The sequence below is a fragment of the Suncus etruscus genome, chromosome 8, assembly GCF_024139225.1.
Source record: "Suncus etruscus isolate mSunEtr1 chromosome 8, mSunEtr1.pri.cur, whole genome shotgun sequence".
NCBI lineage: Eukaryota > Metazoa > Chordata > Mammalia > Eulipotyphla > Soricidae > Suncus > Suncus etruscus.
The window spans coordinates 54,122,917-54,195,005 of NC_064855.1; the positions used below are offsets into that span (position 1 = coordinate 54,122,917).

The window sequence follows — 72,089 nt, forward strand, 5'->3', positions numbered from 1 at the left end:
AGAACTTCACATTTCCATAGCATCTGCAATAGTGCTTCTATTCACTGTTTACATTGAAAAAGAAATCATAATTCACTGATTAAGAAATGATAAATCATAGGTCACTTGAATAGAGGTGTCTAAATAGAGGTGAATAGCTTCTAACTAGGAATATAACAAATTTAAAACCAGAGTCAAACTATTTTCATATATAAACTTGAAAAGTAGTCATAGTGATATAACATATCCAAGCAAAGAAATACCTAAAATGTGAGATGGAGATTATCAAGCATGCAAATTAGTAGAAATCTATAATGAATAATGAGATGATCATATATATTATACCCATGTAAAATGGGAACAATTGTTAATTTAGAAGAAGATTGAGACTTATTATATTCCAAAAGTTAAAAAATTATTAAGTGGCAAGGAAAATACCATAAAAGTAACAAATTAAGTTTGGATGAAGAAGAAACAGCAAATATGAATTTTTATTTTTTATTTTATTTTTTATTTTTTAGGGGTCACACCTGGTGATGCTCAGGGGTTATTCCTGGCTCTGTGCTCAGAAATCACTCCTGGTTTGGGGGACCATATGGGAGGTTGGGGATCGAACTGGGGTCCATTCTGGGTCAGCTGGGTGTATGGCAAACATCCTACTGCTGCATTACCACTCTGGCCCAAAAGCTGCATAAAATTTATGTGAATAGTTTCAAAGAATGGAGGAAGATCTAATATCTGTACAAATAATAACAATTCAAATTTGGTAAAAGTTTAAACCATCATGAAATTTAACACCTCTAGGAACAAGAAGATGAAGAAACCACCCTAAAGCATATCACATATTTTATTTTTCTCTTTTATTTAAACATTTTAAAATGTAGGCACCCTGGTTTACAAATGTGTCTATAATGGAGTTTCAGAAATATAGTTTTCCAATGACAATACCATTATTAACATCAATCCCCCCCCTCCCCTGTCCCCAGTTATCTTCCTAATACCCAGTTTGCCTCCCTGAACAGGCACTTAACTTTAATTATTGTGGTTTGGCCTTCATTCTTTTAAAAATAAGTGATAAAGAGGAAGGGTAAATGACTTAATAAATGTTAAAGTACTAAAATAGTAAAATATTATGTTATGTACAATAAACTAAAAATGCACATCCAGCAAAACTGTTTTCAAGAAATAAAAGTAAAATAGTCATGTCTAGCCAGATAAATTAATTGCCAACTAATCCTATAAATGAATTCAATAGAAAAATAATATAGAAATATGAGTTTATTTTAAATAACAAAGAGCATAAAAATAGTTGCCAAATATAGAAATATATAACACTTTTAATGTTATCTCAATATTTTAAAATATAACAGACTTTTAAAAACACATATAGAAATAAAATTGAGGGCCCGGAGAGATAGCACAGCGGTGTTTGCCTTGCAAGCAGCCGATCCAGGACCAAAGGTGGTTGGTTCGAATCCCGGTGTCCCATATGGTCCCCCGTGCCTGCCAGGAGCTATTTCTGAGCAAACAGCCAGGAGTAACCCCTGAGCAACGCCGGGTGTGGCCCAAAAACAAAAACAAAACAAAACAGAAATAAAATTGAATGTGATTTGAATAAAATAAGTTGAATATATTCTAATGATGATGCTGATCTATTTAAAGAGGTCTTCCAAGAGATACTAAGGGGGGAACCCCCTTTCTCTCCTCTCTCCTACCTATTCTCAGGCCTGAAGTTCAATGTAGAAACTGAGAATATGACACTAAGTGCCTTATGGTGACAAAGATAACCTGTCACCAGTTCGGCCTTCAGGACTGCACCTATTGATCATTGAGAAATCAGTTGGTGTTGGAGATAAGACCAGGGATGACTATCAATTTTATGCAAGTCTTAATCCCCATATTATTTTTTCAAACTCTAAGAATTAGCAAAAATTTTACAACTTGAATATATGTCTAAGAGAATCATCCTAGAAATAATGAAGTAAATAGGATGAAGATTTAATATTAAAAATTAAAGCTGAGTGAAAGGTTAGTATTTGAGTCATGGCATTATGTGATCTCCTGGGCATCACTGGGTACAGCTTTGGAGATCTGGGTCCTGCCCTGGTGATAACCAGTTTCAAGACTTCAAGTAGCACCATGTCTCAAACCCTAAGATGGAATCATCTCCCTAGTTGGTCTATCTCTCTAGGAGTGGCCCCAGGATTCCCCGAAACTGTTCAGCGTGGGGGTGGGTGAGGATATTCTCCTATTAAAGAAAAATAAAATCATTTTAAATACCATATTTACAAGCTATTAAAAAGCGTACAGGATCAGCTCCTGGGGTCCTTGCTGGCTTGTCTTCATCGTTAATGTATGTGAAATTGTCTGGTTAAGTGTATCAGATATTATGTGAGAACTATAAATGAGTTCTGAGTAGCAATGAGATAACACTAGTATCTGCCAGAGACTCTGGCTAGAAGTTTATGTTTCTGCATCAAAACAGAAAATGTGTGTTTACAAGTTTACTCACAGTAGCTATTACCCTAGAGAACACCAGAATAATGTGTCATCCCAGTTTTTCCAGTTACTGTTACTGTGTTGTCAGTGACCAACTGGCTTGGGCAGTAAATAGAGGGCCACGATCATGAGGGTTTCATACCAATTATAACATGAGGCAGCCTTGTATAATTCACAGACTATTTATATTTACCAATGTATGTATGTGTAAAATAGTGTGAACTGTCTAGGCTCTCACTACTCTTAAAAGTGTTCTGTGCTCCAGTGTTACCATTTCACCCCCAAGGTTTACCAGGCCTGGACTCCAACCAAATTTCAAAAAAAAACTGAATGCTATGTCTACTACACACACACACACACACACACACACACACACACACACACACACACACACACACACACACACACACACAACTACTCCCTACAAGCTTTCATTCCATCAGCCCTTCTATCAGTCAGGTGTGGACTAGTTCCAGCCCTGTCCATTTTCTCCCTCCCTCCCTCCTTCCCTCCCTCCCTCCCTCTCTCCCTCCCTCCCTTCTTTGTTTCTCCCTCTGTTTTTATCACCATTGTGTTAAAAAAATGCTTGAGGAAAATTGTTAACTTTCCTGATAACCAACTAAGTGGCAACACCAGAAATTGAACACAAGGTTTTTAACTCCAAAGCTTGTTTGTTTGTTTTTTCCTCCCTCCTTCCCTCCTTCCCTCCTTCCCTCCTTCCCTCCTTCCCTCCTTCCCTCCTTCCCTCCTTCCCTCCTTCCCTCCCTCCCTCCCTCCCTCCCTCAGTTCCTCCCTTCCTCCCTTCCTCCCTTCCTCCCTTCCTCCCTTCCTCCCTTCCTCCCTTCCTCCCTTCCTTCCTTCCTTCCTTCCTTCCTTCCTTCCTTCCTTCCTTCCTTCCTTCCTTCCTTCCTTCCTTCCTTCCTTCCTTCCTTCTCTCCCCACCCACCCTCCATTCCCCCTTTCATCCTTATGACCTATGGTTCAAATCCAGGGCCAGTAAATGCAAGACAAGAGTCAATTCTTGTTCTATCTCTCTTGTTTTGCCTGCCTCGTAATCATTTTTTTTTAAAGACTGGAATTTTAAGACTTAAAATTTACATAAGGCAATATTATCCATTTTAGTAGACTCTGCTCCACCCAGCCCCTCCAGTGTCTGGGTTGTATCTTTAGATATTAAATTCCTATCAGTTGTAGATGCAACCTTTGTATACAAGTGCCATTACTTAATCTACTATCCTCTACACTGATTTGATTTCATATCTTTGTGTATAGTACCTGTTTAATTTACCTTCTTAATCTTCAAACCAAACAGTTCTCTTTATATAGGTAAGCAGTTAATGCTTAATGATTACTCATTTTCTAGGGATTTGTTAGGTAAAAAATGCAGAAACATTATGTTTATTTAATTTCCTTTAATGAATATTTGGTTTAAAAAAGAGGTATAAAGTTCTGTTCCCAAGTACAAACCACTTATTAATTTAAAGCTTGAGTTTTCTGAATTACCTAATTTAAAGTAATTCTCTTTATATCCTCAAACTAAATTTACTGAAATGTTTGAAATAAAAATATGTATCACAAGAAGCATATGAAAAACATCTCCAGAGTACAAAAGTAGTGTAGAAATAACAATTTACTGGTAAACCCACATTGTCTTAGAAATGTGCAAAACTATTTGAAGTAAAAAAATTGTGTATTTTCATAGTACACAACCATTTTTATATCATAGCTTTCCATAGAGAGGTAACAGCATGTCTTTTATGTATCCATTACAGAAATTCAAGGCTCAATCATTTTGACAGGATACTCTCTGATCACTCTGAGATATGAATCCCAACACAAAGATTTTCTTTGATGGATTGCAAAATTAGCCAGAACTTTTAAAGAGAAGATACAAAAAAAAGTTTTTTTCTATTTCCCCCCAGTTCCTTCCACACATATTAGCTTTACATTTTTTCTCATATTTCTTATTTAGAAGAAAAAAATTTTTGTGTAGTAAATATTCAATAATTGATTTTTTGTTTTGATGGTTCATTTTTAGAATTCAAAATGGCTCTCAAAATTTTCTTTAAGACCAACTTATTGACTTAAAGCTCTATATATTTGTTGTCTCTTTCATGGATTTTCACTGAGAACGACCTTCCCTTGATCGTCTTCTAGATCCTGATTAGAAAGAAGAGAAAACAGTTTACAGATTATAAGTACAATTAATAAAGCTATCGTTTAAGAATATAATTTATATATAACTATATCTATAAAATCTGATAATCTATATATTTAATTATCTAATCTATTTTAAATTATTTTAATATAATCTTACTTTACAATGAAAAAAATTAAGGTTATCTTTTAATAAAAGACTTATGAAAAGGTAATTTAATGTTTGATGATTTTACTTCTTTATAAAAGAGAAAAATCTATATGCATAGAAGAATAATTATTATTTAAAGTTATTTGTATAATTATTTAATATTAAATATTTCATATCGTTTTAAAATTAATGTATTTATAATGTACATATATACCTTTTAGATATGCAAGATACTCTCATTTAGAAAATATGAAAGTGAATAAAAGATCATTTAAAAAGACATAGTTGGTTTTTGAATTTATCAGAATGTAAGTTTATCTAAGAGGAAAATTAGAAAAGGCATGTAAGTATAGTTGGGAATAAATTGGAGTACATTAGTGATAAATACATAAAAATAAATTATCTAATTTTCTGCACTAAAATTTCAGAATGTACTTTTTTAACTTATTCATGTTTCAAATTACAATTTCATCTCAAACTATAATATTTTTATAAATTTCAGGTATAAAAGAAAGCTACAAAATTATAATGATAATTTTTCCATTTCACTATTACTGCACAAAGTATGTTTTATTTAAGATGTGAATGAGTGTGTGTATATGTCACTAAATCCATACATTTACCTTGAACTCTTTTGTTAGCTTGTATCTTCCTCACGGGTGTATCTAAAATTAAATAAGTACAGTTAGAAATACCTTCAAATTATAATTAAACTGGTAATATTTATGTAGCAATTATGAATGTTAAACAAGAATTACTTAAACATATGGATTTACTTTTGGAATGGTAAGACTTACATTGACAACAAAAACACATTTTTCCTTATATTATATTGAATGTTTACTGTTTGCTAAACATAAAATCTCTTTATTAACTCTGAATCCACAAATGTTTTATTCTTGCTTAGAGTAAATATTTTACATTAAAATTTAATATTTTGTAAAAAGCATTTTTATAAAAAAAATTAATATTATATAAAATTTAAAAGTGTTTTTCTAGAGAAATTGAGTCATTATCTCTTTTATTCCATTTTGTAATGTACCAAGCTTCTGACTCTGTAAAAGTTATGATTATGAATTTACAAATTTATGAATACAGTAAATTGGGAAACAAAATATAATTGAGTTAATAATTCATATTATAAGCAGTTAAGAAAACATATGAATCATATACCCCGATTCAATTTTAATTTTATAAACCTATTGAGAACTTACCTAGTAATGACAAAATTAAACTTAAAGTTACAGTTTAACATAAAATAAGATCATATAAATATTTACAGCATCTTTAAAATTTTAAGTTGGATTTATTCATTAATTTGACAATTATCAATTAATTACAGATAAATTATATAACTATAAATTTATTACTATCTTATAAAATATCAGGATACAAACTATTCACTCAGAAAAACTACTTTAGAAAAGAAATGAGGTATAGAAAATCAGACTTGGGACTTTCACTACTTCAATGAATAAATACTACATCAGATCATATACAGAGAAGTTATTATGTTGGAAGATAATAAAAATATGAATTTGATAATTTCACATAAATATTCCTCTCTACTAGGTATTGTTGAAAATATAAGATTTTAAGTACAAATTTTGCTTGGTATTTTCATTTTATGTTATGGCAGTTTTGGAAATTTTATGTAATGATAGCTTTGGTAATTAGAGTTGGGCAAATATATTCCTAATTGATGGTGGAATGTTCATTGACCATAATATTAATAGCCAAAATTACTAAGACTTATCTATGTGGAACAAGTTTGGTCGCATATTAATTGAATTAGATGTAGGTAACAGCACTATTTTTGCTTTTTAGATAAAAAAATTCAAGGCAAAAATAATCTGCCTAAGCTATTTCAAAGTGGGAGCCAAATTTACAAGCTAATCCCTGTTCTCAATAGAGACTATTATTTTTTTCAAAGTAGGTAGAATTCTAAAATTATTTATTTTTTCCTTTTTCCATAATATGACAGTTTACAGTCTTTTTCATTGAGTGTATATAAAGTTTTAGTAATGTAGTTCTATTTAAAATAGACATAAAAACTATGAAAGATAAATATGATATCTAAGATCAACATGAAAAACCTAGGTGTTTTGTGGCTACAGCTATATATACACCTATAATTTCTACTACATATATAATTATGTATGTTATTGCATAACAATATTACATTATATGTATAGTTTTTACTATATGTATAGTTATTGCATTTATATTTATTACTATTGAGGGCTTTTAGTACAAAATTTGAATGGCAAGAATCATTTTACAATGCTAATTAATTTTTTTACATATCAGGGTTTAAACTTCAAGCATGCAAGTAAGTTCACTATCACTGAGCTACATTCTTAGTAACAGTCATGATTTAAGAGATCAGAAAGTATATTGATTTCATTAGAGTGCATACACTTTGTGCCACAATTTGGTCAGTTACAATAGAAAACAACAATATTCCAAAGTTTTCTGAGACTATTTTTTGGATAAAAAAAGCCAATTATTTACATGTTCAAAGAAAGAAAAAGTTAATCTTTCCATAATGCAGCCTTTGTTCAAACTATGTTCTACTTGGATCTGACTTGGATCTTTGATTTAAAGATGACCCACTACTTTTACAGAACAGGAACACAAGAAAACCGCCACAATATATTGATTTCTTGAAACTATAAGTAATATCTAGAATAATAGTTAATTAACAATGGTAATTTAAAGACAAATTTGTGAAAAGACCCTGTGAAATGTTTTGATACAAACATAGTCTATGAATTTACATGAATGATATTTTATAAGGAATCAGATACTGGAAATTAAAGTGATTAAGTTCTGTGATGAGCAGAAACTGGAATGAAGCAGATTCAACTAAGATAAGAATATTATATTCTTAACTAATAGTAGTTGTATCATGTTTTCACTGCTAAAGTTAAATTGAAGTACATTGTTTTTATTATTTAAATGGGTTAATTAAAACAACATTATTTAAAATGATTTTAAAAAAAGAAAACATACTTACCTGACTTTTCAACCTAAATAAATTAAAATATAAATAGGAACAGCTACTACATAATTCATTTTCTAAAAGCACTGCCATTCTACGAAGCTGCTTACTATATAAGGACTGGAAAAAAAAGAATTCAGGTGTTTTATTTTTGTTTGTTTATTTCTGTTTTTGTCATAATCTCTTTAACCCATTCCTTAAATACTATGTTTTCCTGGCAGAGAGCTAAACATTTAGGGACATTTTAATAAATTCTATATTAAATCCTATAGGAAACTTGAGTTCTCTTGTTTTACAGTATATTATCTGCTATTGATGAGAAAATTTCCTTTTTTCAGGTATATATCTATTGAGAGAAAATTTAGCCACCAGTAGAATACAATTTTTTTATTTTTATTAACATTTATACTACAAAAGAAATGTTATGTATCTCAAAATAAAGAAAGTAGCAATTGGGGTAAAAAGATAATTCAAAAGAGTAGTATTCATAATTGTATTCATTAATTTCAATTAATTCATTAATTTCAATCCCTCACTACAAGGATTTATCCCAGAGCACTGAGCTTGGAGTAGTCCCTAAACATTGCTAGTGTAATATGGTGTAAAAACCAAAGCAAATCAAAACAAAACAAAAAAAAATGAAATAGAAAAGAATATAGCAAAAATAAAAATGTAGTTTCCCTCAAAAGGATATCTTTTAGGATATTATTACATAATTACTAAAAATGCTAATCAAAAATCCATTGGCTTATACTTTGTATAGAGACCAAATTTAGTTTTATTTCTCAATTTATAAGAATTGAATTTATTTCTCAATTCAAGAAGTATTTTTGTACCTACAAGTAATTTAAATACTGTCTCAAAAAATAAGACATGTAATTATTTTTTCTATTGATAAGTTATTTGTTGATAAAATAATTTGCTTATTCAAATGCCAATTGTCCATACTATATTTTATTGACCCTTCATATTTTTCAAATAATTATCATTTTTAGTTTTTGCAAAGCTTTGAATTCTTTTTTTTTCCTTTTCTCTTAAAAGTAGGCACTTCTATGCTATAGAAACATTATCTCCAGATACAGGTTTATCATTCAAACTGTTAGAAGAAACATATACGCAGTATCAAGAATGAGTTTTGAAATTTAGAAAGCAAATTTAATTTTATAAAGAAAGTTTCTAAATGCACTACATTTTTCTAGATCTATGCCATAAATAATCTATAACATGCCTTTGATATTTTTTGTGGGGGCAGTGAATACATTTTTTAAATATAAAAATTCTATCAATTTGGGCTTGTTTTAACTATCAATTTAAAAGTATGCCCCTTTCATATAATTAAAATAGGCTTAAAATCTTATCAATTCAAAAAATATTCATTGCTCCCCAAACTTTTCCCATAAAACTTTTTAAAGACTGTTTCAATGATTAATCATGTCTTCATAGCTATTATTTAAACTAACATTCAACCAATTGATATAGTGTATGAGGTATCTTTTTCTTCGTAATTTAAAGAAAATCCCGAATGCTCAGTCTTTAAAAAGTTGAACTCAGTCACAGAACCTGTTAAGAGGGTTAGTTGTTCTCCTTTTACTAACCTCCCTGAAGCAGTCTTTTAATTTCTTCATCTTCAAATAAATGACCATCACCACCTTCAATGAATTGGGTGACCTTGGTGACCTCTGAGAGGATACACGTTTATAGCAGTAATTGGTTTATGTAATTAAAAAAAGTAGGGGAGGGGCCTGAAAAGAGAGATCCCAGCCGATAAGGTGCTTGCCTTGCACACTGTGGACCTGGGTTCAATCTCCGGTAGCCCATATAATTCCCTGAGTGATCCCTGACTTCAGAGTCAGGAATAAGCTCTGAGCACAGTGGATGTGGCCCAAAGAAACAAAATAAAAATAAAAAATAAAAAAAATGTGGCAGACTTGATATATTTAGGAACATCTTCCCAATAATAAATTCCAGACCAACATTGGGTTCTATTTCAGGATCTTTGGTGCACATTTTGTATAAATCAAGTTTCTTTTAAGGATATTGAATAATTAACTTGTGTGTATATTTATATATACATATAAACAATTATTATTATATAATTCGAGTTTTAAATATATTTGAGCTTTATATTGGTATGAAATTTGAAAAAAACAAATATCAAGTAGAAAACATTTAAAAAGTTTAAAAGCTATTTTGGTTTTTCTGATTTAGAGCTCAAATAAAGTTATTTTCCTAAAGTAATTGTCATGCTGACCTTCTTGCAACAATTTCTTGAGAGTTTCTTCTGTTTCTCCACCACCAGTAGTAATCCTGGTGTATTTTATTTCAGGACCTAAAGGAAGGATAATTTATAAGGGTCTAAAACAGAGTGGCAGGCAAATGTCTGTGCAATGCCAAATCTTTAGAAATATAAACTTTGTGGGTCCTATATTTGTGTTGCAACCATTCAACTATGACATCATAATATGAAGACAGCCATAGAGTTTATAAAAGTAAATTCAGACAGTATTTCAATAGAACTTTATTTATATAAACTTGTAAAAAGAATGTAATTTATGATACTCATTTAAACAATATAGAATATTTAATTTATAATTTAAGGGCAGTTCACTGATTAGAGATTGATACAGAGGTTTACTAATATTATTAATCAATTCTTTCACACATATTTGCATGTTTTAATATATCAACATGTTTGTTTAGTAAGAAATTAAGGAAAAAATCAAAAGAAATTATGATTATTCACCTATGATAAATTGCTACATTTTATAAATAGCAAAGTGAAAATGCATATTATATAATATGAATGTATACAAATAATAAAATCATGTGTAGATTAGCCAACAAGTTTTCAATTAAAAAACATAGATTTAATATTTATAACAGTATTACTCTTGGCCCCCTCCAAAATCACCATTTGGTTAAGCACCATTAAAATGACTTGGTCAAAAAACTAATGTAAAATAAACAAATGAGTTGGAAGGATAGTATATCGAGTAAGATATTTGCTTTGCATATGCGACCTAGGTTCAATTCCCAGCACCACATATGGTCCCTAAGCATACTGGGATATGGCATCCAAGAACAAAACAAAACAAAACAAAACAAATGAAAAACAACTTATAAATGATAATTTATTTATCTAATTTTAGTATTTATTACTATTTATTTTTTATAATTCAGGCCTAGAGGAATAGATTCATATTTAGGTTAGAGATTACCTGCAATGATTCGTTCTTCTCTGGTCTCTTTTTCAGTTATTTCCACAGGTATTCCATCAATTATTTTTGTGTATTTTTTAATAATTGGTTCTAAATGTAGGGAAAGAAAAAACATTTGATGTATACTTTTATGGTATCAAACCTGTAATAACTGGGTATTTTAAATGTATTTCTCAAGATAATAATTCAGAATTTAACCATAATAATCTTTGAGAAATGTATCAAAGTCATATCAATAGAAGCCTAAAATTTAATAGATAGGTTCAGGATATTGGGTGATGTAGAAGGCCAACTGATAAATTAATTTGCATTATATCCTGAGATGGAATGTATATGAGAATCTAGAGAATTATAAATCATTAAGAGTCCATATATAATAAACCCTAGCTATTGATAATCTATCTTATCCAAAGGCCATATTTCTTCTATTTCAAATTCATTATTTTCTTTTCTATTGATGCCATTATTCCCTTCCTTTTAAAATTCATAAACTATAGAGAATAGTGCCAGTTTTATTCCACCCTTTGATGGTTAAGTTAATTATAACTAGAACCATTAAAATATAATATTCCTTTATTTGGAATGAGAAGCCATAATAAAAACCAAGCAACTCCAAACTTTATTTTTTAAAAAAGCCAATAAAAGGCATAAAATTCTATTAATTAAGCCAATCCTGTTTCAAAATAATAATTGTGATTCTAATCAGATCTAAGGGAGTAATTCATCTCTTCTCTAAATTAATCAGTTACTGTTTTACTTTTGAATTAGTCAGAATGCAGGTTGATCTTCAATTTCGGGTTTTTTTTTTCTTGGTTTTTTGGACACACCTGGTAGTGTTCAGGGGTTACTCCTGATTCTGCACTCAGAAATCACTCCTGGCAGGCTCAGGGGACCATAAAGGATGCCAGGAATTGAACCTGGGTCTGTCCCAAGTAGGCAGTGTGCAAGGGAAGGGCCCAATCGCTGTGCTATCTCTCCTGCTCTTTGATCTTCAAAATTTTAACTTTGTTATCATAAGTCATTGGGCATTGTTTTAGGAAAAAAATTACCCTGCTAATGGCATCCTTTAAATTGATCAACACAGGAAATTTATTTCAACATTTGATGTTATTCAAGTCAAAGTGGTTTCAGCTCTCATTAAATTAGTTTTAAACGTATGCAGTATTTATGAGGACCAATGACTGAGGTTGTGAGAATGCTATTGAAATTAATTTTATATGCTCTAAATTATATTTAAATACATATAAATATATCTGTTCTTTCATAGTTAAGAAGTATGATCAAGTATGCATATATATCTATATATAAATATAAATATATATAAATATATATAAATATATATATTATATATAAATATATATATAAATTTATCTATTCTTTCATAGTTAAAAAGTATGATCAAGTATGCATATCGCCTTTGAATATCCTAGATGTATTCCCTTTAGCGCTGTAGCGCTTATTAATATCCCCTTATACAGTGACAGTTGTGCCCACTATTTTTTGTTTGTTTGGTTGGTTTTCTTTCTTTGTGATCAGTTCAACAAGAAATTCTGATAAAAGAGTTTTCTGCTTTAGAATTTACATTAGAACCAAGTTAGGGGGATATTTGGACTGTTCCCTCAGCTCCCCAGAGGCACCAATAATACATTGTGGCATTGTGCCTCCTTTGCATAGGTGCATTAAAATGGGAAAATACTACATATGCAAACAAGTTATTATCTAATAGAGATAGGAACACAAATTTTGTGCAATTAGGCCTTATACCCTGAACACTGGCATAATAACTTGGCTCAGGTCTCCGAAGAATGGGTATTGCCCACATACCCCTGAACCATTGACCATCTACGGAAACAACCACAATTGTCTATAACATCACCAGGAAGCAAACCTCTAGCAGGAAAGACCCTAATGCTACCCTGGCATTGACTTTACTCCAAGGAGTGTTCCCTTAACACCCAGATGACTCAGCAACAGCAACTTGCTTGCAGGACAGGAAGCTCCACATCTAAGGTCAGGTGAAACTAGAGGATACTCCACATCCTGACTTTGATGAAACACAGAAATCACACAGAAACCAGAATCTTTCTGGCACAGAAACCAGAATCTTTATCTATAGAAACCAGATACCAACAACAGATGATGTGTGAAAAAATTTCGCCGTGACCACAGATAATGACTCACATGTTGGACAACCTATTATTACTGGAACTCAGAGTCAGTCTTATGCCAGAAAACTTAAGGGATAAGATCTCTTTGATTTAGGCTAAGGCTTTTATTTTTTTCCATTTTACCCATATTTTGCCTGGTCAATGCAAACAATTGCCACTCACACACAATTATTACTGCATTTTTTAACTCTTCTTTTTTGTTTAGGTTTTTCAGGCCACACCAGTTTGATGCTCAGGGGTTACTCCTGGCTAAGCGCTCAGAAATTGCCACAGGCTTGGGGGGACCATATGGGACGTCAGGGGATTGAACCGCTGTCGCGATCTTTCCTTGGCTAGTGCTTGCAAGGCAGACACCTTACCTCTAGCACCACCTCGCCGGCCCCTTCTTCTTTTTTTTTTTAAAGAGCTTACTAAACTTTCTGCTGGTGCTTCAATGAATTTATTGTCAGTCAAAATATTAAAAATGTTCTTTCCTTTCTCTTCCATCTCTCTTTTTTTAAAAAAAACATGTTGCTTTTGGTCTCCCTAAATATGTATTATTATAAATTATGTCAACTATGTAATGCATTTTCTTTAAATAAATTAATTTAAAAAGAAGCATGATCAAATAAAATTTGTATATAAATATATTTGTGACTTATTTAGTTGGTATATTTTGGAATTAATGATAAATACAGTAAATCTCATTTTAGCATCTTTATATTATATATTTTTAATGGTTTTGGTTCATATCTGGTGTTCTCAGTGGTTACTCCTGGCTCTGTACTCAGAAATCAGTGTTGGTGTTGCTTGAATCATATGAAATGGCAGGGATCAAACTTGCATTGACCAAATGCTAGTGAACTACCTACTGTTCTAATGCTCTGGCACAGCTTTCAATAATTTTAATAAATTTCTTGGCAATTACTTCAGCCATGTTCAATGGTTCAGGACTATGGTTGGCCTAGCATGCCATTCTCCTCAGATCTGAAAAAGCTAGTGACTGTATCTGCAACTATAGTGGACAGTATTTGTGGGGAGGTAGTTCTGAGATTGAACCAAAGGACTCCTGCATATGAAGCATGTACTTTATAGTTCAAGTTCTTATCTGATATATCATTCTCTCATAAGTACATTATTAATTTTAATGTATTTTAATAACTTTATATTGAATTTTTATCTAATAAACTTAAAAATTGTGATGTTATACTTACCTTTAAGATATTTATTTGAGTCTGTATGGGAAAATAGATTTGAGTACTTACCACTTATCTGCCAATGATGCAAAATTTACTAATAAATAATTACATAGTTCTTCAAATTAATTAGGTGGTACATTTGATTTATAAAATGATTTTTCTCCAGAGAAAATCATTTTAAATGTTAGAAAGCAGATAATTTCATTAGTTTATAAAGATTATTTTATAGGGAAAAGAAAAATAAACTTCAGTACATTTAACTCATACTATAAACCCTTCAATAGTTGAATGATACTTAAATTTTAGAAGATATATTTGTTTAGAAATTATCAGTATTATTCAAAAAATTCTCAAAATGCACAGCTATAATTAATGAATTTAAAATAATTTAAAATAACAAAATCAAGAGTATAGTTCTTCCAAATAAATATTTCATACCATTGATGAGGAAAATGAATATTTATTATCATAATATAAGATTTGATATTTAAGGAGAGATATTTCAAAAGGATCATATCTTTCAGAATTTTAAGAAGAAATTAGTTAGCAAGCTATCCAAACTGGTATTTCTTTAGAAGTACTTAAACTAAAATTTCAGAAACATTTTCTATCATTAAGCTCCATGTCAATATTTATCAACCTTTTATTACATACTTACTCCAGTCCCATGACATCGGTTCTCATTAAGTATCTGTTGAACTTAATTTCAGTTCATTTACTCTTAATTTTAAAAGTTTGGTTAAGAAGTTTTACATAAAAACTTTAAACCTGTGCTTTAAACTTTAGCCAGAATTTAATTTCCTTCAATGAATGACAACATCTAAGATTAAGGAGATGTCAGCAGCAATCTTATAGCTGGACAATAGAGCTGTCAAGATATGTTTATTTTTATTCATTATCTTACACAGAACTACATTTTTCTATTTTAAAGAACTCTTGATGCATGCTTAATGTCCATTTTTCCCTTCTGTACTCTTTATGAATAGAACCTAGGTGTGTGCATATTCCCAGTTAAAAATGATTAATACAATAGAATTCAGCTAACTAATGACTGGTACCTACATGGACTAAACAAAGAAGTTTGTAAAATAAGGGAGTAATCCTCGAATTTAAGAAAATTGCAGATGTGAGTGATTTTAATTTAGATGCTATTTCCAAATTATTATTTAAAAATTAGAGGGGTTTATTCTTTATTTCTCTTTTACTGGTCAGGCACCATATATATATATATATTTTTTTTTTGTTTTTCTTCTCTTTTTATTGGATACATCCAGGATTGATCAGGACTAAATGCCTGGCTTTGATCAAGATCAAGTGATCAAGATCACTACGGGTGGCTCCAACCGGAGTTGGCTGTGTGCAAGGCAAGTGCTCTAACTATATACATTTGCTCTGACCCTGAGAACTAATCATAAATGGAGTAAGAGGGACTGGAAAGAAAGTTATTGACATACAGGAATCAGAATTCAATCAACTGAATTGCCTAATCTCTGACACACCACAGAGAGTGCTGAGCACCTAGAGTAGCACCTATGCTCTGGGTGTCGGCTATTCCTATTTTTAAACCACCCTCCATAAAATTATAGAATAAGGGCCTGAGAGATAGTATATCAGCTAAGGTGTATGCCTTACATACAGCCAATTTTATTTAATACCCAATATCACATCCTCTCCTGAGCATTGCTAGAATCACTGTGGAGACCACCAAGCACTGAGCACTGACAGATGGCCAGAAGATGCCAGGGACTGCACTTTCACCCCATCCTTGAACTTTGGACTGAACTTCTGCTTTAGGCCAAGAATTATCATGAGAAAACCTAAGATTGCTGCCTAGAAATACTAAAGTACAACAGTATTAAATGTTTTGTTGTTGTTGGAGGTGGGTACTCTCAGCAGTGTGCAGGGAATTAATCTTTCCTGACTGTGTGTACTCCTACTTCTGGCAGGCTTAGGGGACCTATATTGGTGTAGGGAGTGAAACCTATGCAACCATATGCAAGGAGAGTGCCCTATACACTGAACTATTGCTCCTGTCCCTAATATTAAAAAAGTTTAGTAGAAATATTTACAAAAGAAATTTTAGAATCATTTTATTAAAAGAATCAAGAAATATTTTAAGATTTTCTTATTTAATATAAGATATTCTTATTTGAATATGATATTTCATATTTAATTTATTTAAAATTAAAACTTCTTTTTATCAATTTATAAAAGCTATCACATTAATATATGTATAGGAATTTGAATATGAATATTTTAAAGAAATTTAAATTTGACTTCTGAGTAATGAATACAAATATAGTTGCCTAATAATCTAGGAAATCAACTTTTGCTTAGATGTTTTCAATGTCTAAGATTTAAATTATTTTCCACTTTTAAAATAATGGACAAAAGTATTTTAGAAGTTGCCATCTTGATTCATAAAATAAGAAATATCAAAATTAGACATAATAACACTAATAGTTTTCTTAAAATTTAATTAGAAACACGATATATTTCACTTTGGATATATTTCTATCTTTTAAAATATTTACATCTTTCTATCTTTTTAAAATGTTTCTATCATTTTTTTAACAGAATGAAGGATAACGTGGTCTGATTTTTTCCTTGGTTGTAACCATATTAAGATATTTAGACATATTATTAACAGAACTTATTATGTTTGCCAACGTATTAAGTAGACTAATATAGACAATGAGGCAAAGAGAAAAATGACTAACTCAGACTAAAACATCAAAAAAGAACTTTAATATACATGTGTCTATATAATATATAAATTTAAAATTGAAATTTATAATTCTAATATTTGACTCAGTGACAACTACTAATTTTCTTCTCTAGTTCTGGAGGTCTGATTATAAAGAATATGATATGTGTTTTTAAAAGTTTTTCTCAATATGGAACTTCTGTGCTTTGATAAGTTATTGAATGAAATAAAAATGCTTGCAATGTTAAGAACTTCTATAACCATAGGAGAGTACACTCTCTGAAAGAGTATCATTGCAATAATAAAAAAATACAAAATTTCTTTACTTAGTTAAGTATCCAGATATTAGTCCTGAGACACTATCAAATAGGTTCAAATGAAATCAAGTACAAGCAAATGTACTGAAAGCATTAGGGATATGCCAATTACAGACTAAATAAATTATAGTCTACATTCTGTAATTATAAGCATGCCATCGGTATAAATATTATTTAGCTTGTTAGTTTCAAAAACGTAGAAACATTAATAAAATCAGTCTATTAAATGAATTATTTTTTTTTCTATAAAGAAGGAACCATGTTGATTTTTACCTTCAGTTTTGATAATAGGCTGAAGACTGCCTTCAATCACTTTAATTTTTGGTTCCACAACTTTGGTTATAATTTTAGTTGCTGAAATTATAGAAAGTGGAACATATAATGATTTGTACATAAAAACAACTGGAACAAAAGGGCCATTTTTTCCTTGGTCATTGTTGAGTCCTGATGTATCAGATATGACAATAGTTCTGGCAGTCAGCTACAGGAAATATTCATGATACAGAACCTAATATCTTCTCATATACAGATGGTTAACTCTAAATTCCAGTGAGTCAAATTTGTTCCAGCGAAATTTCATGTACTAAGTGAGGAACTCTATCTAGAAAGCTATCATTTAGAGCTACACTGCTAAAGCTCTTTACCTTCTTTTGTTTCTTGAAAATACTGCTGCATAACAACAGAAAACAAATAAACATGATTAATTTCATAAAATTTATAATATTTTAATTGTGTTTTTAAGTTTTTAATTAGAATATGTTCATGCACTAATAACAATGATATGGAAAGTAATAATGAATAATAAAAATACATAAAAGTAAAAACAAGTCTAAATAGTTAGACATGAGCTCTATGCAACGAATATGATATGATCAGTATTTAAGTTAGATACCAGAATGTCTTAAGTTTTCAAATTTTTCATCATTATCATTTATTTGAATTTAAAGAGCAAGTATTTGAATGCATTTTATCCACTTGATTAAGATAATGTGAAAATATTATTTAAAATAAAAGTATTTGAGTTTTGAACTTAACAACTTAATAGTAACTGTGCCTTTGAAGTCATACAAACAGAACTATTTATTGACTTTTTGACATTTCTTTTTATATATTTTTGAGAGGTATTTTATTTAGAGGGGTGTTTGGACCACACTAGACTATACTTAGGTCTTACTTCTGGCTCTGCACTTGGATCACTCTTGGCAGGCTGGAGCAAAGATTTTTTTGAGTGTCAGTAATTGAACCGGGTCAGCTGCATACAAGACAAATGTTCTCCCATTGTACTATCTGTCTAGATTTACATACAGAAAAACTATTGGCTTTTTGTAATTTCATTTTATAGCCTTAAAGATGTATTTAGTGATACACTATGGTAAATTTGAACATAGAGGATTGTGTGAATACATTAGAAGCCAGATTTTAGCATTTTCTGATACATTCTCAGGTTTCCAAGAAGTGTGGCTATGACAACTTTGTCATCATTTATTATTTTAATCACATACAATTTATATCTTGAAAAATTTAATTATAAAGCTCAAAAATACAAAAACTATGTATCACCAATTACTGATTCCATCAGTGATCTTGACACAGAAATATCTATAACAAAGATGAAACTCATAGAAATCTCTGATCCTATGTCAAGTGAGTTAACTATATTAAGCTTAAATTTTCGATTCATGTTAAGGAACTTGAAAATGATATATTTAATCACAGGTAGATTTGTTTAAATATGTTTTTCTTCTAAAGATTTGAGCAGTTTCGATTGGTAAAGGGTTGATGATTTAAGACTGATGTTATACCTTCCTATCTCAAATGCTTTATATCTGGCAACAGTCACTAACGGGCATTTACACACATGCACTTAAAAATGTATCTTATTTTTAGGCTAAGAATTTTATACAGTAAATTAAAAAAACAAATAAATATTGAAAAATATAAACTGAATTTCCTTTTCCCAGCCCCACCCTATTTGATGTTCTGTTTGTTGTTCACTTTTGAAAGATAGAATACTCATCTTGACCCAAATTAAAATCAGGAGCATAGAAGAGATTTTTTGTGGTAGATACATTATTTTTGTATAATTTAACATAATATAACATAGTCTTTGTAAGTAAAGGATACAATTTTAGTAAAGGAAAAGGAAGATATCGAAATATTTTGGGTGATTTTATCAAAATCTTACATTGACTAAATGAGAAGTGATGGACCTATTGTGGATAAAATAGCAATGGAATGTAGTACAGATTAAATACCTGTAGTGTGTCAAGGAAACATAACATTTCTGATGAATAGAGCCCATGAGATTTATTTTATATTTTATGCAGTACATTTTAAAACAATTTTTATTATTGCTTACTGGAATTCACACCATGCAGAGCCACAACTTTTCTGACTAAACCCTTAAAACAGTTCTGAGCTGCCTCGTACTAGATTCGCATATTTTATTGCACAATTGAAATCAGTAAGAGCAGCAGACATTTTGTTTTGCTCTTTATATATTGTCATTATTTATTCTTTTTGCTTATCTATTGTAAATATTAAGGAAAATTTTTAGAATATCAAGATGCTATGTTTTATTATTAAATATATTTTATAATTTGGATAAATTATGAAAATTATAGAATGATTCAACTACTGGTGGTATATTTTTAAGAGTTGAAGAGTCAAAACAAAATGAAAAATAATTCTGCTTTGGAAACTATAATGAAAGAATGAACTAATACTAACAAATAAATGTTATATTCAAAATAAAATATTTTACATTTTTTGAGAATAAAATGTTCTATCCATTGTTAAGAAGTAGAGGTAAATTTTTGATAATCTGGTAGCATCAGGGATAAAGGAACATTAAATAGAGAAATTTTGTCACCTAGCTTTGTTGTTGTTGTTCTTTCATTCAATTTTATATGTTGAGACATTTTGAACTACTTACACATACACATTAAGAAACTTGGGAACACACATTTTCTCCACCCTGACATTTTTATAGTTGAGGATTTGTGGATAGGGGAGACAGATTCTTCTGCAATTTTATTTTTGTGTCCACACATCTGAGCTCTCAGATCATTGTGAAGTTCTTTCTAGTTATTATGCTTTTTATAAGCTTGGATATACTTAATTTTTCATGCCTATTTTCCATATTACATTTTACTGCCAATCTCATTTTTTATCATTCATTCTTTTTTGGATGAGCAGGGAAGTGATTCACAGGAGTTGATAGGTTGGAGAAGACCAAGATGTCTCATTGTGTTTTAAACATTAAGAAGAGATTAGTCACTGTTTAGAATACTAAATACCAGATTATCAATGATCTCAATTTATAAACAGAAAAATTTATTGTTATTTTTGTTATATTTTGCTACTTATATGTAATAAATATTCACTAAATACTTACTGTAGATGGTCATGGGAATTTCTTTGAAAGTACTACCACGGACAAACTGAAAAATATTATATTTATTATTAAAAATGTAATAGTTTGTGAACAAAACATTGTACCCAAGTAAAAATGAAACTATCATTATACTTAGAAATGAAATTGCCACATAAATAGTATTCCAGGTTCCCATTATTAGATTAGGTATTAATCAAACTATTGGATTTATGATGTAATATTAAGTTATATAAGTCAATATACAGTAAAACTTATTTATTAAATAACATTTATTAAGTTTTCTGATACTTTGTACATGTTTAAAGGAACAAATACTCCTTTGATTTTTTTTTCTTTTTTTGCTTTTTGGGCCACATCCTGTAATCCTCAGGTTACTCTGGCTATGTCCTCAGAAATTGCTCCTGACTTGCAGGTCCATATGGAATACTGCAGATTGAACCAAGGTCCATTTTGGGTCAGCTGCATGCAAGGCAAGCACCCTACACTGTGCTATTTCTCAGGCCCTGCTCCTTTGCTTTTAACTACCATGAGTAATGAGATATTTTGTATGTAAATTTCTTTTTATATTTAATAGAAAAGACATAGAGAAATTATAATTTCTATATACATGTCTTTGGCAGGGGGAGACATTTGGACCATACGTGATGGAAATCAGATCTTACAGTGATCAGGGATCACTCCCAGTCCTTTTTTTTTTTTTTTTTTTTTTTTTTTTGACTTTTGGTTTTTGGGCCACACCAGGTGAAGCTCAGAGGTTACACCTGGCTATGTGCTCAGAAATCTCTCCTGGCTTGAGGAACCATATGGGATGCCAGGGAATAAAACTGTGGTCCATCCTAAGATAGTGCAGGCAAGGCAGACACCCTATCGCTTGCACCACCACTCTGGCCCCTCTCCTAGTACTTCTTAAGAGATCATGTGTAGTGTTGAAGATTGAACCAAGGTTGATTCATGTAAGGTAAGCAAATATTACCATTGTAGTTTATACAATGCTTGTTATAAGGGACTTTAATAGCAGGATAAAATAATCAACAAATAATTTTGTTTTGTTTTGTTTTGTTTGGGGGCCACACTAGACAGTGCTCAACTATTAATCCTTGCTCTGCATTCAGAAATTACTCCTGGCCATATTGGATACCAGGGATCAAACCAGGGTTGGCTGTGTGCCAGGCAAACACCCTCCAGCCTCAATAAATAATACTTATTTATAGAAAGGTTAGTGGTTAAAGCTAAACAAAGAGCAATTAAAATGAACTATATATAAATTTATTAATATATGCATTTCTGATCCAATCTTCAATGACTGTCTGATGCATTAAAAAAGGTCTTTAACAGTGTTCTATACCTTAATTTGGATGTATTTGATCAACTTGTTAAGTATTTCTAGCAGTTGATCATTTCCAACAGGTGCATCTATGAAAATAATTAAATTAATATTAGTAAGGACACTTAAAATAAGACTTTAGTTTTAAATTACAATAATTTATTTAATAATATATTTAATAATTACCAACCTGCTGGATAAAGCAGTTTATCTACAACATGAATGACACCATTTGTTGTCATAATATCAGATTCTTTTGACTTCAATTCATTAATCAGAAGTGTATTGTTTACCTATATAATGCCAGAAAATAATGCAATAAATTTAATAAAAGTTGAACATTAGGGTAAGGAAGCAATCTTTTAACACTGTTATAAATTAAAGTCATCTGTGAAACTTACTCCTTTCACATAGATTTTGCTTCCTTGTGTGGTCTTTAGAATATTAGTGACACCAGGTTCAAATCCCTTTCCAATGAAAACACCTGGTGTTAGGTGATAAAGGATGATGTTCTGAAGAGCATTTTTGTCACCTGGGAAAATACAATTAAAATATTAACATTTTAATTTATAGGTAAAAATAAATTTTTCATACCATTTCAACTATGGAACTATTAATTTTTTCAAATCTTGCTACTATGAAGGCAGAGTAGAGAAATATTACTTTGTCTTTTCACAATATTATTGATTTCTCAAGTTTATATCAACTTCAAAATATAGTTTATCAAAATATTATTCACATTTTGGGAGAAAAATATCAATTTATTTTTGAATTGTGTGACATTTTCTTTTTGTCACCTATTATCTGTTGACTTCAACAGGAGTAACGTAAGTGGACAAAAATCCCATAAAAAAAAAGCATAACTATTATTGCATAATGAATGACACTCTACATATTCCAAGTGGTATAAAAGAAAACCAAGTCTAGTTATTATAATATGAGGAGCCATTTGTAGGTTGTCATCTGGACAGAAAATCTGGAGGAAGAAATGAGATCACAAAATAAAAGAGCAAATAACTGTCATCCATTACTACTCACGAATCAGAATTTCCTTTTCGTCATTAGTCATTCCCTTAAAGGCATCATTGGTTGGTACAAATAAGGTCCAATCTCCAGGCTGTGTAAGGAGCTCTCTCAAATCAGCAGCTTCAAGTAGACTGAGGAATATGCTAAGCAGGAAGGTCATATATTTATTTAGTTAGATTTAGATATGCTTTCTCATATTGCAGATGTGTTGTAAAGAGTATGAGAAAATTGTCTATATTTTTATATGTTTTAAATGCAGCTGACTTGTTGGTAAATTTGATCATGGGAAACTTAAATATGCAACATAAATTTTGTTTCCTAACTTCTGTTTTTAGCCTATTAAACTTGACAAGTCATACTTGATAATAAAGAAGATTTTTTAATAGTCCAATATTATTTTGCTAATGTACACTATCAATTAAAACATAAATATAAAAAATCACAAAGAATCATGCAGTTTACTTAATATTTTATTCACTCACCAATTTATGGTATGGGACACAAAGAAGCAAAGTAAATTAAACAAAAACTTTCACTTTTTAAGACATAGGCATGGAGCTGAAGAAATAGTACAATGGGGAGGATGCTAGCCTTGTATACAGCCACCATATAAGAACTCCAGCATCCCAAATTATCTCTGGAGCCCACCAGAAATAATCGCTGAACACAAATCCAGGAGTAGGTCCTGAGCACAGGTGGGTATGGTTCAAAAAATATGTGGACATTTTACTCTACATTCTATTCTCAGAAATACCTTTTACTACATGCATTTGATGGGGCTGGGATATTGGAGAAGTGCTCAGGATTTTCAGTAAACAGTTGGAGGGAGGGCCAGTCCTTGTGTTTGGTTGCCTCCAGGTACATAATCCAGCACTAATGGGGACCATATATGGTACTAAGGACTGATTGAACTAACAATGGCCAAGCTTTATCTCCAAACTATCTTTCCAGTTGCCTAAATGTATATTAGAATACTGAGAAAAATAAACATGCCGTTGGCACTCATTCCTCCCTTTTCTTTAATAGCTCTTATTATTTTGTGAATAATAAAATTTACCTGAAGCGCTTATCTTGTTTTAATTTTTCATGAAGAGATTTATCTGCTGGTTTGATGATATCTCGAAATATGTGAATAGCACCATTTCTTCCTTGCTTGCTACCTCTCACCATGCAAGAATTTTCAATGCAGACAGCCTAGCAAAGAAAAGTACATTGCCTTTTATGGAAGTAGTTATGTAATCGTTTTAAAATAAGCTGTTTTAAGGTGCTTCTCTTAGCACATTCCTCAAGAGTCACTCCTGGTAATGCTGAAGAGATCATGTGATCCAAGGGATTGAACCTCAGCCTCCCAAATGTGAAGCTTGTGCTCCAGTCCTCTGTGTCATCAAACTGGCCCCTAGTTTTTCAGTTACTCTGCTTCTAAATTTTACTGTCCAAAGATTACACAGCCTCTGAAGAGCTTCTTTCCTGATCTAAGACCTTGTAAACCAGTTTTCACACACATCCTTTTCAAGCAGGTTTTCTGCAAGCAGCCAAGTTACCCTATGTTTCAGGCAGATAATTTCATTGGTAGGTTTTCAAAATTCCATACTTCTTTACTTCTAAATTTCCAATCATTTCATTCCAGACTATCCCTTTTAATAAGTAAGCTTTTAATACTGTTATTTCTGTGGGTTTCTCTTTAATCATTAAACTTCCTGACTTAATGCCTTGTGTGTTTTTTCATAAATATTTAATATATTATTCTTACTAAAAGATCATGTATGTCAAATTATTAATTTAACTAGAGTGCTTGAATAACAATAATAAAATGGAGTGTAATCCATTTCTGCATGATTTGAAATCATATGTTTTTAAGGGTCTAGGTAAAAAAAACTCCCAAGATATTGTGTGAACTGAAGAAGCCAAGAGGATGGTCCTATTATTGGGCATGGTGCAGAACTAGTTCAAGTACAGAAAAATAATAACACTGTTATAAACTATGATATTGAGTAAAATTAAATTTAAAATAAAGTGTTTTAGTCATGTAGGACTTTACAAAGTAGATACTTTGTTATATAGAGTTTTAAATAATAATGGAATTTTGATGAAGTCTATTAACCTCTAGCTGCTTTGACAGTAATTGGATACTTTCCCATTAGTTTGATTTTCAAAAATAAATTTCAGATATTACTCCTCAGGGGAAATAAATTTTAACTATTTTATAAAATTTTAATAGTGTTTATGTACAAATAAGATTTATTTTTCATCATTCAAAAATATTTGATTGTAAAGGGTTACCTTTAATAGTCATCATATTTCATATCATTGATTTCTATAAAATTATCTAAGAAACTAAAAGTATTCTCTAAAAATTTATTGTAGGCAAATTTTAATGAATTAATAGTTTTGGAATTTTAATAAATGATGCTGTAGGATACAAAATTTATTTTAATTAAATGCAAAATATCTGGAGTGTTAATGCAAAATACATTTTTTGCTTATTTTCCTTAATTTCTCATAAGTCAATTAGTTTTCTGGTTTTTCTATAATTTTTGATAACTAGAGTATTTCCAATAAATATAACATACCAATGACATTTTGGGTGCATTTATTGTGGTGATATTCTGTGTTGAATACATGTCATTTGAAAGGTAAATGTTCATGCTCTGATTCACTTACTGTACGGTATACGAAGACTCTAAGCTGTTTGCCTCCAATGGTCTCAAGTCTTTGCCCATTGTAAAGCTCATTAAGGCCAACCTTTACTTTTAAAATGTGATTCTGCAGAATTAATTTAAGAAGGCGCTGATCCATGCTCAGTGTATCATCTATAAATAAATTTATTAAGAAAATATTGATTTATTTAAAAAGCACTACAGTTTTCCTGAAAAATTACAAAAAAGAATTATCTCCAATACAATTGATGCTAATTATCCTACACTCACATTTGAGATATCTAAATACTCCAGGCTAGCAAGGGTGTACATTAATTAGAAGCTTTATGACTAATTACATCGAATAGCTAGCTACACAATGATTCCAAGCAGAGTCCTAGCCTTGTAAACCATGGCCTAAACTCACAGCCTTATCATTAATACAAAGCGAACTTCTAAAATTCATGTATACATAGGTTTTTAGGTTGAAACTTTGGGTTGCCTCGGGAGGGGCATGCTCTGAGACCACATCCAGCTGTGATCAGCAGCTGCATGCACACCTAACAACCACAGCCATGCATGGCCCAATGTTTCTGTTTCACAACCAATCTCTGCAACGACACCAAGGTGACCAAGAACTCCAGGAATAACATTTTTAAAGCCTATAATCTGAGTCTTCTTGGAGTAGGGGAGGGAAATCTTCCAAATCCTTCATATTGCCAGAAGCGCCAGTAGCTATACCCATATACCACACCAGCTGTCCTGTAAGCAACACCCCAGCTCACAACTTTACAACTAATATTAGAAGAGATGCAAGCTAAGCCAAGTAAGTGGTTGAAATTCATTAACCCTATTCTACAGATCCTGGTATATAAATCTATACATGACTGTAAGATACCTCCAAATTCCATAGTTCTTAAAGCCTAGTAGGAGCACACAAAATTAGGTGGAAAGTAGCATTGAAGCCAACTAAGATCAATAAATAAAACTAGTAACACAGAAGGCCCAACTAGCAACAAACAACTCAATAAAACCCAATTACTTTAATGACCATATTGAAAGATATAGAAACCTTCTTTTACTGAAGTACTTTTAAATAATTCTATTAGCTGTTTTGTTGTAATAAGCAATATAAAATAAATTATTTTGTTCCTGCTAAGGACACAGGCTTAGGAAGAGAGTGGACACCTGGGGACATTGGTGAAGGGAAGGTCATAGTGGGATTGGTATTGTAACACTGAATGCCCAAACAACATTGAATAACTATTTATTATGAACAACTTTGCACATCATGCTATTTAATTTAATTTTAAAATAATTCCAGTACTTCAAACAATGAGTTTAATTTCTGTTAGAGTTACACAGAATTATTTTGCTTACTGGTAAAAGTGAAATTTTAATGTGAGACAAGATTATTTCTAGTGCCTCTAATTACCATGAAGGACTGACTACTTAAGAATCTTTTATAAAGCAATTTTTAAAACTGGTGAGAGAATAGTCTCAAAACCTCTAAAAGATGGACTTATTCCAACATATATGAACATCAATGTTATAAAATTGAAATGAACTAATTCTAAGATTTTATTTTAATATCACCTCTAAATGTTCCTGATGATCTGGGGTTCACTTCCAGTAATACATAGCCTACTGAGTTGGGTCTGACAGTGTAGTGCTCACTGAAGCACTCTGCTAGGTCCAGTGTTGCTGGGGAACACCAGAGCCATACCTGGTCAGCATGGTGCTTGGGGAAACACACAGTACTGGAGTTTGAACATGGAATTTCATACTTGCAAGTCATGTGTTCTACCCCTTTGAGCTATTTTCCTGGTTTAGAATCTGATCTTTCCCTGATATGAAATTTTGGAGATAAAACCTAGATCCTTACATATGCCAAGCAAGTGTGATACAGCTGTACTACATCCCTGGCCTTAGATTATTTTTTCTTACATTCATCACTAATTTTACAAGTCATAATTTGATTTTTTCAAAATTAAAAATGACTTTTTGTTACTTGTTTTTGTCCAACTGTTTAAATATCTATGTGAAATAATTATTTTGGGAATGTTGTAGGTTTCATTAATAAAATTTTTATTAGTTTACTCATAATTTTATTTTATTTATTTTATTCAAAATAAAATTTTTATTAGTTTACTCATAACATGGGAATATGTCATAAAAGAATCATTTATTTTTCTTAGTATATTTTTGTGAAAAATCATTCCCCTAACAAAAAATCACAAGAAAAACAGAAATCAGTTGATAAGATAGTTTAGGTGTTAAAAGGCAAAGGGTTTACAAAAATGCACCCAGGAAAGAATAATATAGCAGGAAAGAATGGAATGCATAAAACATACTACCTGCAAAAATGTGCAGGCAAGTATAAAATAAAAAATTTTAGGATCCTTTAGATATAGGGCACCATAGACAAAAATAGATTATGGAAGTTTCAGGACTTATGTTTTTAAGGGTGCCTTCTTATAGCTTTGTAAAATACACCAGCTTCTGATACCTATTGAATGTTGATGTGCCTAATAATTGTCCTTAATGTCCCTGTCAACAATGGATCACATGCAGGGAGTTTAGAGGATGATATTGTATTGAATAACTGGCTGGCATATGTGACCACTGGGAAGTCTGTGTGTTTGTGTTCTTATATCTTGCCTCATTCTATGCTGGATTGACGCCTGTTGGATGGGAGTCAAAGATGCCAATTAAAATAGCTTTAGACAAATTTGATTCATTACCATTAAATGAAATGCACCAAAATATACTTATTCATTTTTAAATATCATTATGTTAGTGTTATGAGACTTATTTGATCTATCACCCTCCTTTCAAATAAACATACAAAATCAGATTCAGCAATCGCCTTCTTTTAGCAAAGAATTGCACCTGAAACTACTTCCACTGCCCTGTGTCATTCCAGTGCTTCTTCATTGAGTAATGTTTGGGAAACTCTGGATTCTATTTGTGTCACTTTTAGTATAATATGTTATGCTGGTTGGCATAAATGCATAATAATATAATCCCATCTTTATAACTTCACAAGAGTTTATTGACTCTCCGAAAGCAGGACTGACAGCATACATACCAGAAAATGCATTGTTCACTGGAGCCAGAAGAGTATATTCTCCATCTGGTTTCAGAGCAGATGCCAAGCCTAACTGAGCCACTAGGTCTGTGAAAGTGGTTTGCTGATTTCCAGCCAGCTCAATAACTTGTTTGGCTGTAAAATAAAGCATCACCATTCCAACAATGTCATCACTGTTATTATAATAATCATAAAATTAGTAAATAAATTCTTAGCTGTTTTCTAAAATATATTTGCTGTGGGGCAACATAATAAAGTTTTCTGTCCTTCCCTAATAAGAGTTTCTAGTGTCCCTTAATGCAGATTTACAACCTTATGAACAGCATAAGGAAATAACTTTTTTTTTTGGTGTTCTTTAATTATTGCTAACATCTTGACTCTGGGAATGCCATGACTCTTGCATTTATTCCAAGTTGGCCATTTGATTACATCTTTCTGTTTTCAACTTATAAAAAAACAACTTTGGTACTCTGAGGACCTTTGGAAATATTTGGTGTCAGAAATTCGAGAAAGCCAAAGTATTATGCACGGAATATTCATAACCACCTGGGCTCCCTACTTAATAGTCAGCTCACTGTTTCAGATTTATAATTTACATCTCATATACTGCACTTCTATTTGTTTCTGGATCCACTTCTTGAGGAATCACAATGCATTGACAGTAGTAGAATTTACTAAGTATTGCTTACCAGAATCAGGAATGAGGACCTCATCTATCAAATGTATAACACCATTATTTGTCACAATGTCCTTTTTGTTAACCATTTTGATTCCATTTACAGTTATGCTGTCACCATCACATCCTATCTCAATTGTGTTTCCTTCTAGGGTCTCAAAGACTGCACCTCCCATGATAGCTTCAGAACACTGGAGAGTGTTTAAAATATGGTACTTCATGAGCGCTGAAAGACACAATGAAAAGTTTTTAGATCAAGAGAAATAGCATAGAGCATTTAAAAGACATACTTATTATAAAATCAGTATTCTTAAGAAATGTATTACAAATAATTGTATTGCATTATACATGTGTTATATAAACTTAAGTATTAACTGGTATTTTTAAAAAATGTGTAAATATGCTAGGACAGTTTTTCCCCATAAAGTATAGAATAGAAATAATTCAGCTCAGTAGAAAATAAGACAAGATCATCTCTGTGAAATAATTTGTAGAGTTTTAGGTAAAATGTTAGATCAAGTTACTACTAACCTGAGAGTAATTTGTCATGTGAAAGTAAGAATTATTCTCATTAGAGAACTTTAGTTAGATGTTACAAATACCTGCTCCAAAATAACCAATTAATACCTAGCATTAGCCACTTATAACAAAATTCCTGTACATAATTTAAAGGGGCTATATGGGATTGAAGGGTAAGATAAACAGTATACTGGATAAATCTAAAAAGTAAGATTTATTAGACACTTAGTTGTGGGATATAAGTGTCAATAGTATTATATTTATATATGTTAACTAAGTTTTATCCAGTCAAAATTAAATATTAAAATATAAGGAATTAAAAAGAAGTTAACTTCTCTAGAACAACAACTAATGGCCAATGAGAGCCATACAATGATCTGAACTCAATGATCTATTTTACCAAAAATAGTAGAACTGAATAATATATATAGTATTTATATTGATCTAATATTTATTTTCAATATTTGCTAATCCTATTTATTGTCTGCTACTTAATTACTTGACAGAAGTACATATGTGTGACATAGAACAGTCTTCTTTAATTACACTAAAATAATGATAAGGTTTGACGTTTGGAGGCCATTATAGCTTTTATTTAGGTTTTACTCCTTGCTTTGTGTTCTGGGATCACACCTGGATATGCACAAGGTACATATCTTATCTAGTGCTGAGAATCAAACCTAACTCAACTGCTTCGAGAAAAGTATCCTAATAAACTTTACTATCTCTTCAATTTCTAATTACAAAAATTATTTTAAAAAATTTAAAGTATTTTGAATCACCCATCTGAATAATTTTTTCTTTGTTTTTGTTTACCCATACAGGTAGTTCTATTGTTACATAATCTTTTTTTATTTTAGTTTCTACTTAAAAATCTTTGAAGGCTCTTATAGAAAAACACATTTTATTTTTTCTCAGAGGCGTACCTAGTGATGATCAGATTCTGTCAGTCACTACTTATTATGGGAGTGTGGTGGGGAGATGTGTTGAGAATTAAACTCAGAGCCTTAAATCTGTAAGAAAAATTTGCTACCCTTTTGAGGTATTTCCAAACCAAGGAAGACATTTTAGTACCTTCAGAAGCCACTTTGTCTCCCATAATCCTTTGTAGGACACCTCGCGGAAGTTTCTCAAAAGCTTCATTGGTAGGCGCAAAGAGTGTAAAGTGACCATCCCTTCCCAAAGTCTCCAATATATCAGATGTGATAGCTGCTGCCTGAAATATAAGAATGCACATTGGGAAGTTAAAAAAAATACTACACTTTTAGTCTAGGTGGACTTGAGAGAGCTGAGTCTAGAAAACAACAGATGTTTGCTTTTATTAGATCTTTATGAACTATCTTTTGACACAGTCATCTCTTTTATAACTTGCTCCAAGCTGTGCTCATAAGATAATAATTCTGCCATTGTTTGTACGGAATATCTTGTAGTATAACTGTGATAGACAAATTCTAAATATACTAGATTCATCATCATGCAACATTTCATTCTTTAACTTATTTAGATAAATAATATTATTTCATATTAAGAGATGATTTCTTCTGTAAAATACAACTCTTTCCTTTCATGAACCTTATGTTTTTGATTTCTGCCAGATTTTTTTTAAATAGAGGTTTTATATTTTATCCTTTTTACATTCTTGAAAAGGAGAGAGAAAGAATTTTATTGACCCAAACTGCTGCTACTTTTTATACTTACCCTAAAGGAGGAAAGATCATCCTCTGCTTCAATGAAGTCTTGAATTGAAGTACCAATTTGTGTAAGGACACGGTCAATAACATGTACAACACCATTTGTTGCAATTTGATTCCCATGAATGATGCGAGCACAGTTAACAGTGACAACCTATAATTATTTGAAAAATTAAAACGAAAATATCAGACCTATCCATTAACCACAGAGATTTTAAGCTCCTTTCATTTTTCTTATGATCGGTTAGAGAAAGAAATCAACATCATAAATGTGAGTGCTAAGAGTGAATACCTACATATCAATCACTATGTCTAAAACAGAAACTGGAAATTTAGCCAGTTGAGTGCTCAAGTCCATTTGAGCATAAGGAAAATATGTGTTTTTTTTTCAGTTGAGATGGTGTTTTTACTCTTCTTTGATGAGTCAAATTATTTATAATATGGAACAGAAGATTGCAGAATGATGTTTAATCAGTTCTATAAAAAACATTAGATGAATTCTAAAATAATAGAAACAATTACTCTTAAATATAATTACATCATTTTTTAAAACAGTTTCCACATTACCATTGACCATTTTTGTGTGTCTGGAATATTGACTGTTGAAAGAGCCTTATGATCTTATTGGAAGTTTCCCAGATATCTACTTATAAAATATACAGAAATCCAAATTAGTTTAGTTGTTATAAAGTAATATTAAAAGAAAATCCACACTTTTAGAAAACCTCTAATATATTTTTATTTGTTACCTTTTTTATGATTATTTTATTATTTTATTTTTTTGGAAGATCACACCCAGCATTTTGGGTTTACTCCTGACTCTGAAAGCTCAAGGATCATGTGGTTGCCCAGGAAAGTGAAACCAGTAGATTGCATACAAGGCAAGTATCCTGCCTACTATACTATCTCTTCAGCCTTTGCTTATTATTTTAAACAGAAAACTAAAAAATCCTTTATTATAACATTTACTATATCCTATAACTGAACTATTTAATATTTCCTCACACTCACCTTTTCATGGAAATTAGTCATTAAATTAAAAATACACATGTCAAGATGCAGAGAAAAGGCATAACATGGCACTCATAATCATAAAAATCTTTGCTATTTTTGTGAACATTAGATAAAATACATAGAAAAGCTAAAGGTTATATTTTTCAGAAATGTATTTTTATTAGTGAAACTTACCCCATTGGGATAATGATTGATAAAAAGCCCCAAATTGTTATACATTGAAGGAACAATTATGCCATTTTTCAAGTCCTTAGTCAGCATTCTCTTATTAACCATGTGGCTATGTAAAGCATTCAATAATTCAACATTGACATTGTTCTCCAAACCTCTACGAATAACCTAAAAAAAAGCAAATGATAAAGCTTATTTTGTTTTACTTTAGTATTGCTCTAAAATTGCTTAAAATTACAATTGCAATTGCAGTGTCAAGGATTGAATTCAGGGCCCCATGCATACAAGCCTGAGCTCTACTATGGAGTCACATATTGCCCCAAGTAAATATTAATTTACTTTGATTATTGAAAAATTCCATTAATATCATTATTTTCTCTTTTGCTATGGTATCATTGACTTATTGTGATTGTTTAGCCTAATTGAAATAATTCACTTCAAATTAATTTAGTTCAGCTGACCATAGAAATTTGTTATTCTGCTAACAGATGCTGGTGTTTCAGAATGCGTGGTTACTTATGAAGACAAAAGACATTTTAAATTAAATATATTGACGAAGAGACAATATTGATAAAAGGTATAAGTAGAGAAATGATAAAACAGTGAATAGTAAACTAATAAGAAGGCATTATATTTGTATGCAGTATTTTATTTTTTAACAATATTTTGTTTATTTAATTAGTATTCATGAATTTAATCATTCTATATTTGGTGCATGAGAAATAAATAAAATAAAGTCTCTAGCTATAAGGTCCTTATATAGATTCAGGAAAAATAAGTGTCATGAGATAATAGATACAAGGAGAAATTTGTTTACAAAGAGAAAATAGACACAGTTACTTAAAAAAATCTTTACATAAAAGAGAAAAGAGCTGGAAGTTCCAGCTCACCTCAGGAGCTCACCACAAAGAGTGATGAGTTTAGTTAGAGAAATAACTACATTTTGAACTGTCCTAATAATGAGAATGTATGAGGGAAATGGAAAGCCTCTCTAGAGTACAGGCGGGGGTCGGGTGGGGAGGAGGGAGATTTGGGACATTGGTGATGGGAATGTTGAACTGGTGATGGGTGGTGTTCTTCACATGATGAAACCCAAACACAATCATGTATGTAATCAAGGTGTTTAAATAAAATATAAAATAAAATAAAATAAAGAATAAAAAATTCTTTTCATAGTGTAGGAATGCTATAATTTTGATTCTAAATTCATATAATGACACAGGTGGATGTTGGGAGAGAAAAAGTTTTCCAGTTATGTTATCACAGCTTTTGATGTATTTCAAAAATTTAGAATAAATGTAGAAAAGTATATGATTAAAGGTAATGGAAGACTTTAATGTAAAATATTAACATTAATAGTAGTTGAAACTCATGAAGATTTTGTGACAGTGGCATATAATGTTTAGACAGGACTTTTGGAAGATTGATCCTTGACAAATAGTAGAATACATAAGGGAAAAGAGGGGTGAAACAGGAGTTGTATGACTAATATTAGTTTATATGAAATGAAGAGAGAGGTAAGGATGATTTCGTTTTTCAGTCACTGGAATTGGTACTGACAATTGTGGTAAAAAGGCAACAGATTTAACGATGGCTAAAAATAAATTGGAAGGGGAGTAAAAAATATATTCTGAACAAGCTTATATTTGTATTATGTAAACAAGTTATACAAGAAACAAAATCGATGATTTATGCACTAGCATAAACTGAATATATCAGAAGTCTATCTAGACAACAGAGTTTCATTTCTAGAAGAGATTATAGTTAGATCTATTCTTAAATCAAAGACAAAGAGAAACCAATGGAGGGAGCCCCAAAATGATTAGAGACAATCAGAAGAGAGTTAGAAACTTTCTAATATAAATAAATGCACAGATTCTGGAAGATAATACAGTCTACAATTTATTATTTTACCTAGAGTTAAATATCAATCTATATTTATATTAACTATATAGTAGAAATATTATTTACATGATCAGTTTTACAAATTTGGAAACTATAATTCAATATGTTTTATATCAAGACTATGGCCAAAAGTCTGTAAATATAATGCAATTATTCACAAAACTTCATTTAAATATTCATATATGGCCAGAGCAATAGCACTGTGGCAGGATGTTTGCCTTGCATATTTCGACCAGGTTTGATCCCTGTCCTGCCATATGATCCACCGAGCATGCCAGTAATGATTTTTGAGCTCAGAGCCAAGAGTAACCCCTGAGTGCTGCTGGGTGTGGCTCCAAAACCAAAACTATCAACATTAGAGCAGTTCTTTGCCTGCATATATAATTAAGATAAAATTATATTTATATATATTTAAATGCTCCTAGACTTAACTTACTATGAGGTTTATTATTGTAAATTAAATATATTAATTTATAACAAAAAGGAATGAAGAAAATGGACTAATTGTAAGAGATTGTTCAACCCAGCATTACTAATTTATTTTAATTTTATTTTTTCCTTTTTATTTAAACACTATTACAAAGTTGTTCATGATTAAGTTTCAGTCTTACCAGTAGGAAGCTTGTTACAAGTAGGACAAGAAGGGATCACTATAACAATGATAGTCAGAAATGATCACTCTAGACTGTAAAATCACTCAACAAAGCAGTAGTATCTCCAGTCCCAGGTGAACGAGTCTGAATCAGGGTCGCACATTAAATAATCCAGACTAGGCTGAGGCTGAAACACGGATAGACTGTCCATCTTCTACCTAGTATCTCCACCAACTTGCCTGCCAGAACTTTGTTTTATTGAGCACAGAGACAACTCCTAGGTGGGTAGCTATCCTGTGTCTGTCTCTCCCAGGTTTACATATAAGATGATATTTTGGGTAAGGCCAAGTTGTAAACAAACAAATACAAAGAAACCAGGGATATCTTTTTTTCTATGTAGGTAAAATAAGATGTAACCTAGCACTGGACAATACAGTGTTGAATGGAGATAAAGTGATATGTATGGTACCTTTTCTTCTTCTTTTTTTTGAGAGGTCATACCTGGATGCTAAGGGGTTATGCCCAGTTCTGCATCAGATATCATGGGGGACAATGTGGGATACTGGGGATTGAACCTGGATGTGCAACATGCAAAGTAAATGCCCTTTCCACTGTACTCTGGCTCCAGTCCTTAGGTAGCCTTTTAAGTTCTTTAGTTTATAAAATTATTGAGTAGTTATTTATGAATATATTAAAGTACTTTTCTTTTTATTTTATAATAAGGTAATATAACTTTCATTATTATAAATTATTTTATTTATTAATATATTAAGTTACTATTCTTTTATCCTGAATTATTCACCCCTATACAACCAGTATTTATATATAAATACAATAGAAAATATAATTTTGATTAATTTCCAAGTTAAAAAAATTAAAATATAACAATAGCAAATAAGATAACATGATTATATTAATAAAAAATATTAATTACAGAATCCAAGTTGTCCCAGGCCTCATTACTTGGTGCAAAGTAAGTGAATGATCCTTTTCCTTCAATCTCTTCCCTCAGTTTTGAGACATCAGAGTAGTGCTGTGTGGTGGTGGCTCCCACAATGCCCAGTGTCCCATAAACATGATCAATAGGCATAACTGAAAGAAACAGGAAAGGAATGAGTATTATGACTATTACATTATGTTTGTGCTTTACAATGTGCTTCTCAATATACTTAAGTGATTTTTTTACAATAAAATTTTACGTATTATAGAATTTTTTTATAAAATTTGCCATGTTAAACAACATAAAAACTATAAAAACTATTATTTCATATATTATTGGGTGGGAGTATAATAAAACTTAAATCTGAGATTAATATTTAGTCTACTTAGGTGTCAGTCCTGCTTTGTAAGTAATAAATCATTCAGTTTTAATCAGTAAATGTCTCTTATTTATCAATATAAAAAGGGTTTTATCACTTTATCATGACAGAAGTGATACTCTCATTGATCACTAAGAAAGGCAAAGATGTTTCTTTTCATATTGGTGAAAAGCTTCTAAATAGTAAAATTAAAATTCTGTTATAAAGGAACATAATTTTTATGTTTGGGTCTTTTAAAAAATAGATAAATTCCCATTATGATTTCAGAAAGGGAACAGAAAAAAATATCTTATATTTCCAAAATATTTCTCCTGAACCTCAGAGAAATATACGTGAATTTAACCAGATGTTTGTTGCAACCAATTTATTTTTCACTGTGTTTTTGATATCAACATAACTTGGAAAGTATCATAGAAGAAATAATTGCATTCATGAGTATACCAAGCTAAAAATAAATAAATCATAAAAAATAATATGTAGGAGACTGGAACCATAGCACAGTGGTAGGGCGTTTGCCTTGAGCACGGCTAACCCAGGATGGACCCCGGTTCAATTTTGACGTCCCATATGGTCCCCCAAGCCAGGAGCTTCTGAGCGCATAGCTAGGCGTAACCCCTGAGCATCACTGGGGTGACCCAAAAACAAACAAGCAAAAAATAAAGTAGTCTCTAAAAGAAATAATAATGATCAGGTTAAAATGGGGCAAAATTTGATGAAAATGATAAGAAATACTGAAAATACACAAACCAGAGAGATAGTACAGGTATTAAAAAAAAGCACTTACCCTACATGTGGCCAGTGTGAATAAAATCCTTGAATAAAGTGCTGTATTGAATGAGGCCCAAATATCAAAGGAAAAGATCTTTTTTTTCATAACTGCTATCAGGTGTTTCTTAGTATTATTTATGCAAAAGGACTAGGAGTACTGAATTGATTATAAAGTTAAGACAGGAAAATGATATGTCATGGTTAACACCTTAGGGACCCTCAAGGCATTTACCTTGATATTTATTTTGTAGGTGTATTGATCCATATGGATGTACAGACTAATCTGTAAATACAGTCAAAAAGCTATGACTGAACAAGAGGATTTTGTAATGGGTATGTGACCCTAAAGGTGAGGGTTCCAGTGCATATTACTCATTAAGAAAAATTGGGAGGTCTAGAACAGATTTTGTTAGGGAAGAGAGAAGAGACATAAAAGGGGTATGATAGTAGTTAACAAATATCTGAATGGCCTTTTTTTTTTTTTTTTTTTTTGGTTTTTGGGCCACACCCGGCAGTGCACAGGGGTTACTCCTGGCTGTCTGCTCAGAAATAGCTCCTGGCAGGCACGGGGGACCATATGGGACACCGGGATTCGAACCAGCCACCTTTGGTCCTGGATTGGCTGCTAGCAAGGCAAACACCACTGTGTTATCTCTCCGGGCCCTGAATGGCCATTTTTTAAAAGAGAAATAAGATAAAGCATTTATTCTCTGACAGTTATACTAAATTAAATTTCATTAGGAGGAAGTTTATAAAATTAGAGCTGATCAACTAAAGATGAGGAGGACTTGACAAACATTTTTATCATTAAACATTATCTCTCTAGACAAGGTCAAAGAAAGGGATTATTTTCAAGAGAAACATTTTGAGTACTGAAGGAAAATTGAACTAATTTAAAGTGTAGCTGAGTTTCTATGACATGTTTGGCTCAACATCCCAGGATTTCAGACTCTGCCACTATGGCAAGTTTGTGATTAACACCCAAGAATTTGGGATTTATTATTGTGGTAATACACACACACACACACACACACACACACACACACAGTTGGCTTGTATACAAGTTGAAATATGTCAACTTTTATCTTAAACAGGACAAGTTCCTTATTTAATTTAGAGAATAGAATTTTACCTGCTGGACAGCCTTTTGTTCCCTCCATTCTCATATAACCTGGGCAGCATTCATATAATACAGTCCTGTACGTTGGAAGATCAGTATTAAAATAAATAATTATATCAACTACATTTTGATGACTTATAGCTATGAATTATTGAATATATAGAATAAGATTATCTACTCTTCTTAACAGCAAAATACTTTTATTAGTATTTATTTTCTCTCTCTAATCTCAAAGTTTCAAGATTTTGAGTCAAAAGAATGAAGTTTAGTTTCCAGCTACTTGAAATGTGTGACCATGAGTAATTCAGTTAACAAATTTGGGTCTTAGTTTTTCAAACTAATATAAATGTAGTAACACCATACTACTCATTGTATGTATACTTGTAAATCTCAAAATGATACTTAGAAATCACTTCTAAATTATGAATTTTAGAAGTGATAGTAATATAAAGTTACTAGAACTAGAGGCATTGAGAATTAAATAACTTTTTATTTTTTGTTTTTTTGGACCACACCCGGTGACACTGAGGGGTTACTCCTGACCATAAATAGCTCCTGGCTTGGGGGACCATTTCAGACACCGGGGGCTAGAACCACGGTCATTCCTAGGTTAGTGTGTGCAAGGCAAACACCCTACCATTTGCACCACTTCTCCGGACCCAAGAAGTAAATACATTTTATCAATAAAATCAATAAATCCTTTTATGCACCAATAATGATGGAGAAGAAATGGACATAAAAATATCCCATTCACGTTAGTGTCACACAAACTCAAATATCTTGGAGTCAACTAAAGAGATGCAAGACCTATACAAAGAAAACTACAAAATACTGCTTCAATAAATAAAAGAGGACACAAGGAAATGGAAATACATACCCTGCTCATGGATTGACAGGATTAACATTATTAAAATGGCAATACTCCCCAAACATTGTTAAGATTTATTTCTGATTTTTAAACATCTACATCTACATCTAGAAATAACAAAAATCTTTAGCATAAATAGCGATTTTAATAAATACTTACATAATATTCTATTTCTCAATAGAAAAAATGATGATCAATATTGAACTAAGAGGTAGGAATATTAAAAATAAAGAGAAAACACAATAATTTAATATCCTTTTTATTAATCTAGTGATATGTATCTAGTGACAATTACTACAGATTAATTATCTGTACTTTAGTAATGATACATACAGTTTCTAATTCAAATGTTATTTATTCTGGCTTTTCTCTGATTGTGATAACTTTATTCAAGAAGGATGAAAAATTTTGGTTTAGATAAATATTGCAAAAAATAATAGATATTCTCACATAATAAAGTATGCCAAATGTACAATTTAGAAAAATATAATTTTTAATATAATAAAGGTGTCAGAGAGCACACATTTAAATAATATTAAAAATTGAAGATATGCTCATTAATTGGTTATCCATGATTACTATTTTATTTTCTATTTATTTATTTTATTTAATTTTATTTTGGTTTTTGGGTCACACCCAGTGGTGCTCAGGGGTTACTCCTGGCTGTCTGCTCAGAAATAGCTCCTGGCAGACAGGGAGGACCAAATGGGACACCGGGATTGAAACCAACCACCTTTGGTCCTGGATTGGCTGCTTGCAAGGCAAACACCACTGTACTATCTCTCCGGGCCCTTCTATTTATTTATTAATGTTTTTTAAAGTACTAGTCTGTACATATATATGTAAATGTAAGAGAGTATTAAACATGAATGAAAACGATCCCTAGAATGGAATATTGACTTAAAGATAAATAAGTCATGATCAATTAAATACAAAATGGCAATTTCAAAATTTTCCCTAATGCATAAGTTATCTCAAAAATGATTACATTGAAAATATATGTGAATTACGTGGAACTTTATGAAAATGTTAATATGGCCTCTAGGAAAATTTAATTTCATGGATTCCCCAGACAAATACATTGAATATTGGATGCCAAGAAACTTATTCAATTTTATTCATGTAATCTGTTTCAAATATTTAAAAATAAAGATGCATAATTTAAACTCAGGACTAACAATACTTACTTGAGGAGAAATAGGGAATAAAAGGAAACAAATTAACAAATATTATTATGATACATTATAGTATTAACTCAATAATTAGTTCTAACAAAGAAAAAATAATCCAGAAAATTTCCAGCAGCAGAGAGGTGGCGTTAGAGGTAAGGTGTCTGCCTTGCAAGGGTTAGGACGGACCTAGGTTTGATAACCTGGCATTCCATATGGTCCCCCCAAGCCAGGAGCGATTTCTGAGAGCATAGCCAGGAGTAACTCCTGAGCGTCAATGGGTGTGGCCCCAAAACTAAACAACAACAACAAACAGAAAATTTCCAAACAATTTATTGCAATTTCAGTGAATAGTTGAACAATAAAGTTTTCTCTGTTTTTTTTTTTTTTGAGACAACATTTGTGCTACACTAAACTCAAAGTCCTATATGGTCAATAGAATAAATCAAGAGCAAAGAAAAATCATTACTATGCATATATATCTTTTTGTTTGGGAAATTTATTTTTGTTATCAGAACTGTACCTAAATTATAATGAAAATTTTAACTGAAAATGTTTACTTACATTCATTAAAGGACATCATCAAAATATTTTATTATTGGGCAAGTATATGATGTGGGAAATATCTTACACCTAAAAAACTTTCTGTTTTTAATTAGATTTGACTACTTTCCCAAATCCCCAAAGCAACTGCTCACAGAAAGCAAACATTTCTGTGAGCTGATACTTAAAGCCCTCAAGATGTCTTCGGAAATTTAACAGCTGCAAACAGATGGAAAACACACATTCTTCCTGTCACTCTTATTAATTTCTTTGGCTATTTGCAACTAGCAACTAGCATTTAAAATTTATTGCAAAGCACAAATGTACATGTGTTTGTGAAAATGAAGCTACTTGGAGGAACAATAATTTAACAAAGGAAACTATATTTCTGGTAAAAAGCCAGGCTTCAAAGCATTTTCTTTATTTTTTTCCTTTTAAAGAGTCTAGAAAGAATTTTGGCATACATTTTGAGTAAGCCTTGACATCTTTAAAAATATTTAGATGACTAAAGTAAGATTATATTATATGACTTTAATTTCCAATCAGGATGTAATAAAGATTTCCCCTAACTTCCCACTATAGTTCCTTTCCTAGGTAGTCAATTGTAATCCAGATATGCCAAAAGTATTAACAGGAGAACCCTGATGGTCAGACTGAAAACTGGTGTCTGACATGCAACAAGGTCAACAAGATCACTGTAACAATAGATTTGCTACATAATATTGGGTCTGATTCACAGTTTAACGGTATACTTTCAATTAAGTAAAATAATATTCACTTTAAAGAAATTAATATAGGTTGAAATCCCAATGAAGATATGAGTGGGATTTAGTAACAAAATGTTGTTGTGTCTTAGGTTTGGTTACTATGGGAAGATGAAGTCTGGTCAAGATTGTACATCTTAAGTAGTTTATTCTCATTTAGAAATTGTAATCCTCTGCATTTAAGACAAGTATCTTCTGAGAACTCTGCATATCAATTTGCTTAAGTGGTTTAAATTTAAGGACAATTAGTATTGTAAATGAGTTATTTATAAATTTTCTATCATCAGCTCATTTTACTTTCATAAACAAGTATTAAGGGCTCTAAAGAATTAAAGAAATCATGTTCAGTATTTAAAGCCATTGTTTTTATTTAGGAATACAACAATAGTAAGTCCTCAAACATTCCACTATGTGAGGTAACTAGAGTTCAATAGCAGCTAAGCAGTTTCTCCTTTAGATATCCTGGTTCCCAGACACTTCCAGAACCAATTAACAAGAAGCCAAGAGGACTCCACTCTTTTTTCTGTTTTTTGTTTGTTTGTTTGTTTGTTTGTTTTTTGCTTCATCCATTGGAAGTTTTGTTGATGATTCTGTGTGCAAAGATCACTTTTAGTGGTACTCAGGGGACTATGTGATACAGTGGATCAAATTCTGACTTTCTGAATGTAAAATTTGTAGGCCACCCTTTGAAATCTCTCTCTAGTCCCTGTTGGTCTGTTTTGACTGGGAGCAATATCTTTAATATCTTGATTTAGTAACTTGTTTAACTTAGCTCCTTCATTTTAACTTGAGAGAAAGGACCATGTGAAGAGTTTGCAACCTTTATATGCCCATGATTTTATATGTGAATATAAATATTTATATGCAAAATATAAAATTTTATATGTGAATATAATATAAATAATATAATACATTTGTGTATATATATAAACTATATCTATTTTGGAGCCATATCTAGTGATGCTCAGAATTAATCCTGGCTCTGCACTTATGATGTACTGTTGGCAGTGCTTGGGGAAACATATGGGATGCCAGCGATGAAACCTAGGACACCTTCATGCAAGGCAAGAGTCTACTCATTTTGCTATGTCTTCAGCGTGCCCTTTCCCAGAATTATATTTTTCTAACCAATATTTATTTAAATAGAAAGATAATATACATGTTTATAAAATCATGAAAATGTTTCATATTTTAAATTTATCAGTGAATTATATAATGAAGTTAAAGAATAATAATCTTTTGGCTATTTAGATAGTTAAATATGTAGTGAAATCATCAAATAAATGATCAGGGCCCAGAGAGATAGCACAGCAGCTTTTGCCTTGCAAGCAGCCAACCCAGGACCAAAGGTGGTTGGTTCGAATCCCGGTGTCCCATATGGTCCCCCGTGCCTGCCAGGAGCTATTTCTGAGCAGACAGCCAGGAGTAACCCCTGAGCACCGCCGGGTGTGGCCCAAAAACAAAAAAAAATAAAAAAAAATAAATAAATGATCAAATGTATTGATCAAATTGATCAATTAAAAATTATATCAAATAAATGATCAAATAAATGTGATCATTTATCACCATTGTTGACACCTGATTTTCTGGCAGAATGGAATGAACTGACTAAATCCTTTCATTTATAAAATGCAAAGAAATTAAATTTTTTCTAAAATCAAACTTTGATTAAGTAAAGAAGTCAACTGGAGTAGTTATAAATTGTATAAATTATGGTGAGCAAATGTTAATTTTGTCCTCAAACTGTTAACTAAGATTGATTAATTTGGGGGCTCAAATTCAATAAAAAAGAAATAGAGGCAAAGAGGACAAATTATTTTTAACCAAAAGTGTGAAATAACATAGTCAATAGCTCCTTGATTCTATAATCAATCACAATCTCTGTGATTTGCTATTTTGAGACTTTATAAAACATAGATTCAGGGATCATGAGATCATCATAGGGGAAAATTTAAGATAATTTCTTCCTTTGTATGTAATACATTAATCTTTTTCAAAGTAACAATTTTAGAGAATATTTTCAAAAAGAAAAGTATTTATGTTCAAGGAAAGCATAGCAGTCATGGTGTTGTCCTAATACTAGCATGTTGAGAAGAAAATGGAGACTTACGTTTTCTTTCCACAGATGGAACCTTGATACCAATTCCTGCATGTACTGAAATATTTCTTTTTGGTGCCCAAAATCTGTTGAAGGGCACACACATTTGGACTGGAAGTTTGAGAAAAGAAAAGAGAGTTAATGTCCTAATGATGAATATATATCATATGGTTTAAGAAATAAGAAAAAAATGTATATATGTGACCTGCATTTTTAACTTGCACAACAAATATAATTCTTGATTAAATCTATCTAGAGTTATAGAAGAGAAAATCTATTTTATCCTTGAAATAAAAATGCCTCAAATGTTCACTGATAAAAATAGGGAATCTAAAATTTAATATAATTTTGTTTATTAATATAATTTAATATAATTTTGTTACTATTTGTTTTAATTTTGATCACAGATCAAAACCAAACTTGCTCTTTTGGAGTGGGAGTGGTCATAGGATTCTCTAGAACAATGAAAATGAGAAAGCAAAGAAACTCAAGTTTTAACTTTTTAACAATAGTATAAAACAATCTACTGAAGTAAATTAATACTAAAATAAATACCATAGCTTCACAAGGAAAATATTTATTAGAGTGAAAATAATAGATCAGAACATCTGCTAGATTTTTAAGTGACTAGCTCTTAAATGTTGGAAGTCATGTTTGTACAGTATAGCAAGAGTACATTTGAATATTGTGAAAATCCCTTTGACACATATAAATAAGTGCCAAGATTCATTTAGAAAGGATTATTAATGTTAGCTTAAGTTACTCAATTATGCCTGATTTTTGTAAATTTTACAGACTCATATGTAAAACAAAGCTGCTTACATAGTCTCTAACAATAGATTTCAAATTTTGAAAACTTCCTTCATGATTTTTGGTATAAAATAAGCAAGTTAAAAATAAAATATTATGCTGAATTTAAATAGGATTGTAAATATATCATGTTACAATAAAATAAATTTAAAAAATTATTTTTAAAAATGCATATACTATCACAGAATATTCTTTGTTTCCATTTGTAAGTAGAAAATCTCCTGAGTAATATATCTGGAATGTTATGTGTACTTGTAATATATGAACAGTCAAGAAATAAAATATAAAAGCTTTTAAAATCAAGCCACCAACTTACCCCTGGTCCCTGCCTCTGATACGGCTATGTGCCAAGATCTTGTCATAATAACCGTTGGCATCTGCAGGGTTAACAACAACCAGCAAGAGCAGAGAACAAATGGGTAAGAAAGGAATCATCTTCAGTCTCTTCATTGCAGTTAGTCCACGAAGAGAACTGGCAGTGGGCTTTAGAGCTCAGAGTTTATATACATGTCAGAGTTGGGGGAGGGAATACTTCATCAACCTGGGAATCTGAACTCTCTCCCAAAAAACATCAGCAACTTCAAGTTGCCAGCTAAGAATTGCTTATGATGATTACATTTACTGAAAACATTGTCTCATTTTCTCTATGTGAGAGATATTTATCTTTACATTAGTTGAATTTTTCTTCATCTTAATAACTAACTCGCTTACATGTTCTTTTTTTGGTTTATTCTTTTGAAACAAAAGCTTTTTAAAATATTTATTTGGTTTGGACTTCACGTTGCATGCTGAAATCTATCCCTTTAAAAGTGCATATCCCTCTTCAATGAGATCATTATTTCATCTTATCATATCTTGTCACATTCAATTCACATAAAAACTACAAGGTTGTTACTTTGTACAGAAGACAAAGGAGGATTCAGTTTTATGATCACAAGGAGTCATGGCTGTTGATTAAAAACAAATCTTTTTTTTATGTTGAAAGATTTAAATCTTGCTGAGTGTGGTAAGTATTCTAACTTGCTGACACATGTAAAGACCACATTTTTCTTTGTAGTTCTAAACTGGGGAGATAACTCACCCTTTACTTTTTTACTTCACCTTTTAAATTTCAAACAGAAAGATTTAACACGATTTTACTTCTAGAAAATCTCTAACTTTGGAAGTGAGGCAGGGAAGAAAAGTATTCCTGCTTTATTGTTGTTTTATGAAATGCTTCACATGATCTAAAACACCTCTAGGAAACTATTTTACTGAGATTCCCCGGAACAAATGCTACCCCTACTGGAGGCAAATGCTACTACTGACTGACCTCACTGTAGCACAATCATTAAAACAGGAAGGCAGGGTCTTTGTCAGAGCTGATCTTTGTTTTTTGTCTGAGTAGCTGAAGTGCCTCAGTATTGCACTATGTACTTGTTAGCCAAGTAAAGACACATTTTGCCACTTCACACACAAATCGCATATTTAGAATACAGGATAAAAAGAATCTGAACATATAATTCAATAGTAAATGAACTAATAGCTGCAACAAGGTCCCCTGATGGCTAAAGTTACTTTCCTAAAGTCATATTCCAGTGTGGTGTCATAGTTTTCCCTCTGCAACAGCCTATTAGTGTTATACCACATCATTTGATTTTAAATCTCAATTCACTTATTTTATGTGGATTCTCCAAGTTGTCTAGTTAAAAGTCTTTTAGGAAAGGTTGGGTCCGGTAAGATATAGTTCAGGTATTAGGGGATTATACTAAATTAACTATATGGTTTTGCCTTTGGGTACTGAAATAATTCTGCAACTTCTAGTTTATGATGAAAACATATAATGACGTAATAAATTCTAAATTTATTTATTCAGAGCCATTTTCCAGTTTCAAAACCTTGGTGTTAAGGCATAAAAGAACACTTAAAAAGTAAAACTAAAGAGATGAAGGGTAATTAATATTTTTCTATAGTTCTTATAAGAAGAATATTATTAATGTACTATCTTTATCATTGTTTGGGAACCACACACAACTGTGCTAAGGTCTTACTCCTGACTCTATTCAGGAATAATTCCTAAAAGACTTGGAAGACTACACATATTTCTGAGGATCCAAACTGGCAAAAGCCTTACCAACTATACTATCTCTCTGGTCCCTAATTTATATGAAATTATGGAAATTTCCATATATATCTGCCTTACTTTTTTAATTATATTTAAATTGTGCAAAAATTATTTATTAGTAATTGCTTGTTGAGTAGGATGAATAGGTTATTTTATGAAAGTGAATTGGTTTATAAAAAATTATTGATAATACACACACATATATATAAAAATCTCTTTCAATTTTAGACTTACAGATATTGTAATATAAGTTATTTATAATCTCAGATATAACACTAGATTTTGGAATTGTAAAGAAGCAAGTCAAGCTTTAAATATACATATTCCTCCAAAATCACCACTATAATGATTACTCATTCTTAGCAGGATTCTCACTAGTATTAATGAAACATTTTATATGAGAAAGCAAGAATTGATATTTTTCCACAAGAAAATTCACTTTTGCTAAATAAAATGGCTTTTGACTGAAGAAGAAATATATTATATAGAAACAGATATACAGACTTATAAAATATGTGCTGAGTAAAGGATTTTTTGAGTAAAGAAGTTTTAAAAAATATTTCAAAATAACAGATAAACTTGTAACAGATAAACAGATAAAATGGGTGAAGAGGTGAATAATAATTAATAATATACTGACATGTTACCTACTTTTTAATAATTACTTTGGTAAAGTGAAACTACAATGATTATTTTTAGAAACAGTTTGATATATTTATTTTTTGTGAAATTGCTATCAAATGGCCTTCTATTTTCAAAGTCTTCCTTTTATTGTGCTCCTTCAGTAGTTTGAGAACACTAAAAATATATTAAATAAAAATTAAAAGTGGAAATGCATTTGTATTTCTATAATGACTCACTTTTATAACTCAATTTCTATAATTAACTCATTCTTCTAGGAGGTATCTTGTATCACTTGATCAAGATTCCATCCTAGCATTACATACAGCTCTCGAGCATCACCAGGAGTGATACCTGAGCTCAGAGCTAGGAATAAACAAACACTAAGCACAATCATGCTGACTCCCCCAAATTATATGTATCTTAATATGTGCTTATGCAATAAAATAGTTTAAAATGGAGATTATTCATCTGTTCATCATGACCATTATATTTTGAGTATTTGTAAATTCTTTGGAACTCAACAAAAGTAGTACTCAATAATAAATATTTATACTTACATGAGTAATATCATCAAGAATACTTGAAAATGAAGGCCAGACAATGCATAAGAACTAGAAATAAATTATGAAGTTAGAAAACAGTAAGAGAATAAAAAGTTAGGGCTATATAAAACATTATATAACTGCAACTTAAAAAGCTGACCTAGTTTCAAAGTAATATTATGATAATATGTGTTATGTGCACCCAACTTAGACTCTATGTGATCAGACAACTACTGTCCAACTCTAAACCCCAGAACCCAGACACAGAACTGATACAGCTCCCTACAATAGTACCAACAACCAAACTCCCCCTCGTAAATTCCTAATAGCTCTGGCACTAACTTATGCCAGTTTTGATATGATATCCTAACAATGAGGAAATGGCAACAACTTGATCTAAGAGCTGGTTGCCCTATCTCATCACCTAATGGTAAGATGAAATAAAAAAAAAACATAGTCCTTTGATTTGTGCAAAACCCAACATCGCTAACTACAGAAGACTGACTTAGTAAACCATGACTGGGCAGAACTTATCCTGAGACCAATAAGAAAGACCCTATCCTAGACTTTGGCCTAGGAATTGTACAAAAACCAAGATATCTAATTCCATAGTCCTCCTTTGACAACTGTGACTGAGCAGAACTTCTGGAACAATAATGAAAGACTCTATCCTAGGCTTCAGCCAAGGATCTGAGCAAAAACAAGACCACTAATTAGAGATAACTTATTACAGAAACCGTGATGGATCAGAACTTCTAGAACTGTAAAGAGAGACTCTATCCTAGACTCTGTCCTATAACCTGTGCAAATACCAAGATCTCTAGCTACATAGGTCTGATCTTATCATCCACAACTTAGCACAAAGTTTCCTGGCACCATAAAAAGAACTTGGGGTGTGAAAATGAGCATGTATGGAGCCCCTTTACTTGTTCGCATGGCAGTATGCTTTAAGGGTGGAGAAATCATGTATCTCTTAGGCCAAGGCAATTCCCTTTGTAATTTCCCCAATACTTACATGCCTATTCAAAAAAAAAAACAAAAACAAAAACAAAAAACTAAACTAAACAGGAAGCACACAACCTTGCCACCCCAGCCCTCCTTCCTTCATTTAGTTTCTTTTTCTTCTTTTTATTTTTTCTCTTTTCTTTTCTATTATTATTATTATTATTATATGGTGGTTGCACTTTTGTTGCTGGGTGCTTTTTTTGTAGTTACTTTTTTATTTTGTTTGTTTTTTGTTCTGTTTTTCTTCTTTTTTCCCTTTCTTCTTTTAAATTGTTATTTATAATCATTAGACGGACTTCTTCCAGTTTGTTACTTCCCAAAAGAACCACACAACTTGAATTATCATGTTCTTTCTCATGAATTGGGGGGGAATGGATGGTACCAGGACCAAAGAGCAATATGAACATTGAATGGAAATAAAAAATGATCATACTTAAACACCAAACCCAAAGTCAACAACAACAGAATCAAAACCCAATTTACAAAAAGCTATACACAGAGGGGAGCAGTTAAACTAGCAGTTTCAGAGGGGGGCAAATGAGAGAGACATGGGATGCATGCTAGGAACAGGGGTTTGGTAGTATAACAATGGCGATGGGAATGGCGCTGATTCATTTTTACTGTGTCCCTTAAATATTATTTTTAAAGATTTATAATTCACTTTGGTCACAATAAAAATTAGTAAAAATAAATTTAAAAAGACAAAGTGATTTTATGATAAATAGTGGGGAAAATTTCAAGCAACTTTGTTAGTCAGATTCTGGGCAAGCTAATTGCACCCTGAAACATAATATATTTTGGGATAGAAGTGGGACAGGAATAATTTTCAGAGAAAAAAAAATGAAAGATAGTCCATGTTGTAAAAATAAATTGAAAAAATCTTGGGAAAAAAACAACTGTCTCCTTTCTAACCTTGCATGATTCAATTTTTTTTTTCTTTCTCTCTTATCCTCAACACAGGACCATATTCTTCTGCTTCATGAAAGTATCTTGCTTCTGGAATGGCAGCATAATCTATTAAGCAGTTTGGAAAAAGATTGAAATCTTGATAATCAAATACAACTTTCAGATTGTAAAGTTTGACCTGCAATAGCATGTCATTAATGTAAACAAAAATGGTTTATTATGCAACCAAAAAAATAAAGTGTCTAAAAGACAGAGACATTTTATTAGCTATTTCAATTCCAATTTATTAGTAATTTGAAAATTATCTTGTGAATTTTAGTAGCTCTAGCTTCTGGAGACTCTGAAATCACTGTACAATCATGCATGTAGCCAGCCATAAACCTTGCACTGTATTCCTAGGAAAAGGCCTAGATTTCAAAACCTGAATATGAAAGCCAAGAAGGAAATATTTTTTGAATAAAATTTTCTTGAATTTGAATAAATCAGAGTTATTTGGCCAGATCTATTTCTAACCCTCCTGCATTTTTTAAAAATATATGACATAGAATCTTAAAAACATTTCCTGGTGCCAAAGTCCTGACTCAAATGGTAGGACACAAAGTGTGTAGACTCGATGTTTTCCTCATATTCATAAATTTATATGTATATATTTTATATATAAATATTTATATATATTATATATTATCCCTTGTTCCATATGTTTCTTTGCATCTGACATTACCAACACTGACTCTCTAAAATCTAAATAAAGCAAGTCAAAATAAAGCAAAATAAAAACATTTTTTCTATTGCCTTACTGTTGTTTCTAGCCTATTTGTAAACTATAGATGATAGAAATTACTTATTTACCACATTGAAATCATTTCCACACTAGGGACAAAAATTTAGAGGATCTCATTCACATCTCTTTTGAATCCTTGAGAGATTAATGATAAACAAGAATATTTCATATATTGAAGATCAGAAGCAACAAGCAACAAACTGGTCAAGTAAAATATTTCTTGGAAATTGGTCTAGACAACTAATTTAGGGAGCCCTTTCCCTCTATCTCTCTACCTGATAATTGAGATGTGTTTGTCCAGAAAGGATACCTTTCACATTGAGATTTATTTTCAGCTTTTAGGAAAGAAAAGGTGAGTATCAGAAAATTCTTTCTTCTATAAAAAGATTAGGGTATTGCTATTTTACCAACTAATTATAATTGTAAATGATATGCTACCTGGGACAAGGTGATCTGGAGCATATTTCTACTCTTTAGGTCCACCCACCTTGGCCAGTAGTTTTTCAGATATCTTTTATATCTGGGTTTACAGCTATGTAAAGTGAAATCCTGGCAAAGACCTAATTGTTTCCTTCGAATAAATGAATGAAATTATCATTTTGCAGAACTAAGTCAACATAAAGCATTTAATTAAAGTAAGCAAAACTAAATATGATATTTTAATCTCTTAAAAATCTTTATAAATCAAAAATAAATTGAACATTAGTATCTGACTAAAAAAAGTCAAAGGGGCACCATATATACTCAGATATGTGTTGCTGACACATTGTGAAATGTGGGACTTCTGGTGCTCTCTAGTATATATACAATAAATTTCCTCCATCTACTCCAACAAATATGATCATTTTTACCTAATACAGCAAAGATAATAAAATTATATTTAGAGTAAGAGTTGACTTACTTAATCTATTCCATTTAATATAGCCTGAAGTAAATATAAAGAATAACATTGTTTAAGCCCATTTAGAAGTGCAGGTTTCCTGTAATAAATGTAAAAATAACATATTCACTATATAAGTTTACTTTTTATTTCTTTCAGGAACCTATCAAATTCTAAATAACAGAGCAGTAGTTCACTAAATATAGATACCACAGCTTCTATCAATTCATCTGTTGATGGGCATTAAGTATGATTCCACGTTTGTTTTACCAATGTGGATAATACTCCTATAAACATAATAAAAAAAACATGGTAGTTACAAGAGAGATAATGAAAGAGTGGTGAGAAAAATAAACACAGGATCTTTGGGTGACATGATAGCATGGGAACTTTGGTAATAGGATAGTAAGAATTATAAAATATATAGAGATGTGAATCATCATCTTTGAAATGCCATGTTATAAACCAGTGCTAAATCAATAAAAAATCTATAAAGAGACATACTTATCTTGGCACAGGTATCAAGCATTCAGTAACTGTAACTATTTGTAGCTTATGATGAAAAACACTTTTATTTAAAATTGTACTTCTCTCTGTTTAATTGTTTTATTTTGTTTTGTTTTGGGAACCACACCCGATGACGCTCAGGGGTTATTCCTGGCTATGCACTTAGAAATTGCTCCTGGCTTGGGAGACCATATGGGACACCAGGGGATGGAACCACTCCATCCAAGGCTAATGTATGAAAGGCAAACACTCTCCCGCTTGCGCCACGGCTCTGACTCCTCTGTTTAATTTTTGTCTTTTTTCTTTAAACCAGTAGTGTGCTTATTTTCCTCTTTGTTTAAACATTGTGGTAACAAAGTTGTTCATCAACTTTGATGAGTTTCAGTCTTACAATGTACATCACTTCTACCCCTTTCCCCTACACCAATGTCCCCTTTCCCTCTCACCTTCCCCCTTGCCTGCCTCAGGAACAGGCAGACAGGCATTTTACTCTTCTCTCTCTGTCTCACAGTCTCTTTCTCTGTCTCTCTTTCTCTCTGTTTGAAAAAATTTTAAGCTAGATGAGTATTAGCAGTTTTTTGTATTAGCAGTATTTACTTGTATTTCTATGGAGACATCTAGTGGACAAACTATAAAAAGCAATGCTTTATTATTATTAAGCTTAAACACTATTTTGCAGTTATACATTTATTTACACATACATTTTTTAAAATTTTGATTATAGCAATTAAATTTAAATGACATATAATAGCATTATAAATTATTTTACATGTACTTTGAAGTGTCAAAATTAAGTTTAATAGTAGTTTCATAATATAATTTAAAATTTTTCAGGCCACAATAAATATATTTTGATTAAAAGTAAAAAGTCTTGGGGCCTGAGTGATAGCACAAAGAGTAGGGCATTTGCCTTGTATGTAGCCAATTGATTCGATCTATGCCATCCCGTATGGTACTCAGAGCCTTCCAAGAATTATTCCTGAGTTCAGATCCAGGAATAACCCCTGAGTACTAATGGGTATGGCCCAAATAAACCAAAAATTAAATTTAAAAAGTCTAGACTTAGTTATTTTTATGTATATAGCTAAAATTAATTTCTGCTTCTTTATGATTTTTTACACTTAAATAGAATAGGGGCATAAATAAAAAATTGTAGGTTAAGTTTTCTAGTTCAAACAAATATTTTGAAATAATTACATCTATAACATGAGTTAACTCATTGGGCTCGCCACATCTTTTCACATTTATTATTCATTATATCTAGAATTTAGGATATTGTTATTTTGATGTCTCTCATAGCATTCCTCACTTTTATGTGGGCAACTTTGTTATAGGGAAAATTAGGACCCTAGTTCTCATCTTTGTTACACATGTACACACACAAACACACCATTTAATATACTTCTAGATCACATGAATACCTAAAATAAAGACAAATTCTCTATATAAAAAAAACTCCCTATTCCTTAGACTAAAACAGAGAACACATATTCCTTAGAATAATACTAAAATTTTAACATTCCATTTGCTACATTTGGTCTGCTTAAATAATAGCCTGAGCTATGAAAACTATAATTAGCAACCTTTTATTTATATTCTTCTTTGTTTTATCTCTTGAGCAGAAAATTTCTCAACTCTCCACTTAGTTCCTTATTATGTTGTTATCTTTTTTATTCTTTTGTCAAAATTATTTTCAAGTTCTCTTCATCCTGCATTTCTAGTGCCTATAATACATGGAATATATTCTCTCTCCATATCTGAAAAACTGTGTCTCTTTACAGGAAAAATAAGAAGCAAAGTTGAGTTTTTTCTCATCTTTTTTTTTTATAGGCTTTCTTCTCTCCTCACCAGTGTAACCTATTCTGCAACACAATTTTTCTTTACTCCTCTACATATCAATGTGATAAGATTAAGATGAAGAGATTTTATTTTGTTTTCAGAAAATCGATTTTCTTGTTCTCTGCACATATCATAAGGATGCTTACTTTCATAGTTCATATTCAAGTTACTTCTTTGCTAAGATGTAAAATTTGAAGTAAACTATTATTTATTACAATATTCTTAACTAAATGATCTTAGCATAATATGGGAAAACAATAATGAAATAGACATTTTTGTTTGTTTGTTTGTTTGGGGGCTAGATACCTTGGTTCTCAGGAATCACATCTAGGACCTGAGCTCAGCGATCGCATCTAGAATGCTCTGGAAACCATATGGGGTGCTAGGAAAACTAGGATAGGCTATGTGCAAGACAAATGTTTTACCTGATGTACCATTGTTTCGCCCATATCTTTTTTATGTTAATGAGCAAATTTATTATAAATTTCTTTTGGGGGGGCTTGGGTCACATCCGGCAGCGCTCAGGGGTTACTCCTGGCTCTATGCTCAGAAATTGCTCCTGGCAGGCTCAGGGGACCATATGGGATACCGGGATTTGAATCACCGACCTTCTGCATGAAAGGCAAATGCCTTACCTTTATGCTATCTCTCCGGCCCCTATTATAAATTTCTTTATCAATTCATAAAAATCAATGAATTAAATTGGGGGGAAAACTCAGCTGTGTTCAGGACTTACTCCTGGTATTGTACTCAGGAATCACCATTGGTGAGGCCTGGGAGAAACCACATGTAGTGCTGGGGATCATCGTCGTGTCAGCCTCAAGCAAGGTAAGAAACCAATTCACTGTACTATCTATGACTCATTTATACTTGTTCCCAAAGACAATTTTTGCAAAAAAAAAACAATGGAATTAGAAAAGTAACTAACTTCAGAATATTCTCTTTCTATATATGTTTATATATTGCCTGGGTATCGGTATTTACTTTTTCACCTTATATAATGACTAAGAAAAAAACTTACTTTAAGTTCTTTAGAAGGAAAGCATTCAAAACTGTATAGATATTATGCCAATGGTTCTTACTAGGCATTTAAAAAGCATATTAATTGGGACCTTTAATCTTTAAGTAAGGACTTTTTGTCATTAAGGTTTTCTAAGTTTCATAGAAACAAATATGCACATACAGTTATATATGTATATATTTTTGCTTTTACTAAATCATTTTTGCTTTTTAACTCTCAAATATCAAAAATTGGTTTAAGGGCCAGAGTAATAGCACAGTAGTAAGGCATTTGCCTTGCACACAGCCAACATAGGATGAACCCTGGTTAGAATCCCAGCATCCAATATGGCCCCCTAAGCTGCTCAGGGCGACTTCTAAGTGCAGAGCTGTAGAAGTCCCTGAGCACTGCAGGGTGTGACCTGAAAAAAGACCAAAAATTGGTTTAAATAATTGAAACAAAAATATATTTTATTATAATAAATATAATAATTATTATTTAAATAAACATAATTATTTTGGTTATGTGTTGCAAGTGTCAGTCTATAAAAAACTTTATATCTAAATAGTGTAATATCATAGAGGTTGTACATAAATAGTTCAAATAGTTCTTTAACGTTAGATAACACTTGAGCCCTAATTTTGAAAGATGAGTTTTACATTTTTCAATATATTGAGATATCTATAAGCACATATTTTAATCATTTATCAGATTCTTCTTCAATTATTTGTCTGCTTCCCAGTTCTTATTCTTACAAGGGTAAGCTAGAAGATACCTGAGTAGAGTAAAGAAATTGCTTAACCGGTTAACCCATATTTTGCATATTTCTGCTTTAACAAAAGTTTAGTTGAAGAGAAAATACTTAGTTAATTTGTTGAGGGGCCCAGTTTTATTTATGGCTACCTAAAACATTTATACAAGCATAGTATCACAAAATAGCAGTCAATTCTTTGCATTCCTGGTTTCTTTGAGTAAGGGATCTTACAATGCACAACATCACTCACTGTAAGCCATTCTGGTTGCTATTTATTGTATTTTGAAGAAATATCATAATGCTAGAGGTAATTCCAAAAACTCTTCTTTGCCACTAAAATATCTTGAACTGGAGAAATGTCTTTCTCACAGACCAACATATTGGTGGCAATTACTGGCTGGCTATGGTCAGCTGGAACTACAAATAGGTAGTAATTTCAAAAGTATTTCTATGGTGTAGTTACAGTAACTAACTTTGTACTTGATAGTTCAAAGATGCTTTGTCTTTTATAATGGCCTCAGAATTAATACAGCCACCTTCTGCTGAATATGCTAAAATTTAAGTTTTCACAATTCAGTCCAAATACAAAATAAGAGTATCTCAATGAGATAGAAATCAAAATATTTGTGATCACAAAGTAATAGATTTTAATCCCTGTAAGTTCTTCTAGAAGATCTAGAGATGCCTACATAGTCCTCTAAACTCCTTATACACAAATATGATACATTCAATTGCTATTGTTATTTAAATTTTTAACAAGCATTTAAACATTATCATGTTGACAGAGCTTTACCTTTCTGTATCCCTGAATTACCTTTCTCTTTGGAATTTTGCACAAAACACCTATGCTCCCATGCTGAGCAAGACAAAATTTGTTTTGAAAGGAAATAACTTTTAATAATAAAATAATTTTAGAAAATATCGGCAGGGGCCCGGAGCTGCTCCAATAGGGAAGCAGAGGCCCCGCGCCCGTGACCTGCCGGCGCCCAGGGTGAGTGCGTTCCCCTAGGGTGCTCACATGTGGGCGCCCCCCCCCCTGAGTGGCTGCAGGGGCCCGGAGCTGCTCCAACTGGGGAGCAGAGACCCCGTGCTTGTGACCCGCTGGCGCCCAGGGTGAGTGCGTTCCCCTAGGGTGCTCACACGTGGGCGACCTCCGCCGCCCCGTGCCCCCCCCAGAGTGGCTGCAGGGGCCCAGAGCTGCTCCAACAGGGAAGCAGAGGCCCCGCGCCCGTGACCCGCCGGCGCCCAGGGTGAGTGCGTTCCCCTAGGGTGCTCACACGTGGGCGACCTCCGCCGCCCCGTGCCCCCCCCCCCCCCGAGTGGCTGCAGGGGCCCGGAGCTGCTCCAACTGGGGAGCAGGGACCCCTGCGCTACCCCGCCAGCGCCCAGGGTGAGTGCGTTCTACTGGAGCCCTTCCACGTGGGCACTCGGAGAACCCTGCACAGCCAACTTGTTGACACAGTGACCACACCACCCATCGCCTCACTCTCCAGGCCCCAGAGTTCACCCCACCTGACCCGAGCTTAGACAGAGGAGGGCATTCCCTAGTATTTAGTGGGCCAGAGCCACCTGCCCCACTGGGACAGGCTGGGACGAATAGACTGGATGAGCTTGGGCCTGCCCCCTGGACCTTTAGGCAACCTAAAGCAACCTAGTCCCGAGCCCCAGAGTGGACCTGAGACCCCCCCAAGGGCCGAGAGCAGCTAACGGGAGGGCTTAACTGGGGGAATTTCTTCTACGGAAACTCGGAGGGAGCGGAGCTTCATTGACTCCCAGATAAGGGAGGGAACAGAGAGTTAGGCTCAACAGCGCCTGCAATCAGTGTGGCCAGGGGCGGAACTACACCTGCTGACAGGAATAAAGAGGAAGGCTGACTTCCAGGTACTAGAGGAGGGGAGAAAGAGCTAGTCTCAACAGTGCCCTCCACCACTGAGGTCAGGAAAGGGCCTGTACTAGCTGCCAACAAAAGGGGAAAACAACTAATCAGGCCACATAAAGAGCACAGGAGGAACCAAACCCCAGCGAGTTCACCCAAAAGTCCCTCTAGAACCACCCTCAAGGAGGGAACCCACTCCCACACCACAGGGGATCAAAACAGGTGAAAAATAGAAGCACAGCACTCTAAAACACACCATTAAATATAAAGAAATATGCGTAAATCAAGGAGAACACTAATATCTGGAGATATGGTGACAAACCCTTGCAAGTTTCCAAGCCCACCTAAACGCACAGATCCACGTGAAGAAGACCTAAAAGCAGCCATGAAGAAGGAAATGCAAGAATTAATAAAAGATATGAGAGAAACCCTAGCTATCGAGTATAAGAAATCTATGGATGAGCGAATCAGCCAAATTAAAGAAGAAATGTTAAAGAACATGAGAGATTCCATACAAAAAGAAGTGAAGGAATTAAAAGACAAAGTAACAAGCCTTACAAGCAGAAACACAGAATTGGAGAAACACATTGAAGAACTCGAAGGAAAACTGCAAACAAAAAATGATCAAGAAACCAACAAAGAAATAATAGGCAAAGCACTGGAAGGAAAAGTCCAGTATCTAATGAACAAGGACAAAAGAAACAATCTAAGAATTGTGGGTATACCAGAAGGAGAGGAAATAGGGAAAGGGGAAGAACAAGTAGTCAGAGAGATATTAGCGGAGAACTTCCCCACCCTCTGGAAGGAAACTGCAATGCCAATACAGGAAGTAAAAAGAGTTCCCAATAAGATAGACCCTAATAAACAAACACCAAGACACATGGTAATCCAATTGACAAAAAACAAAGAGAAAGAGGAACTCCTTAAAGCAATAAGGAAGAAAAGAAACCTCAAGTACCAAGGTAGGGACATAAGAATCAAACCAGATCTCCCATTCGAAATAATTCAAGCAAGAAGACAGTGGAATGACATATTTAAACGACTGAACGAAAGAAATTTCCAACCTAGGTCCCACTAAGATCAGGAACTAGGCAAGGCTGTCCACTATCTCCACTCTTATTCAATATAACCTTAGAAGTCCTAGCAATAGCAATCCGACAAGAGAAGGAAATCAAAGGAATTCAAATTGGGAAAGAGGAACACAAGCTATCTCTATTTGCCAACGATATGATGATATACATCGAAAACCCTAAAGAGTCCACAGTAAAACTCCTAGAAACAATTAACCAATACAGCAAAGTGGCTGGTTACAAAGTCAATAAACAAAAGACAGTAGCGTTTCTATATACAAACAATGAAGTTGAGGAGAGAGATTAAAAATACAATTCCATTTAAGATAGTTTCAAAAAATATCAAGTATCTAGGAATCAACCTTACAAGAGAAGTGAAAGACCTATACCAGGGAAACTTCAAAACACTTCAGAAAGAAATTGAAGACGATCTAAAGAAATGGAAGAACATCCCATGCTCATGGATAGGTAGAATTAACATAATCAAAATGACTATCCTACCCAAACTCCTATATAGATTTAATGCAATCCCTATCCAAATCCAGACACAATTCTTTAAAGAATTAGAACAATCATTCACAAAATTCATCTGGAACCACAAAAGACCCAGGATAGCCAAACAAGTACTGAAAAACAAGAAGCTGGGAGGCATCTCCTTACCTAACTTGAAACTATACTATAAAGCCATAGTAATCAAGACAGCATGGTAATGGAACAGAGACAGGACCTCAGACCAGTGGGTCAGAACAGAATTTTCAGACATAAACCCCCAGGTATATAGCCAACTAATATTTGATAAAAGAGGCAAGAATCTGAAGTGGAACAAGGAGAGCTTATTCAACAAATGGTGTTGGTACAACTGGAAAACCACATGTACGAAAGTGAAAATCAACCCATACCTTACTCCTTATACAAAAATCAACTCAAAATGGATCAAAGACCTTGAAATCAGACCCGAATCCATAAAGTTTATCGAGAATAAAATAGGCAGAACACTCGAAGACCTATATATCAAAAAGGTCTTTGAGAATGAAGCACCAATGGCAAGAACGTTAGCGTCAAATATAAACAAATGGGACTACATCAAACTAAAAAGCTTCTGCATGGCAAAAGAAACCCTACTTAACGCAAGAAGACAGCTAACAGAATGGGAAAAAATCTTTTCACTCGACATATCAGATAAAGGGCTGATATCTAGAACATACAAAGCACTCAGAAAGCTGAGCCCCCCAAAACCAAACAAAGCTATAAAAAAATGGGAAGATGAAATGAATAGACACTTCTCTGAGGAAGACAGAAGGATGGCCAACAAACAAATGAAAACATGCTCACCTTCACTCATCATCAGGGAGATCCAAATCAAGACAACAATGAGATACCACCTTACACCAGTGAGGATGGCTCACATCAAAAATAATGGAAACAACCTTTGTTGGCGGGGATGCGGTATGAAAGGAACTCTCATCCACTGCTGGTGGGAATGCCCCCTAGTCCAACACCTATGGAGGAAAGTCTGGAGAGTGCTCAAAGAACTCAGAATTGAGCTGCCATTTGACCCAGCAATTGCTCTCCTAGGCATATACCCACAAGATGGGAGGACATTCATTCCAAAATACGTATGCACCCCACTATTTATCGCAGCACTCAGTATAATAGCCAAATCTTGGAACCAACCTAGATGTCCAACAACGGATGAATGGATCATTAAGATGTGGTACATATACACAATAGAATATTACATGGCATTTAGAAATGATACAATCACAGACTTTGCAGCAACGTGGATGGACCTAGATCATGTTATGTTAAACGAAGTAAGTCAGAAGACAAAGATAAACACAGAATGGTAGAACTATTCTGAAACACCTAGAACATATATTTTACACACAACTAATACCTAACAATCATACAACAGGGTTTAACAGGGTAGAAACTCTGAACACTGTAATAGTCAACATATACATGGGAGCAGTGTCCAAAATACATGAAAAAGGAACAACGCAAACTCTTGACTGCACATTATACCACAAAGAAAACAGCAACAACAGAAACAGCAACATAGAGAGAACAGGTATGTAATCAGACTCCCCACAACAAAAGCCCACAATAATCCCTTAGAGATCGTAAACAGGAACACAAGTATAGAACACCACGGGAAATCACGGACTGCAATGGCAGCATACCATAACACTACGTTTTAATTCCTTTACCTTGCTACATTTTAAATAACCTCTCAGCTTTTCTGTCCACAGGCACCCTTAGATACAAAGGGCGGACAAACTAAGATGACAACTCGGGATACCACACGAGATACCATACCTTGATTGCACTAAGAGATGGCCACGAGAAAACTCTTTAACATACACTTTATCCCTAGGTTAAACCTTCTTTTAGGAATTGAAGTACGGGACCAGTCAGACCACCAAAGCAGTACCTGCAACGTACAGACCTAAACTACAGGCTCTAGTCATCGAACACATTCAACCAAACCAGCATTCCCTTGCTATTCTCTCCTTTCTTCTCGCTACTTTTTTCTTTTTTTTTTTCTCTTCTATTCTTCTCTTTACTTTTTCCCCTTTCTCTTCTCCCTTTCTTTCTACGGTATTTTCTCTTTTCTCTTCCTTCATACCCCTCCCATATACCTTCCCCTTTCTCCCCCCCAGAAATCCAACTATCCCTTCACCCCTCAATCCCATCCAGATCTCCCACCATATTAAAACTCTCCACCCTCAGTCCTTAATCTTTTAGGCATCAAGATCGATTTCCTACCCAACGAACCAGTACCCAGCACCCAGGCGAGGGGACACCCAGCCAATCCCACACCTCGTCTCCTGCAAGAAAAGACAGCCAACTTCCCTGTGGACTCATGCTACGAGACCCTCCCTACCATCTCCCCCTAACGTGGACTGTTTCCTGAAACCGGACTTAGGTCCAATAGTATCCCCAATGCAAGAACTCTTCCAAGACTTCCCTGCCGCAAATTTTTACCAATCTGAAGGTCAGGGGGTGTGATTAGAAGATGCCTGGGAACCCACACACCACAAGGAAAATCCAAAAGACAACGGGAAAAACCGTACTTTCAACATAGGCATAAGACCTGTAATACACCTCCTCTTTACCTGTTCTCCCCCAAATGTAAAGTAGTCTTTTGCACCACTTTGGTCCTTTAAAAACTTCGCTAACTCATTTTATTTCTTTTTTTTTTAAATGTGTGCCCTACATATACATTTGTGGGCACATACACTTTTATTTCCTTTTTTTAATTTTTTTTATTTTTATAATCGTTTTTGGGTATGCGACCTATTTCTGTTACCCACTCTGTCCAACCCAAATACACCGACAATATAATGGAGCACCACTTCCCTCTGCAAAGGCACACTAAATAAAGGGGAAATCTTACATATAAAAAAAAAAGAGCTCTTATCTACTAGAGATAGGAACTCATAGTTGTTTACAACACAGGGTTATCTCCTACCTTGAAAATATGTCATGTGGAATCAACTTAGACCTCAGGTGATTAGATACCATTCAACCAGCCTTGAACCCTGGATTCCAGACATAGAAACGGCACAGCTCTTCACAACAGCTGCAAGAAACAAACTTTATCTGGGACAGCCTTATTACTGCAGGGTCAACAACAAGGGCCAGCTCTAACATGATGTCCCGACAATGAAGAAAATGTGAACAACTTGACCTTAGAGCAGTTTAGCCTACCTCACCAGCTAACGACAAGACAAAACCAGAAGACGTGGCACCCTTTGGTAGGTCCAAAAGCCAAGATCGTGTTTCACAGATGACTGGATACGAGAACCACGACCAGACTGTATACATCTTGGGACCAATAAAAAAGCCCTAGTCTAGGGTTTGAACTAAGACCTGCACAATAAGCATGATCCCCAGTTCCAAAGGTCCAGCAGAGACAATTGTAACAGAAAGGGGCTTCTGGAAGCACAAAGAAAGACGCTATCCTAGATGCCATCCTAGGTTCAGGGCAAAGACCAAGATCACCAACCACAGAAGATGGATTAAAATGGTACTGAGGTAACAGAACCTCTAGATTCACAAAGACTGACTTCACCATAAGTCCCACCTCAGGATCTGTACAGATACTGAGACCTCTAAACACAGAGCTCTGATTGTATCACCCTGGACAGATCAGAAGTCTTCCACACACCAAAAAAAAAACAAAAAAAAACCCACCACCGGGAGAGTAATGATCCTGAGCAAAGACTAGAGCTGATCCCATGACAGTATACTCCAAGGACGGAGAAACCCCATATCGCACAGGGCAAGTAAATTCCTTTTCGAATGACCCCAATATTTACTGTGCCAGGGCAGGAGGGAAAGAAACAAAAATACAAAAAAACACAAAACCTTGGACATTTATATATATATATATATATATATATTACCTTCATTTTTATTGTTATTATTTTTATTTACCTAGCTATTTTGGTTGATTTCTCTGTTTGGATGTGATTATTGAAATTGTTGTCCCCAATTATCCTTATTTTTTTTTCTTTTCTCTTCCTTTCTTTTCTTTCGTTATGTGCTACGCCATGTTTCTTATTTCAAGACCACGGCGTGTTTTTTTGTATGTTTTTTTGTTTGTTTTTGTTTTTTGTTTGTTTTGTTTTGTTTATCTGTCTTTTGTGGTGCTTATCGATATAGCTGGAGTCCTCACTGGATATTTGACACTTCTTTTGGTACTGGTGGAGTGTTTCACCTTCATTCTCTCATTCATTTCCCAAATCGATGATGAGAACCTCTAGAAGGATTCTGCCCATTTTCGGGGTATTAGACTTTTACCCCCAGTTTATTTATTTTCTCTTTTTCAGGCAAAACCATGCAACTTGAACTAGCTAGCCCTGCCCCCACTTAGAGGGGGAAATGAGGGAGGCGTCAAGACCAAACTGATGCAAGACTACTAAGTAGTAGGCTAGATACAGAGGGGACCACATGTTCTAGACGCCCTGGGGGTGAGGGAAGAGGAAATGGGAGGTAGGACAAAAACGGAGGTGTAAGGAGGACAATTTAGGGATGGGAATCCCCCCTGATTTTATGTAAATATATACCTAAAATATTATTGTCAACAATATATAAGCCACTATGATCAAAATAAAAATTATATTATTAAAAAAAAAAGAAAGAAAATATCTCTAAATATCCAAGCCAAAGTCAACGACAACAGAATCAAGATATCAAACTATAACAAGCTAAGCACAAAATGGATATTTTACACTAGTAGTCCAGGGAGCGAGGAGTGGAGGTTTGGGATGCCTGTGGGGAACTATGGTGGAGGGAGGCCAACACTGGTGGCCAGAATAACCCTAATTCACTGTCACTATGTAACTGAACTACAACTGTGAAAGACTTGTAATTCACAATGGCCTCAAAAAAAAAATTTAAAAAAAGAACATACAAAATCAGGACACACTATTATTGTTGTTGCTGTTTTATTATCATTACTATTATTATCACTATCATTATTATTTGTTTAGTTTATGAATCATACCAGACAGTGGTCAGGGTTTCATCCTGACTCAAGGATTATGCCTGGAGGTACTCAGGCAAACATACTTGCCAGGATTTTTGCCTGGGTCTGCTGACTGTAAAAATGTTACTGAACCCCCGACCCCCGCCTGTACTCTAAACAGGCTCTCAATTTCCCTCATACATTCTCATTATTAGGACAGTTCAAAATGTAATTATTTCTCTAACTAAACTCATCACTCTTTGTGGTGAGCTTCCTGAGGTGATCTGGAACTTCCAGCTCTTTTCTCTTTTGTGTCTGAAAATTATTATTGCAAGAATGTCTTTGATTTTTCTTAAAACCCATAGATGAGTGAGACCATTCTGCGTTTTTCTCTCTCTCTCTGACTTATTTCACTCAGCATAATAGATTCCGTGTACATCCATGTATAGGAAAATTTCATGGGTCGGGTGGGGAGGAGGGAGACTTGGGACATTGGTGATGGGAATGTTGCACTGGTGATGGGTGGTGTTCTTTACATGACTGAAACCCAAACACAATCATGTATGTAATCAAGGTGTTTTAAAAAAAAAAAAGTTACTGAACCTAACTCTGCATTTAGCCTCAGGATACAGAATTCATTTTTTTCCCTTACCAATCAACTGGATGATGAACCTTATTTTAAAATAAAATCTTTATTTAAGCACCATGATTAGAAGCATGATTGTAGTTGGGTTTCAGTCATAGACAGAATTCTAAACAAGATGGAGACTTTGAACGCCTTGTTGAAGACTAATGTCTGACCCCTAGTGGGTACAAATATTTTTGCAACCATATTGTTATGCATTTTTTGGCCATGCTTCTTTACATTTATTTTATGAAAATGGAAGGTATTGTAATGGTAAGTTTTTACATTTTATTAAAATTTGCAATGCTAAAAGTAAATTTATTTTAATATTATCTATTTATTATGTAATCTTGGGTAATTCTTATACATTTTACTGATTTTTAAAAAATTGATATCAGAGTAAATACTGTGTATACATTTTAAATTTGCACATTAATGGTGACATTGGCTTTTTAATTTATTATATTTCTTTGTAAATGTTTCATGTTCATGAAAAAATAATGTATATTTTACATCTGAGAGTTCTATGATGGGCAAATAGATTTTGCCCATCACCCTGTTCATTTGGACTCTACTTTGTAAATGTCTAGTAAATAATTGCTTACTATAAACTGCAAATTAGAATGCCCGGAGAAGTTTATAAAGTACTGAAAGGTAGCCTCTCCAGAAACAAAATGTATCAGTATTTCTACAAAAGCAAGAATAAGCATCCACAGTTTTTAGGAACTCTGACACAAAGTACACTAGTTACATTTTTGTTTTTGTTCTTTTCAGTTATTCATAATTTATCTTTTGATAAACTTGAATAGACATAATATTTAGAATTCAAATGAAGATTGTATTTTTAAAAGATTATCCTCAAAATACATGTATTATTCTCAGACTAGCATCTGCTACAAATAGTGCTATATAATTCTGCACACTCTGAAAGGGACGAAGAAAAAATGGTCTTTTAAATGAAACTATAGATTTTATTTACACAAGCCATAAAATATAAGGCAGAGAAAAGAACACAATTTAATTAGAAAAATTCCTCCTGGGTATGTTCTCAGAAACCAGACTATTGCCTTTCTTTTCAATTTTTTTCCTGCACTTCAAAACTCTTATTTTTGTTGTAGCCTGAAATCCAGTTATAAAATTTTTTAAATTTAACTTCAGGGGCCAGAAAGGTGGCGCTACATGTAAGGCACCTTGCAAGCACTAGCCTAGGACGGACTGCGGTTCGATCCCTGGTGTCCCATATTGTCTCCCTAAGACAGGGGTAATTTCTGAGTATATAGCCAGGAGTAACCCCTAAGCGTCAACAGGGTGTGGCCCAAAAATTCAAAAAAATTATATATATATAAAAAACTTCACCAGTTAAGATAGTGGAAATTTTCAGAGAAGCTTTGTTTAATCTTTAATCTGTTATTAGTTGCTTATTTTTTATTATTTGAGATAAAGACAAGTTTTTGATATTTGAGATTAGATTATGATAATAAAAATTAGGATAAAACTAAGTAAAACAAATACTGAAATTAATACCTGTTATTTCCTAATAAAAGATTTTTCTTTTACTCTTTCTTTTATCTCTATAATCCTTACAGCTATATATGTACATATGTTTAGATATGTTTTATATGTATATTTTATATTTACATAGTTATAAAACATATACACTGTATCTTTATAATTTAAGAGGGCTCACAACAGTAGTAAGTGCAAAAATATTTTGAGTAAATAGAAGTTAGAGACTGAATTTATGTTTTCACTTGTTACTTGCGAATTAGAAACTAATTTAAAACATTTAAACATTTTAAACATTTAAAACTAAAGCAAACAAGGTGTTTTCTATATATAGCCTGTCTGAGAAAACAATATAAAATAAAAAAATTCATTTTTGAGAGATTAAAGGGCTGGAACAAATACTTTATACGCAGTAGTTTCTGTTTTGATTTCCATCATTACCCCCACTGCACAGATCAAACACAATTGGGTGTGATCTAACCACCACACTCCCCACCACAAACCCCAAACTTTTAAATTCACTGTAGCACTATTCACAAAACCCAAATGTTCAAGGAAATTAGTGGATAAATAAAAACATAGTATAAATATACACAATGGAAAAGATAAAAGCATGTGGGGAGCCTAGCTAATGGAACCTAGAACAAAGGACACCTCAGAAATCCCTGACCTTGTCACCCACGTGACCAGAGGTGCCCATGCCCTGAGAACAAAGGAAATAGACAAATACTAAAGTAATTCAAAGCAGCCCAATACATCCAGCCAGAAAGAAAAATATAGAGCAACTTGCCTTTGTGTTAGCAAAAGATTATTATGATTAGAGCTGATGTTTTATTTATGCTTGCTGAGTAAAATTTATAGAACCCTGTTTGAATCTTGTGCTTTCAGTATAAACTCTTTTAGTATAAACATGTGCTCAGGTCTACCTTTTTACCCCTCCCTATTACCTGCCCCCAGCTTATGCTAATGAGTGCTTGCAATTGTAATTGGTGGAAAACCTGTAACACCCCCTGACGTATTTCAGCCCTTAAAAGCTGATCTCCCCAGCAATAAACCCCTTTTGAGCAGCATGTGTTGTCTTGAGAACTTTTCTTACTAACTTCTCAAGTTTTTCTTCACAGATCGGTTCTGCTCGGGAAAACCCACGAATTACTAGCGACCTTCATTTCCACACCCCCGCGGGTCGGGGGTCCCCCACAGAAGGTTGCAAAAGCATGCCATTTGTTGGTGCATATGTGGTTCTATTGAGCAAAATTAGGAGAGGGAGAGATGCAAATTATTCCTTCTTAAACATTGGAGGTATAAAGACACAAAGAAAAGGAATAAAAATGGCAAAGACAATGCCTGAGAACTTGTCAATAGATCTGAGTTTATAAGGTGGAGAGCAGTGGTGAGGGATAGGGGTGGAAGCTAAGGTAGGGTGTGGGGGCATTGAAGGTGGCTGTGATATGAAACATTGTATAAATAAAACACTACCATTAACATGTGCATAACATGGTGCATAAAATAAAAATTTAAAAAAGACCAAGGCACAATGAATAATGCTTCATGTAGCTTATGGTGGCAGGTACAGAAAACTCAGATAGCTGGGCTCAGTCTTTGATAATCTTCCCACAAGCTATGATGGAAAAATTGGCAAAAATAGCACAAATGCTTAAGCCTTAGCCCTCTAGCAGAGTAATCAGCTGATTTATCCCCTTAAAATTTTCATAATAGTTTTAATAAAATTTTTGAAATAGAAATAAAATTTCATTAAGTTGAATAAATTCTACTTCTTTTGAAAATTGGCAGAAGTGAAGCTCAATCCCAAATTGTCAATATTTGTAAAAAAAAAAAAAAGTGGCACCGTCAAAAGATAGTATGTAGTATATCTTTTGCAAATTAGTGAGCACAATAATGTCCTTTAGGAACTATTGTGAAATATGTTAAAATGACAGCTAAGAGGACCAGGGTTGGAATTTTGTTGTTGAAGAAAGAATGAGTTGTTGTAAAAGTCATTTTAAAACTAAAAAACAGTTAAAAGAAGAGGAAAGTTTGGAATTACATGATTAAAATACATTGATACCTCCGGGCAGAAATACATGTAGAAGGGCCTGCAGAAACTACTCAGGAAGCCAACTTTAGAGGAACACATTGAGGAGAAAGAGAGGCTGATCTTGGATTTTACACAGAAGATACCACATCCTCTGATCTGTATAAAAACCAAGATCTCTAATTACGAGGACTGACATTGACAACCACAACTGAGCAGAACATTTCCTGGCACCATGAAGAAAGACCTGGGGATTCTACAGTGAACATGTCTGAAGCCTGTAGTTGGTCTCCTGACAATATGCCTCAAGGGTAGAGAAATCCTGTATCTTTTAGGCCAATACTTACTGTGACTATGCAAACAAACAAACAAAGCAAAAAAAACAAAAAACAAAAAACAACAAAAAAAACCCAACAACCTTGCTACACCAGCCCCCCTTTTTCTTTTTCTTTTTTTAAATCTATATTTATAGCTTCTAGTCAGAGGCTCCACCACTCTTTCTTTTCTTTTAACAGAACCATAAAACATAAATCATCTTGTCCTGCCTCATATTTCTATGTATTCATATAAATTGAGAAAAAAAAGTGGATGGTACCAAAGGCAAAGTAGTCTCATGAGCATTGAATGGAAATAAAAAATGATCAGACCTAAATACCCAACCCAAAGTTAATAATAGAATCAAGAGACCCAAACTACAATAAGAAATAAACAAAAGAGACATGCTACTCCAGCAGTCCAGGGGGCTAAGGGTGGAGATATGTGAAGCATGCTGGGAGTGGGCAGAGGGAGGTCAACTATGGTGGTGGGAATTGCCCTAATTCAATGTCATTATGTACCTTAAATATAACTGTGAATGACTTGTAATTCACATTGCTCTCAATAAAAAATGATAAAATAACAACAACAAAGGAGAGGCCAAAAGAACAAAGAAAAAGTACTTGAAACCCAACTACAAACATGTTTGTAACCAAGGTGCTTAAATAAAAATTATTAAAAAATTACTTGCTGAGTAGTTTTACAATGAGAGCTGTATCGGTGCTTTTTTTTGTTTGTTTAGCATTTTATATATATAAAAAAGACCCTTCACCAGTGCAACATTCCCATTGTATTGGTGCTTTTAAGCTCTAAAATTACAAAGTTTTCAAAATAGAGCATACATAGTGAAATAAAATACATATACTTATATATGGATACTACAAAATATAAGGATTATATGTAATTTTCCATATTTGTTTGTAAATAGAAACAAAGTGAGTTAAAAAATCCCTTTAAAATAATGTGCCTAGAGATATTTTAGGTACACCTTGTTTGGTCAAAATATTTAAAAATTTTATTTTATTGAAACAATTGTGATCTACAGAGTTCTTCATAGTTGAATTTCAGTTACACAATGAATCAGGGCCTTTCAACCACCAGTGTCAACCTCCCTCTACAATGGACCCACAGTGTGTCCTATACCATCATCCTTTACCCAGGTTTGCCAGTTTAACAGGTTCCTTTGAGTATAGGTTGTTAAAATTTAGGTCATTTGATTCTATTATCATTGACTTTGGCTTAGATATTTAGTTCTGTCCTTATTTATTTACCCACCAAATGCATCCAAAATCACTTGGTCCCTGGCCCCAGCCTTTCTTTATTCCTTTTCTCTTAGAAAAATATGTGGTAAAAATAAAGTAATCCCAAAGTAAAATAAAATTGACCCAAGGTTCTATAAAAAGGCAGGAGCCCAGATTTAAAGGTAAGAGATAAAAAAATACAGTTTATAATAATAATATAAAGATGTATGCCTGGCAGTTTTTTTTTCTTGCATAGGCACAGGAAAAATTATGAAAAATTTGGTCTAAGAACAGGGAGTCTTACCCACAAAGCATTCTGACATAAAACCAAATACAGGCTCTGGGCATATTAACTTGTGTAACCCCAAAGTCTTTCTCTGTGGTTCTCATAAAATCTCTTTACAGTCATGGTTTTTGCAGTCAGGTTTCTATAGTTAGAGATCCTGGTTTTGTAGAGATGTACTGTGTTGAAGTCAATGGAACATGGAACATCTCACCATTAGGCTGCAATGCAGAGAACCCGGCCCTAAAAACAGGTTGTTGCTTTTTGCCAAGTTGTCAAGGTGTCATATAAATCCACTTGGAGCAAGTTGATGCCATTGCAGCATTAAGGGCCTTCCTTGATAGAAATTCGATTTCTGGTGCTGATGTAGAAAACCATGCTGGTTCCATAGATGGTATCCAAGGTTCAATGGTAAATGGCAAATACACACCAGTAGTACCAGGTGGTATTGTTCCTTTTGGCACATTAAAATGAGGGAAATCTTTCATGTTCAAACAAGTTCTTATTTAATAGAGATGAGACAACATAAATTTTATATTGTAGTGGGGGCCTTACACCCTAAACACTTGTCATAGTAACTTGGCTTAGCTTTCTGGGTGTACCAGATGGTGCTCAGGGTTTATTTCTGGCTCTGCACACAGGTGGGCTCAGGAAACCACATTGAATGCCTGGGATTAAACCCAGTTTGGCCAAATGCCCTACCCATTCTACTATCTTTCCAGCTGCTATCTCTCTCTCTCTCTCTCTCTAACCTACAAAGAGGTAAGAGTAGCTTGTTAGTAACTTAAAAATTTAGGTAATAATATAGATAGCCTCATTCTGAGTTTGCAGCATAAGTGTTCTGTTTAAGGTCTTTGCAGGTCTTATTCATGTGCCACTGTGGCATATCTAGAGAAAACTAATTCTACTGCTATGTCAAGATCAGTGTTGCTATTTCTTATTATAGATCCGGTTTCCACAGTATATTCCACAGATATACTCCTTGTGGTTTAAAAAATATTTATTTCGGGGCCAAAGCGATTGCATAGCTGACCTAGAACGAACCTCTGTTCTATCCCCCAGAGTCCCATATGGTCACCCAAAGCCAGGAGCGATTTCTGAGCACATAGCCAGAAGTAACCCCTGAGTGTCACCAGGAATGTCCTAAAAATTATTTAAAAATACTTATTTAAAAAAACTTATTTTCCTTAAAGTGCTATTATTTTTTAAAGTAAATAAGTATAATTACAAGAATGATTTTCTTTTGCCTTTAATTGTAACAGTAGTCTCAGATAGAAAGACAATGGGTATCTTGTTATGTAACTTTATTGTTTACTGGTTGCTTGCTCCTCAAACTACTAGAATCATAACATTGAAAGTTATGCCTGTGTGAACTGTATTTTCCTTTCTGATTACTTTTTTCTGTTTTTGGTTTTTGAACTACATCTTGTTATCAGCCCTTCCTCCTAGTTCTATACTCAGGATTCATTCCTGGTAGCACTCTGATCAAATTAAGTGACAGGGATTAAAATGGAACTAACCATGTACAAGGACAGGACCTTAAGCTTAGTGCTATCTCTATAGATCCCAAGATATTTTCTTAACATGTGAGAAATCTTTTTTTCATTGTAAAATAAATAAATGGAAACCAGATTGTGATAAAATATTCTTGTGTTCTCACTGGATTTAGTAATATTCAAGACAAGTTATAACCGGAGACAAAATACTATACATCACTACAGCATATATATTTGCCTTTAAATTTTCTAAATTGGATTTAGGATAAATATTATGCCTATCACATTATAACATAGTTCTGATGTGATTAATCTGAATTACTAGTCGCCTACAGAATTATAACAGA

At 32.9% G+C, this 72,089-nt stretch overlaps 1 protein-coding gene across 1 annotated transcript; it reads right to left on the bottom strand.

The window, feature by feature from the left end:
• Window positions 1-4,399: 4,399 nt before the first annotated feature.
• On the bottom strand, window positions 4,400-57,300 carry POSTN (periostin). The gene is made up of 23 exons (XM_049778468.1): window positions 57,197-57,300; window positions 56,893-57,086; window positions 45,197-45,257; window positions 44,083-44,181; window positions 38,641-38,705; window positions 36,356-36,513; window positions 32,927-33,091; window positions 31,746-31,892; window positions 31,122-31,263; window positions 29,542-29,754; window positions 28,853-28,987; window positions 25,787-25,935; window positions 24,183-24,319; window positions 23,138-23,268; window positions 22,501-22,631; window positions 22,290-22,392; window positions 22,121-22,188; window positions 20,776-20,821; window positions 11,009-11,098; window positions 10,042-10,119; window positions 9,386-9,469; window positions 5,410-5,451; window positions 4,400-4,638 (listed from the first exon to the last, which is right to left on the bottom strand). Exons 1-23 carry the CDS (start codon window positions 57,298-57,300, stop codon window positions 4,601-4,603), a joined length of 2,580 nt encoding a protein of 859 aa, XP_049634425.1. The 3' UTR covers window positions 4,400-4,600.
• Window positions 57,301-72,089: the final 14,789 nt, after the last annotated feature.

What these genes read in the sequence shown, in the direction of transcription:
- POSTN (XM_049778468.1), bottom strand. Translation starts at nt 57,300, where the DNA reads ATGGGTGGTGTGGTCACTGTGTCAACAAGTTGGCTGTGCAGGGTTCTC. An exon ending in CAAGAAATTGTTGCAAGAAG is followed by an intron (nt 9,470 to 10,041) that starts GTCAGCATGACA and finishes GTATCCTCTCAG; the next exon opens with AGGTCACCAAGGTCACCCAA. An exon ending in AGCTAACAAAAGAGTTCAAG is followed by an intron (nt 4,639 to 5,409) that starts GTAAATGTATGG and finishes CTTTCTAATCAG; the next exon opens with GATCTAGAAGACGATCAAGG.